Genomic DNA, 72,089 nt, shown 5'->3' on the forward strand with positions numbered 1-72,089 from the left:
GGTACGCAGACCATATTTAAAACTTTACATTCAAAGATAGAACGGTGCGCAGACTGTATTTAACTATCCTAAATTGTCCATACTAGTCACTTGGAGTACCTGCATTGCATAAAATATATATTCTACGCATTCATCCATTCGTGTGCTAAAACGAATGGCCCATGTTAATATGCAAGTATTTACGTGAATTAATTAAAATTCACGTTCACATAAACGCGTCCTAAAAGATTAATCAATTTCCAAATTATTAATCCTTAGACTTTATTCTAATTAAAATTGAACTTAATTAAAATAATGCGACCTACGAAATAATTAAAATAATTATTTCAGTTTAATTTCATTTAGTGGCTCCCACTCAAACCAATAATTATTCCGGATAATTAATTATGAAATATTAAATTAAAACTCGCGGCCCGGCCCAAGCAAATAAAATATTAAATTAAATATCCCGTTAGCCCAAATTAATGCAAATATACGAAGCCCAACGAATTAAACGATTTTTTAAAAAAAGTTCAATTGCCTAATCGGGCTAGGCTTGCGCCCAGCCCCGCCTTGCGTGAAGCCCAAGAGCACACGAGCATTGCCCGCGCACCCCCAGCCCCATCGTGCGTGAGGCCCAAGAGCACACGAGCAATGCCCGCGCGCCCCAGCCCCATCGCACCGCATGCGCACCGCGTACCCGCAGCCATGTTGCCCCTGCGTTGCGTGTGTTGTGCATCGAGTGTGCTGGACGTCGCAAGGCTTGCCCTTGCTTCGTCGCAGCCCCGCAAGCGCCCTCGCCTTCCCCTTCCTTGCCTAGCGCGCACGAGGCACGCAGCATCGCTGCTGCTGCCCGTGTCGCACGGCTTGGCGAGCACAATGGCCTCGTATGGCTCGACGAGCCATACTTCCATCATGCCCATGTTCGTGTTTTTGGTTCGTAAAACGGACCAACTTAATTAAAATTAAATTTAATTCACGAACTTGCATTAATTTTGTTTTTCAAAAAAAAGATTACGACTTAATTTTCGAAAAACAACGATTTTTAACGATTTAATAAACTTTAACGACAATCCAATTTCGTAAAATTAATAAATCAAGGGCTAACAATATTCAAACTTTCAAGAACGATCGAATCAACTTTAAATTTTGAACTTTTAATTAATAAAATCCGAAACTTTATATCGTTCATAAACAATTAAATTTCAGATTATTAATAATTTGGTTTAAGTGCGATTAAAATTAACGAAACCAATCAAAATTTTAATCCAATAATTTTTAAAATTAGACACTGACCCATGAAATTATACCCCCTTCCCCAATTAACCGAATTATTAAACCAAAATTAATTAAAATTCAATTAGGGTTGTAAATTTTACGAATTGGTTGTAAATTTTACGAATTGGGGAAAGGAAAAATTAGGGTTTATACTTATCGGAAAAATCTAAAATTATTACCATAGATCAAGCATGTACCCATCAACATTGTGTCAAAATTTCAAGCAATTCCGAGTAGTTTAGGTCGACCTTTTAATTGAATTACTGTCCGACACTTTTAATTTTTAATGAAAAATTAACAAAAACGCCCAAAAACCGATACTTCGAGGCCTGTTTTCGCAATTCTATTCTCATGAGTTGATCTTAGAAAATCGTTTTCCATCAGATTAGGGTTTTAAAAATCGAAAAAGCGAATATTTTTGATTTCGGAACTGCCAATTTCGCAATTAATCCAATAATTCGAAAAAATTCCGAAAAATCAACAAAAATTCCAAAAATTTCGACAATGCAAAAACAATAATAATCATGCTAATTCATGCTTTGAATACATAAGGCTCATGATACCACTGTAGGGGAATACAGTTAAACATAATAACATGTGCAGAACAATCCCCAAAGCCAGGAAACATGTATAAAGCACAGATTAAGCAAACTTACATTCGAAGCGTGTTTTCCACAATAATCCGTCAACGAACACGAAAAAAGAACTCCACTTGTCGTTCCTCTACTTGGTTCACCGACACGATCAGATCCGTCTTGATTATCGTAGCTTAGACAATCGATCAAGAGTTTGTGCTTTTGGGAAGAACAATTCTAATGGAGGCACAGAGAGTTTAGGGTTTCTCTTGCCTTAGGTTAGAATCTGATTTTTCATTAGGTTATTGGAAAACGTGAGTTGGAATAATATTATAACCCTTAGGTTATAATATCAACCGGCCAAGGCACATAGGCCATGCGCCAGCCAGCCACGTCCGTGCAAGCCCACACGCGCACAGCCACACAGGCGCTGGGCCTTGGGCAGCGCTGTGTGCGCTGCTGCTGCTGTACCTCGCGTGCGCGCGCGCGCCCAGCCAAGGCTTGGGCCTTGCACGCTGGCTCGCTGCTACGCCCAGTGGGCCTTGCGCGCTTGCACGCCTTGGCTCGTTGGGCTGGCAGCGTTGCCCCTTTCCATATCCGCGATTAATATATTTCCGATATATTATTTATCGTTTCGTATACGATGAATCACCGTCGTACGATACGATTTATTCGTTTCGCCTAGCTTACGAATATTCGCGATACGATATACGATTACGATTACGATGCAAGGTCGTATCGTATAATACGTTTTCCAACTAATTCCCGAAAAGCTATTAAATGAATTTCCGATTCATTTAATCCGGTGATCTGTTACGTGTCATTGGTGTGACCTTGTAGGTTCAGTCAAGAGTAAGTTGTGAGTTCAATATCCATTAGAACTCACTGAATGGAAGCATTGCTCCAGCTAGCTGTTCCAATCACTTGATCTCACTGAATTAATTGTTCGCAATTAATCTGAACCTTGGTATTAGACTTAATGCACATTGGGTGAAGGACATATTTCCTTCACTCATAAGGCATCATTTACATGACAGCCTGCAAACTGAATATCTGTTGGTGGAAAATCCCAAAAAAATGTGGGATAGCCTTAAAGAAAGATATGGACACCATAAAAGGGTGCTCCGATCCTGCCAAAGGCTCAATTTGACTGGACCATTATGAGGTTCCATTTAAATATGTCAGTGAATATAACTCCATGTTATTCAAAATTGTATCATTACTGAAATACTGTGATCAAGCGGTCACGGAAGATCAAATGATAGAAAAACCCTTTCCACATTTCATGCGTACAATATTGTATTGCAACAGCAATACCGAGAGAGAGGCTTTAAGAAATATTTTGAGGTGATTTCTATTGCTGGTTGCTGAACAAAACAATGATCTTCTGTTGAAGAACCATAACCTTAGACCAACAGGGTCTATGGCATTGAATGAATCAAATGTCGTTAAAAGCACAAACCCACCCAAGGCAAATGTTGCTCATAAAGGTGGACGTGGAAGGTATAACCATCGCGGTAGAGAATGCGAAAACCACTGTGGACGTGGTCGTGGTCTTGGCAAGGGTTATCTCGCCCCTAGAAACAATAATGACAAAGGGCATCAACAAGGAAATCAAAAGCAGACCCCTTCAAAAGAAAAGGACACATGCTTTAGATGTGCCATGACTTTCCATTGGGGAAAAACATGTCGTACTTCCAAACATTTGGTAGATTTGTACCAAGCCTCCATAAAAGGTAAAGGAAAAGTTGCAGAGGCAAACTATGTAAATGAGAAAAATTCCTCAGGGCCAAGCTTTGATGTGTCTGATTTCTTCATGGATAACACTAACAATGGCAATGATTTGATATTTGGGGATAATAGTAACATATAGATACCCCATCTAAAAATTATGTCACGTATTGTTCTTATATGTTTTTCTTATGTACTTTCCAATTACCTTGTTATGAACTTTTAAATTTTCATCAATAAAGTATTTATTATCATCATTCTATAAATTAATTGCATATTTATTTATGAAGATATGAATCTACCTGAAGTTGTTTCTCAATACCAATGCCTTCTGGACAGTGCAACAACGCATACTATCTTAAAAGATAGAAAGTTTTTTTCAAAACTGACAATGTTCCAAACAAATGTCAATACCACTTCTGGAACAGCAACGCTAATAGAAGGATTTGGAAAATCTTGCATTGTGCTCACAAATGAAACAAAATTGATTATTAATGACGCTTTATATTCAAGTAAATCTCGAAGAAATCTCTTAAGTTTTAAAGATGTGCGTCAAAATGACTATCATTTAGAAACAATGACAGTGGATCAAAAAGAATATTTATGCCTCACGGCAGAAAAATGTGGCAAGAAACATATTTATGAGAAATTTCCAGCATATTCTCCAGGGCTATATCGTATATATATAAGGCCAATTGAAATAAATATGATATCTAACAAGAAGTTAGATGATAAGAATTTTCTCACATTATGGCATGACTGTTTGGGTCATCCTGGAAAAGGAACGATGTACAAGATTATAGAAAATTCAATCGAGCATTCAATAAGGAATGTTAAAATACCCCGATCAAATGAATTGACATGCTCTGCATGCTCGCTTGGAAAATTGATTATAAGGCCATCTAAAAATAAAATTGCAACTGAATCTCCATCATTTTTAGAAAGAATTCAGGGAGATATTTGTGGGCCAATTAATCCTGCAAGTGGACCATTTTGGTATTTTATGGTATTGATCGATGCTTCAACACGATGGTCACATGTGATATCTTGTCGAGTAGAAATGTTGCATTTGCAATTCTACTTGCTAAGATTATCAAATTAAGAACTCAATTCTCATACCATACAATAAAAAAAATAAGACTCAACAATGCTGGGGAATTTACATCCGTCGATTGGAATTGTTGTTGAACATCCAGTGGCTCATGTGAATACACAAAATTAATGGTCTCGCTGAGTCACTGATCAAGAGACTTCAATTGATTGCAAGACCATTGTTAATGCGATCAAAATTATCTTCATATGCTTAGGGCCATGCTATTTTACATGCGGCAGTGTTAATAAGATTGAGACCGACAACTTATCATGAGTTCTCACCACTACAGCTGGTATATGGTCGAGAACCAAATGTCTCACATCTAAAAATATTTGGTTGTGTCGTGTATGTTCCAGTTGCTCCACCCCAACGCACAAAAATGGGTTCATAAAGAAGGCTGAGAATTATGTTGGGTATGATTCCCCCTCCATAATTAGATACCTTGAGCCAATGAATGGTGATTTATTTAAAGCAAGGTTTGCTGATTGTCATTTTAATGAGCCGGTATTCCCAGCCTTAGGGGGAGAGAAAGTCGACCCACGAAAAAAGGAGATTGAAATCATATGTAATGCAACACGATTGTCAATATTTGATCCACGAACAAATTCATGTGAACAAGAAGTCAAGAAAATTGTTCATTTATAAAGTGTTGCAAATCAATTGCCTGATGCATTCACGGATACAAAGAAGGTGACAAAGTCACATATACCAGCAGAGAATGCACCTGCACGCATTGAAATTCCCACTGATAATAAGGCCATTGAAAATGAGTATATGGCACGACGAAAACGTGGACGGCCATTTGGTTCAAAAGATTCTAAGCCAAGAAAAGTAAAGAGGCCTGATGGAGTAATAAATGAAATCAATATTGATCCTCCAAAAGAAGATCATGAAAGACCAAATGAAGAGGAAAATATAAATAAAGATGATCCTCCTAAAGAGGAGGAAGAACATCATAAAGAAGTCGATAACGATGAAATGTCAATGAACTATGTTTCAACCAAGAAACATTATAATCGGAAAAACGTTATCATAGATCAAATATTTGCTTACTCCATTGAAATTGAATTGATATCTGATAATGATGGCCCTGAACCAAAAACAGTGGATGAATGCCGTTACAGACATGATTGGCCAAAGTGGAATGAGGCAATTCCTGCAGAATTGAAATCCCTTGAAAAATGAGATATTTTGGGGAAACTATCCACTACGTACACCAAAGGGTGTAAAACCTTTCGGACACAAATGGGTATTTGTGAGAAAAATAAATGAGAACAATAAGGTTACAAGATACAAGGCAAGTCAAGGCTAGTTGCCCAAGGTTTTTCTCAAATACTAGGGATTGATTATAAGGAGACATATTCTCCAATAGTTTATGCAACTACTCTAAGATTTCTAGTAAGCTTGACAGTTTCGAAAGAACTGCAAATGCGATTAATGGACGTTGTGGCCGCATATCTATATGGGTCACTTGACGCAGACATTTATATGAAAGTTTCTAAAGGACTAAAATTACCAGAAAACCACAAGCCTAAAGAAATGTTTTCTATAAAGCTGAGAAGGTCACTTTATGGGCTAAAAATCTGGAAGGATGTGGTATATATAATCGTCTTAGTGAATACCTTATGAAAGAAGGATTCAAAAACAACCAAATCATTCCTTGTGTTTTCATTAAGCGATCTCAGTCAGGATTCGCTATCATTGTAGTATATGTGGATGATCTAAATATCATTGGAACTCCAAGAGAGCTTGATCAAACTGCAAAATACTTGATGAAATAATTTGAGATGAAAGATCTTGGAAAAACCAGATTTTGTCTTGAGCACTTGAAAGAGGGAATTTTTGTCCATCAATCAAATTACACATAAAGGGTTCTGAAACTCTTTTACATGGACAAAACACATCCAATGAATTCCCCTATGGTCGTTCGATCTTTGAATATGAAAGATGATCCATTCAGACCTTGAGATGAAAATGAAAAAGTTCTTGGTCCTGGAGTACCATATCTAAGTGCAATTGGCTCTTTAATGTATTTAGCTAACAATACTAGACCCGATATTTCTTTCTCTATGAACTTGTTAGCCATGTATAGCAATTCCCCAACAAAGAGACACTGGAATGGAATAAGGCATTTATTCCTGAAGGAAATAATGCCCTTGGTCCAAGTATGCATTCTATGTTAAGTCTAATAAATGCGGTTCAGTATTAATTAACAAGTTAATAATTCAGTGAGATCAAGTGAGCTGAATGCCTAGCTAGAGGCCGCTTCAGTTCAAGTGGAATTAATGATATTAATCCACAGCTTACTCTTGACTGAACCCGTAGGGTCACACAAATAGTACGTAAACGGATCAAGTATTTAATGGCATTAGATACTCCATCTATGGATATTCGGAATCGACGGATCTTGGTTTCAGTGGGAGCTGAGATCGTCACAGGCAAGAAATGAATACTCCGGAAACGATGATATTGCCGGAAACGGAAATATGGATCGTATCGGAAATATAAATATTATCCAAGTCGTAGATGTTGCCGGAAACGGAAACATGGTACGTATCGGAAAATATTATCGGAAATGGAAATATTGCCAGAATCGGAAATATTGCCGGAAACGGAAATATTGTCAGAATCGGAAATATTATCGGAATCGGAAAATAATTCCGGAAACGGAAATATTAAATATTTGTTCGAAACGGAAATTAATTCCGGAATCGGAAATATTAAATATTGTTCGTATCGGAAATGAATTCCGGAATCGGGAATTTAATCGGAAGCGTATCGTACGAATTAGCATCGGACGAGGCCCGCTAGACGAAGGCCCAGCACGAAGCCAGGCCGTCGCCCAGCGAGCCAACGCACACCAGCGCACGCCAAGCCTCGACCAGGCCCAGCGCAAGGCCAGGCCCAGCCAAGGCCTTGGGCGCGCGCGCGGAGCACAGCAGTGGGCCGAGCGCTGTGCGCCTAGCGTGGGCCGCAAGGCTTGCGCGGGTGTACGGTGCTCGTGCATTGCTTGTGCGGGAATCCTGAAGCAATCAGGATTCAAAGTGTGATTAAATCCTAAAACTATTAGATAATGATTATTTAATTAGAGTCCTAGTAGGGTTATAATTAAATAAATTAGTATCCTAATAGGATTCCAAAACCCTTTCCATAACTCTATAAATAAGTGCCTAGGGTCACATATTTTAGAGAATAATTCAAGTATTCAAAGTGAGTTTTTGAGAGAAAATTAAGACACATTTCTTACCTAAGAGTGCCGAAAATCTTTAGTACCTTAAGGGCGATTCTAGTTGGTCAATCTTAAGGCGGATCCGGACGTGTTGTGGACTATCTACGGAGGGACGACACTTGGAGTCCTAAAGACTTGTTCTTGTTCGGTTCGGGCGCAGCTAGGGAAGGCACGCAACAAAGAGTATGCATCTAAACTATGCTAAATGATTATGTGTAAATAATATGTTTTCCTGGCTTTATGGTTTTTCCGCATGATTTATGAATTGTCATATGTATCATAACCTAACAGTGGTATCACGAGCCCCTTATTATTTTCATAATCTAAATTGCATGAACATGGTTAAATATTACAAATTTGCATGAATTAAAAGGGGTGATTAATTTTCGTAATTGTTAATTAATTGCAAATTGCGTTTATTTAATTATACGTACGCAGTTTTTCGGCAGTTTCTTCGTTACTCATCCAAATCGAGTGATTTTTGTGTCAATTCGGCATTAATTTTAAATATAAATTTTAAATTTTTTATGCGATTCGTTCATATAACTTGCACGCACAAAGCAATGGACGCTTCGTGTTACCCTTAAGGGGTGTTGTATAGTGCGGGCATGCGTCGACGAGCAAGGGAGCTCGTCGCCCGTGCGGCACGAATGCAATGAGCAGGGGCATGGTGCACGAGCACAAGGCAGCAGCCCTGCCTTGTGTCGTGAGCCACGAGCTATGGACGAATGGGCATGGGCGAAGGCAAGGCACGGCAGTCGCGTGTGGGCAGCAAGCGAGCTGCGCCACAACGCGCACTGCCTCGCGCAAACGCGCGCAGCCTCGCGCGCAGCGAGCGCAAGCTCGCGTGCCACGAGTGCTGCGCCCAGCGTCGATCGCGCGCAGCGAGCAATTGCTCGCGCACAGCGAGCGATGGCTCGTGCACAGCGAGCGATGGCTTGCGTGCATCGAGCGCTGGAGCGCGCGCAGCGAGCGCTGGCGAGCGCGCACAGCGAGCGATGGCTCGCGTGCATCGAGCGCTGGCGCGCGCGCAGCGAGCACCACTTGTGCGATGGCTTGCGATGGGAAGATGCAGCAGCTATGCGACGAGCGCATGGGCTGCGCGCACATGGCCAGCGATGGCTGTGTGCGTGTGGCCCATGGGCGTGCGATGCGTAGGGTGTTTGCGTTGCGATTAGATCGTTTTGAATGTTTAATTTGAAATTTTCAGTTTACGTAATTTTAATTAATTTTAAAATTAATAATTTAAATTATTTTCTTGGATTTTAATTTTGAATATTGTAATTATAATAAATTTTATTTATTCTAATTATTTTACTAAAATTAAAATCATGAATTAATTTAAATACGACTGAAATTAAATTAAACTTTTTGGATTCAATTATAAATTCATATGAGCTTTAAATTTTAATTAAATTTGTATGTTTCCGGTTAGACTAGAAATATATTTTTATGTTTAAAATTAGTAAAGCATATGAATTTATTGGTTTAAGTGGGAGCCCGTTTAGTCATAAACTCTTGATTAGGTCTACAAATCCTTAAGGTTAAAACAACTTGATTAGAATTAATAAGGACTGAATAATTGGTAGATTATTGGTGCCCTTGATTAATTGCTGCAAATGTTTACGTGATGCATAATGTGTTTTACTAACCAGCTATGTGGGCCATTCATGATAATGAATGGGTGAATGGTATATATTGTATATGTACTGTTTTGCAGGTTATGAAGTGACTAGTATGGCCCAAATAGGATAGAAAATATGGTCTGCGTACCATTAATTTGAATGTAATTGGTCTAAAGTACCAAAGATTGTTTTTCAATTCAAATATGGTCTGCGTACCATCAAATAGTTGTAATTAGTTTTAATTATAGCTTATCCTATTTGAAGAAAATGGTGCCTCCCACAGAGATTTTCAAGACGGACTTTGAAGTTAAAACTTCAAGATGAAGTCGGGCCATACTAGATCACATTTATCTTATGCATGTTTTAAGTTATTTATTGCTTTTAAATATGTCTTAAAATGCATGAGATCAAAAGCTTGATTATGTTGCATGATTAAGGATTTTAGTTCACTTAAAATCTAACCAACATAGTAAGAGCCTTAAGTTCCAAACTTAAAAATTGAGTTAAAAGGTGCCATGCCAAAATATACACTTGCTTGGATATCCTTTACATCAATCTAGTAATAGTTTTCGCTCAGCGAGGTGTTACTTATTGGTCCTAAAGGGGCAAGGTACACAAATAATTGTGAGTACATGTTAGTTTTGGTGAAACTCAACGATATAAGTAAGGAGTCCTTTTATGTCGTGGCAAAATCGATAGGTTTACCTAATAAGTTCTTAGACGTGCCTATCAACCAAGAATAGTTTCTAGACTATTAGCAAAAGGCTTTTGCTTACCTAAAATGTTTTAGAATTGAGTCGACAAACTGTGCTTAATTCTTCGATGGTTTTAGGGTCTTGGAATCATTTTATTCACACCTGCCGGAACAATAAATTCGAATAAAATGGTAATAACTTGTTTGAATTGCATGATTGCTTTAATTTCAAGTTATTATTCATGATAAATGTTTAGACTTTGCATGCTTCAATGAATGTTTTAATTATTGTTTATAATTAAATATCTTGCACTGCAATAAATCCTTTTAGAAAGGTAACAGTAAATTTCCTCGATTGGTAGTGAATTCAAGAACGATTCACGGAAATGAGAGAAAATGAGCGATTTAAAATGTATGTTTCTTTTAGCGACTTTTATGGTTGTTTTCGAGTATCAAAGTCGAATGGAAAACCGATTGGTGCTTGTGAATTCAAAATACAATGTAGTTTTGAGATCATAAAGCATTGAGCTTAAACGCTCAGCTTTACCAATGGTTAACAACCTAATATCTTTGTCCATTTAATTCTCGAATGAGTCTAGTCCCTAGACATTCGAATAGATCGATGCTTAGAGAACTTTACAAGCTTCTGGTAAGATCATCTAGTTGAAGCAAAATATTCAACATAAATTAAATGGTAAGAACCTTGTTGGAGTGACATTGGACATGTCTAACAAAGTATAAAAGTCAACACTAAAGAATTCAATTCTTAAGACTATAAGAAAAGGTACAAGAAATAGGAAAACAAGGAACAAACGAAAGGAATTTACGATTCCGTTTCTACCTATAAGTTTATGTTTAAAGAGAAGTGACCTAGCAATCAAACTTCCTTGGTATCATATACCGCTTGAGGTTCTTACTTCGGTAATAACTCAAACAATGGAAGCTAGGCTACACTAATGACCTACAAGTGGGAAATGAAGCATGGCAATGCTACATTAGTTGTAGGGTCATCTAGTTTGTTTTGAGTCCTTTCAAAGGCTGGAACTTAATGGCTATTTTGTTCCATAATCAACATACCTAAATTTCTGTTTTCAAACACAGAAAGACTCACATTCAAGAAAAACAAAAACAATGTTTGTTTGTTTATTTGAGTGAAATGGTCAATTACGGGTTCAGTCAATATGCTTGATTAAAACAAACAACTCTTTAACAATAAAAACTTTACTAGGTTCAAATCAACCCCTTGATTTGAGTTCCACTAATCTTTGGCATTGTTGCTTAGACCATATCAACAAGTTAACATTCATAAGCTCTATTTTGATGGACTTTTGAAAATTGATTGATTTCTAGATCATTTTAAGACAACTAGTCTTACTTGTTGAAAGTAACAAAAGATATGAAGTATTGTTAGAACGCCTAGACAATAGAGTTCAAAGCTAAAGAAAGGTTTTATGACTTTATTATTTCACACAGATTTGAGTGAATATAGGTTTATTTACTCAAATGTGATATAAGTTGAATCTGTTTGGCTAGTTCAAAGATTCAGAAGTATAAAATCCACTTGGCAAGAAATCATAAAGATCTAGGTTAGATCATGTTGATGATTACTTGAGACCAAATATGATCATCAATGATTGTGTGTTGTAATTTCACAATCTAGGTCCATAAGATATGGCATATCTTAGTTGGAATAATCGAAGTCAATTGGTACTTGATTCGATTAATGATGAATCATAAAAACTTTTCCTATAATTTCTAAAACAAAATGCTCAACTACCACCAAACTAAACCAAATTCGTCAAAGCTATTGAAAAGTAATTTCAGGATATCTTTTCAATTAAATATATCTAAAGAGTTGCTAAACTCAGTGGGAGCTTAGTGTTTGTTATTCAACAAACTAAGGCCCAAGTCTAGATATATGTTTCATTATGATTTATTCAAATGAGACACAAGGGTATTGTTTCTACCACGAATTTTTGAGAACATAATGTTTGTTTGCTCGAAATGATGTCCTTTTGGAGATTCGTTTCCAAAATGACAAGTGGGAGAAAATAGACCTCGAAAGTCTTCGAGGCAAACAACAAACATAAACGGACATTCCGGAGGCTTTTCGAAGTGCTTCAGAAAATCCGAACATATTCTGTAAGGACTTTACAAGTGGCTTTAAAGAATAGACATCTCTTAGAAGACTTTACAAGTGCTTCAAGGAGAACAGAATATTCAAAGGACTTTCAAGTGGCTATTGATATTCTATTGTTTGATGTTCTATACCCAAGTAGGCATAGAATTCAAGTCACTGAAACTATGAGATTCTTCTATTAGATAGTGAAGAAACATAGAGATCAGGTCAATGAAACTATGAGATTCTTCTATTAAATAGTGAAGAAACCTACAACTTGCAGTCAAACTATTATCATATAGATTAATGAGTTTGTGACTTGTAAGAAAGCTATGACGAAATATAGATTCCCTAAAATGGTTAGAGGCCATATATAGACTATATGTTTAAATGGTTAGAGGCCATAAAACATACTCAATGTTTTGATGACAAAATTGAAATTTTGTTGATTTGCAAGAATAGTTTCACACCTATTGGTTGCAAGTTTGTTTTAAGGATAAAAACCATCAAACATGGAATTGTGTTCACGCACAAAGCTAGATTAGTTGCTAAAAGGTTACAAGCAAATTCATGGCATGGATTGTGTTGAAACCTCATGCATAATCGTAATGCTCAAGTCTATAATTCAAGCAATGATTGCATATCGGTACATATAGCAATTGGATGACAAAACAATTCCTCAATAAAATGTTGGAATAAACTATGTACATGGTATGTCATAGGATTTGTGGATCCAAATAAATGCTTGAAAAAGAAAGCTAGCTTATGAAATCTAAGTACAGATTTAAGCAAGCAATTGGGAATTAGAAATGTATTTTAGTGAAGCTAATAAGTATTTTAGTTTCATAAAATGTACATGATTCTTATAGATATATAAGAAGTTTAGTGGGAGTACATAAAACTTAATTGGTCCTATGTGTATCAGACACATATCTCTCTATTGTGAAATAACATTCAAATGCTAATAACTTAGGTTTGAAATTATTCATCAATGTTGGACCAAGGCGAAACTTAGTGCATACTGGGTATTAAGATCTATTTACAAAGATCTTATATTAATGTTTTAGATTAAGTAATGGCATTTACTAAATCAAACACGAATAACTCCATTGGAGATATTCGACCCATGTGAATAAATCTAAGTAAAGAATGTTTGAACTATGTATAAGCATTTACTAAGTTAAACATCCAAGGATCTAAGTAAGATTCTTAACCTATATTATATGTCAAAGAATTTAGCTGGATTTAGTATCTACTGAAACTAGATGAGCTAAAGTTACATGAATAGAATTCAATTGGGAATTATTCTGCAAAAGAATTTATCATGTATGATATAATATGAGGATCGCCAAAAACGTATCGTATGACTTTAGGCATGACGAACATATACCAATCTCTATTGATCTAAGTGAAGATCAACTAGATTGAGATCAAGAATACTTATGATACTTGAAAAGGTACATAGGAATAGTTCTTGATTCAAGGAAACAAAGATATGCTAAATATTGATGCTACACGCATAAACACTGGCAAAGGATCAAGCAAGACCCTTTGGAGTTAACCATTGATAAGGACGAGCTATAGAGCATCGTGTTTTGAAAATGGCAACATGGGTTGGAGACCATGAGTTGTTGCGTGGGAAATTAAAATAATAATTTCTATGTTCTAAGATATAGTTGGAGAGTCTTCCACATATCTATAAACTGCTTGGATAGGTAAATCCAAACAAAGCATCACTAGCAACCTATACAGTTGAAGTAAAAGTAATTATTGCCTAAGAAGCAATAAAACAGGGTTGTTTAAAGTTCTTCACTGAACTTGGGTAGATCACCTATCTGCTGGCTTGATGGTTCTTCATTGAAAAATGCGTAGAACCACTCTTGAAGCAAGAAAAACGTCTGCTAACTTAATGGTTCTTCATTGCAAAATGAGTAAAACCACCATCAAAGTAAGAAAGACTAGATCACATAATAAACAAACTCGAAAAGATCTTATCATCATATCTCGAAGAACATTCGATGAAAATGATATTAAGATTGGCAAAGTATGATAACTAAACCTATGCAACAAGTGAGAAGCAACACTCACGTTGTAGCACTGAAAATCAAGCATAGCTTTGAATTCCATGAACTGTTTTAAAGATGGGTTTGAGGCCCATGGTTGTAAAACAATGGGGTTGAACATTTATCATATATGAAATGTATTTTCATATTCCATTTAATCTTGGTTTAGTATTAAATGATGAGTCCCTACAATTTGACGATATATTCAAGATAGACTGTCAGGACCAGTCCTGTGACTAAGAAATGTCTATCAAGTGAACTTGAATGTCAAAGGTTGAAAATGGTCCCTAGTCGGAGTTTTCTATAAAATTGGACGCATAGAAAACGTTAGACGATTAGAATGCAAGATGACTAGTAGTTCTGTTTCTTGAACTATGTGGACATGGCAATGTCATAATCATTTGCATAGATACTTACTTTGGGAAGACTAGTATCGGACAAGACCTATGAAACTTTACTGTAAGAGATGAAAATCTGTCATAAGTAAATTTCATTAAAATTATTAGACACTAAATCCTCAATACCTGAGTGATTTGAGATTACTTGTTTGAGAACTGGTTGCTTTGACGTTGACCAACCGTCGCACCGTAAAAGGAGGCTATAAAGGCAACGCTCAGGTAATCACCTATCAAACGAAGTCTAATCTCAAGATCGCAAGATTGGGATTGTCCTCCCATAAATCGGGATGAGATGCTTAAAAGTTGTACAAGGCCACTCGGAGAGCTAGAAACTGTGAAATGCATGGCCGTGCTCGGATGAATCATAGGCTATGATTATCTTTTTATTTGATCAGTTGAACTCTGAAACCGAGGAACACCTCTGGACATAATAAGGATGACAACTCTTACCTTATGTTCAAGAGCAAGCATCGAGCGACAAAGGAATTAGGAAATGCACACTTGTCCCTAAGGACAAGTGGGAGACTGAAGGAAATAATGCCCTTGGTCCAAGTATGCATTCTATGTTAAGTCTAATAAATGCGGTTCAGTATTAATTAACAAGTTAATAATTCAGTGAGATCAAGTGAGCTGAATGCCTAGCTAGAGGCCGCTTCAGTTCAAGTGGAATTAATGATATTAATCCACAGCTTACTCTTGACTGAACCCGTAGGGTCACACAAATAGTACGTAAACGGATCAAGTATTTAATGGCATTAGATACTCCATTTATGGATATTCGGAATCGACGGATCTTGGTTTCAGTGGGAGCTGAGATCGTCACAGGCAAGAAATGAATACCCCGGAAACGATGATATTGCCGGAAACGGAAATATGGATCGTATCGGAAATATAAATATTATCCAAGTCGTAGATGTTGCCGGAAACGGAAACATGGTACGTATCGGAAAATATTATCGGAAATGGAAATATTGCCAGAATCGGAAATATTGCCGGAAACGGAAATATTGTCAGAATCGGAAATATTATCGGAATCGGAAAATAATTCCGGAAACGGAAATATTAAATATTTGTTCGAAACGGAAATTAATTCCGGAATCGGAAATATTAAATATTGTTCGTATCGGAAATGAATTCCGGAATCGGGAATTTAATCGGAAGCGTATCTTACGAATTAGCATCGGACGAGGCCCGCTAGACGAAGGCCCAGCACGAAGCCAGGCCGTCGCCCAGCGAGCCAACGCACACCAGCGCACGCCAAGCCTCGACCAGGCCCAGCGCAAGGCCAGGCCCAGCCAAGGCCTTGGGCGCGCGCGCGGAGCACAGCAGTGGGCCGAGCGCTGTGCGCCTAGCGTGGGCCGCAAGGCTTGCGCGGGTGTACGGTGCTCGTGCATTGCTTGTGCGGGAATCCTGAAGCAATCAGGATTCAAAGTGTGATTAAATCCTAAAACTATTAGATAATGATTATTTAATTAGAGTCCTAGTAGGGTTATAATTAAATAAATTAGTATCCTAATAGGATTCCAAAACCCTTTCCATAACTCTATAAATAAGTGCCTAGGGTCACATATTTTAGAGAATAATTCAAGTATTCAAAGTGAGTTTTTGAGAGAAAATTAAGACACATTTCTTACCTAAGAGTGCCGAAAATCTTTAGTACCTTAAGGGCGATTCTAGTTGGTCAATCTTAAGGCGGATCCGGACGTGTTGTGGACTATCTACGGAGGGACGACACTTGGAGTCCTAAAGACTTGTTCTTGTTCGGTTCGGGCGCAGCTAGGGAAGGCACGCAACAAAGAGTATGCATCTAAACTATGCTAAATGATTATGTGTAAATAATATGTTTTCCTGGCTTTATGGTTTTTCCGCATGATTTATGAATTGTCATATGTATCATAACCTAACAATTCCGTTATCTACAAGGAAAACCGGATCGTGGTCTACTCTATCAGTCAAGAAAAGATGCCACCCTCATTGGATATGCAGATGTTGGATACTTATCGGATCCACAAAAGGCCAAGTCACAAACTGTATATTTGTTCACTTATGGAGGTACTGCAATATCCTGAAAATCAAAGAAAAAAACATTAACTGCTACATCATCAAACCATGCGGAATTGATTGCTCTTTACGAAGCTGGACGAGAATGTGTATGGCTCAGGTAAATGATCAGTAACATACAAGAAGGATGTGGAATGAATGACACGCGATTTTTGCGTCGTTGACGAATACCACTAAATCAAACAAAATTTATAAATTCCTAAATGAACCAACTATATTGACTATAGCGACAAGCATAAGGATCGTCCCAAGAGAATTGATGCTTTGATTTTTCAAGCTAATTGTATTCACAAGCTAGCTTAAATGGAAAAAGTATGTATGTATGCATAAAGATAATTAAAATCAAAGTATATGAAGTACGCACAAGTAAAAGAAACTCTAGAGATTTCAGGAATTGGCAAAGGAATTCAAATTGGGAGTTCTGGAGATCCTAAATGCTCATAACATGCAACGATTAAATGAATGAATGCATTGAACAATATATGGCTTCGAATACCTTTCGGTTTTAAGCACTTCTCAACTAATCCTAATCTAGATTTCCCTACAATCAAGACTTGAAGAGGAACTCAAGAACCAACAAGACAAAGTAATGCATGACACGAATCACGCTTTCGCGCCAATTCGAAGCCAAACACTCCAACATTCTAGAAGAAATTTAAGTTAGCTAATCCTAAACAAACTAGACATAGGAATCAAACATCATTTAATCAATTTAATCACAAAAACAACCATAATTATTCTCCAAAATCCCCAATTCTACATCCAAACCTTCAAACCTAATCTCTAGATTATGACTACACTATAAGCATGATTAGAACTAGGATTAAACTAAAACAAAACCTAATCATGATTCTAATTTCATTAACTAAACTAATTCAAAAATTAAAATCAAACATGAAAAATAAACCCCAAAATTCACCAAAATTCAATCTACAAGATTAATCCAAAATCAATCAACGAAATCAAAGTATAAACTAAACTAATCAGAAAATTAAAGAATCAAAGAAGTAATTAAAAATAAGAGTAGAAGAATTATACCAATGAAGCTTGAAATTGAAATTCAAAATATGAAGAACCTTGAAGAACAAATCTGAGAAGTGCTTGAACTTGCTACGAAAATCAAGAACAAAATAGAAAATCAAAGTGTTTAATCTAGAGAATTAAAGTCTAAAATCTAATCCCAACATATCCTAAACTATCCTAATGTTTCTGCTCTTAATCGCCCCTACTACTGCAAGAATCGCTGCTCACAGTAAAAGAATCAGCGTTGACAGTAAGCATCGCCTGGGCTGCTGTCGTGCTCGTTGCTTGGTAGCTGCTCGGTGTTATGTAGTTGCAGTCTTGGTATCTCGTGGGTTGGCTATGTTGTTGTCTTGATTGTTGTTGTTGTGGTGCACACAATGACGGTAGTTTCATGAACGATAACAGTAAATGCACTAGCAATGATAGGATAAATCATGTAGTTGCTGCTTGAACTTGTTGTTGTGTGCGGCAAGCCTTGATATGATGGCTTGCTGCTCGTGTCTATGGTTTAGCGTCGTCATGCTCGTGCAATGATGTTACATAGCTGCTGGTCAGCAGCTTTGCTTGCCTTGTGGGCTTGCAAAATTCCCATCGTCAAGCATCGTTTAGCCTTGTGAATGCATCATCGCTTGCTTTAATTTCTCCTATGGTCGGGGTTGTTGATCCTTTGCTTTATCGCTTCCCATCGCCAAGTATCGTATAGCACAAAATGATATCGTCGTTGCACGCATACAACATCGTACATCCAATCAATAAATCGCATAGCACGTGACAAAATCGTAAAGCACATTTATTAAATCTTTTAACATTTTAACAAATTGTAAAGCATATTAATCATCGTCTAATCATATAATCACATTATTTAACATGTAATACTCCAAAATGACGCTACGCAATAAAATTGAGCATAAAATACACGTTTAGAGCGAAAACGACTAAAATATGCGCAAGACGAGAAAATGTTACAATTAATGCAAAAATGCGACAAACGAACTAAAAATGATAAAAAAATAAGTAAAAATAAGAATAAAAATTCCAATAAAATGAAATAAATTCTAGCCTAAGAGCGACATAAATTTCGTTCATCAATGAACTCAATAACAGAAAATCCTACCATCATCTACTAAGACAATACTGCATGCATCGCACAAGTAACTGAAGGGTGCATCAAAGGTGATCGAACAAAATACATATCCCAAAAGTTAATTTTTCTTCACACGCAATCTTCAGAAAGAAGGAAAGATAAACATCCAACAGACTCAATTATGTGACAATTTTGCAGATTTGTTTACCAAATCTCTTCCTTCAAAGAGGTTTGAGCAGTTGGTACATAAAATTGGAATGTGTCGTCTTCGTGAGCTATATTAAATTGAGGGGGAGTATTATATGCACTGTGCTCTTTTTCCCTTCGATCAGGTTTTTGTCCCACTAGGTTTTTTCCTGACAAGGTTTTTAATGAGGCAGTATACGAAAGCATATAATCACAAAAGTTGTACTCTTTTTCCCTAGCCATGGTCTTTATCCCACGGGATTTTACCAAGCAAGATTTTTTAATGAGACAACTGGTACCCCGTTAAGAATGGACATTGAAGGGGGAGTGTTGTGAACAATACGGTGAATGTCCACCCACTTAGTTTGAAACTAGGAAATTGAAGACAAAAAGCATTAAATGTATGGGTGATTTTCTCTACACCTATAACCCTATACTTGATACATTTTTTACTTATGTAAAAGTAAGTACAGTAATATTGCTACTATAAATACATGTAAAGTTTGGGTTAGTTTTGCACCGGAGAAATAAGAAGCATTATATCATTATAGCAAACTCTTATTCTATCCGTTTCATAACATATAGAACTTTGAAGACATTTTTTTGACATTCAAACTGCACTCCAGCTTAGTAGAAGTTATAATAGTCCATCAAAGAAAGATTCTCCACCATCGAATTTACCCCTATAAATCTTATCTCCCAACCTACCTACCTACCTACCTAACCCCAATCTTTAACTTTCGCTATCTAACTTCAATTCACCACCCTCACCCCCTGCCACCGGCGACCACCACCACTACATGTGTCACCCTTTGTTCCCCCCTCCACCACACAAACCAACTTTCACCACACGCACCTCACCAATCTTGTTGCCACCATCGTCGCCCTCAAGCCAAGTCACTGTTACCACCGCCTTCGTCATCAAGCCAAGCCAATGAGTCATCTGTAGGTCCACAGAAAAGGACGAAGGCAAGCTCGACGACTCCACAAGGGTCCATGTCGACGCCATTACTACCGCCGCAATTTTCGATAAAAGGGCATACAAAACTTGGAATTAGTCTTTGTTTAGTTTAACTTATTCTGTTTGAAACTAATTTATATGAACTTATTTAAACCTATCTTGACTATTTTATCTGAAATAATCTTAAGAAAAAATTATTTTTTACCACCTAAAAAACTACACCTAATACAAAAATCAAACTTGTTTTTTACCGCCTGAAAATGGAAAAATAGATGAAACAGTTATGCATGTGGAGGCCCACAATAACGTAACGACAATATTTCTGATATTTTCTTTTCTTTCACGATTTCATGTAGTTAACTCACTTCTCTTCCCATGCTTCATTCTCTTACATGAATTCACATAATTTTTCCTCCTATTAATTCACAAATTTGACAAAATTCAATTACATTAAAGGGAGGAGGGTGAAAGAGTTAAAGAAAATCGTAAAGGGAGTGTAAAAAATTGGAGTAGTGAGCCCCACATAACGGTTTTATCCATTTTTTCGTTTTCTAGTGATAAAAAATAAGTTTTAATTTTTATTTAGGTGACAAAATATAAGTTTTAGTTTTTAGGTGGTAAAAAAAAACTTTTGATTTTTTGTAAATGGTAAAATAAAATCATCCTACTCTTAGGGAGTTAGGTGATGTTCGGCAAAGCTGTCGTTTCCGGTTTTTCGTTTTATTTTCCAAAAAAAACAAAACAACACGCGTTCGGTAAATTTGTTTAAATAAACAACTTTCCTCTATTTTTCAAAAAACAAAAGCGAAAAAGTGTAAACCACTTTTTGTGGTTTTTTCTTTTTCGTTTTCGTTTTACGAAGCAAGTTCAGCAAGATCAATATCCATTGCTCCATATTTAGGATCCTTTGGCATCTTCCTTCTCCCATTCTTCAACCTCGTGGACTACCATCGACGTCAACCTGCATTTTTGTGCTCGGGAAACGTGAATGACTAGAAATTCGGCGAATATTACACCCAAGACCATAAACAAAAAGACCTTCAATTTCTCTCATTAATCTTTATCGGGTTCTCACTTGCAGTCCTTGTCCTGCTTAGTTTTTGTAGCCTGAAGTTTTCAATCGAATTTTAAAAGAGGAAAGAAGGATAAAACTCACCTCTATCAATGGGGATAACAACAATTGCACAATAATCAAGATCAAGACCGGGCCATGTTCGGCACATAAATATCAACCAGGTGGTGGCCATTTTTACTCTGGGAAAAATAGAGTGAACCAGAATCACATAAATAAGTATTATTAGCGATTCTTCCATTTGGAGATCTTTGATTATACTGAGGTGGGTTTCGGTGAACTGAGGTAGGGAAGAGAAGATTTCCATGATTTCAATGCACGATGAAATCGACCAATGAATTTGCAGACATCCTTGAGAACCATGGTGGTATATGAGACAAAACCGCCCCTTACTCTGAAGAGAGAGATAAAGAAGAAGTTAGAACAAAGAAATTATGAGGCTCCTCTTTTTTACACCTGTCAAACTAAAACAAAGAATTGTTGTCTTTGAAATTGATGACCACGTGGTTTCAAGATCATTAAAGTAAAATTATATACTCTAAAAATTAAGTATTTGATGGGCCTGGGAAGTTGGGGTTTTAATTTAGTTTTGACAAAATTAAAAACAAAACTGAAATCAGTTTTCAGTTTTATAAAAACAAAAAACTGAAAAGTACAATTGGTGCCGAAGAGGCCCTTAATTGACATGTGACGCTCTGTTTATGGATCGTTCGCTCCATGTAATTTTCATATACATTTTAAAAAAAATATTAAACATGGTGCATAAGATTAATTTGAACCCTTAACCTTGAGTTTAAAGAATAAAGCTTTTACCAACAAGCCATTACATGTTTCATGTTATCATTGCAAAATATATTATATATAAATGTAAATGCTATTAAGGAGTAGTAACGCGGGGCATCGGCCGAGCCCAAAATCTAGTTCTCTTAATTATGCGTGCTACTCTAAAATAAATTTTTACTCCCCTTGTCTAAAAGATTAGTCTTGTGGTACTTTTTGGATTTTCTCTTTCTTTTTTGGGTAAATAGAATTGTCCCTATTTATTTACCCCGTACCATTAGTGATATATGGTCATCATTTTCAAATCACTTGCTTTATTTTGGCTTCTCCCTTAATAATGTAAAACATGTAATTTGCGATAATATTTTAAAAACGGACGGATTATAAATTAAAGTAAGATAAACTAGACACCTTAAAGACACCGAGGTAATATTCTTAAAAAAAGTTGAACTAAACAAAGGATAATTACATTTGCGGAGACCTGGCCGGCAACTACTGAATCAGCAAGCAGTAATAATTTTACAATCATGACGAAAAATGATAAATCCAAGAAAAACTTTCACTTACATGAAGGAAATCAACTTTGAAAAATGGAGATTTTTTTGAAAGAAATAAAAATTTGCCAATCATTACAGAGGCTCTGCTTAAAACACTATCCAATTTAAAAACAAATCCGAAAAGCGGACTCCCCCGTCTCCATTTCAAAAACGAAACGATCACCATTCACCAGCTCTTCTACCGGAAAACAGAAACAATTCAAACCCATAATCATCTAACGGTCACCAACTTTCTGAATACTCTGCTCTCTCCATTATTTTTGCTCTCTCTTTCTCTCCCTCTTTTTCAGTTTTTGTACCGGAAAATACATATTACAATGACGAGCAATTTGAAGTCCTTAACCCCAGCAAAACCCTCAAAACCAAAGACCATGATATCCAATGTTCGAGTAATTGTTCGTGTACGCCCGTTTCTCGCTCATGAAACCGCATTACAGGATGAACATACGATTCCTTGTGTCTCAGTTCTGGCCGCTAATGCTGAGATTGATTCCCCTGATGAAGTTTCTGTTCATCTTAAAGATCAAGAAACCAGGTTAGGGTTTTAACTTAATTGTAATTTTTCTAAGTTTTACTTTTGGTTTAGAGTTTTGAAATTGTTGAAATTATATGTTCAGTCGACAAGAATGGTATAAATTGGATGGGTATTTTGGGGGAGAAGATGATAATGTAGAATGCATATTTGAGAAAGAAGTGAAGCCGTTAATTCCTGGAATTTTTCAACAATGTAATGCCACTGTCTTTGCTTATGGCGCTACTGGTAGTGGGAAGACTTACACTATGCAGGTACTCTAATTTCCCAACTTTATTCGCCCTGATTTTCAGTTGTTAATCAAAAGAAGAATTGGATAGTGTTTCAAGCAGTCTCCATGTTGCAAACACACTAAAGTGATAGAAAATTTGAGTCTTGAAATTGATATGTTGGGAGTTTGGTGTAGGGGAGTGATCTACAACCAGGGTTGATGCCACTAGCCATGTCAACAGTTTTATCTATGTGCCAAGCAACAGGAAGCATTGCCGAGATATCTTATTATGAAGTGTATTTAGATAGGTGCTATGATCTCTTGGAGCTCAAAGAAAAAGAGATCTCAGTATTAGATGATAAAGAAGGTCAAATCCACCTACGAGGACTGTCCCGAGTATTGGTGACTTCAATTTCCGAGTTCCATGATGTGTTTGCTCGTGGCATCCAAAAACGTAAAGTTGCTCATACTAGTCTAAATGACGTTTCTAGCAGGAGCCATGGGGTACTTGTAATTACTGTTTCTAAAACTTCTGATCAAGGCCTGGAGACTAGTATTACTGGGAAGCTGAACCTTATAGATTTAGCAGGTTATATAATATACTGAAATTCTATATTATGTGGGTATCATTGAACTGCTCCATCTGTTGACTAGACATGGTTTCACTTCCAGGCAATGAAGATAACAGAAGGTCTGGAAATGAAGGTACCATGTTGCAAGAGAGTGCTAAGATTAACCAGTCATTGTTTGCATTATCTAATGTCATCTATGCTTTGAATAACAACAAACCTCGGGTTCCGTATAGAGAGACCAAGTTAACTCGCATACTGCAGGATTCTCTTGGAGGAACTAGTCGTGCACTGATGGTAGCTTGTCTGGTATGGAGCTAAATAACAAGCTGTTGTTTTCAAACCAATAAATAGAATTGCTGTCTGAGTTTTGATTGTATAAATAAAGTTGGTTTTTTTGTTGGACTATGAGAAACAGCCTCTCTACTGGTTTTCTGGTTAGGGGTAAGGCTGCAAGCATCCAAATCCAACAAATGCTGCACTTATAGGGTGGTTGTATATAGAGTCTAATTGATTTTGGAATGGAACTATTTTGATAGTCCTTGTAAATTGTGGCAGAATCCAGGAAACTATCAAGAGGCAGTTCATACAGTTAGCTTAGCAGCTCGCTCTCGCCATGTCTCCAATATAGTTTGCTTAGCACATAAACAAGACACCCCAAAGCTAAAGATTGACATGGAAGCTAAATTGCAATCATGGCTTGAATCTAAAGGAAAAGCAAAGAGTTACCAGAGAAAGGTAGCATTTGGTTCCCCCTTTTTCCTCCCGTCCCCTAGTCACATCAACTCTATGAAGAAACAAGCAGCATCACATAGCTCTGTAAACGCAAAAGCTAAAGGAGTTACCGTGAAAGACAGGTGAAGTTGTTAGGATACCTTACTCGCCTTAAGGTTCAAACCGTACATCACATTCTTTTGCTAAGTTGCTAATTTGTATATTTCAGCTTCATTTCTATGCCTCAAAGGAAACTGTTTGTTACTGAAGCTGCATCTGATTCATGCAAAGATGATGTGAGTGCGGTGATATATTGTTTTCAGTTTTAATCATATGTTTTCATCCTGTACTCTGGAAATGCAAAAGGATGGGAGTTAATTTTGTTTGTTGGATTATTTGGATGTTTATATACTTGGCACTGTTGGAGTGTAAGAGGTATCATATTGACGTATGCACTGTAACCACTGTCATTGCAGAGTGTTTGTGTTCAAGAATCGGAGGGTTTAAAAGACTTAAACCTAAGTAGAACAAAGGAGGTTCTGACGGTACTTGGAGACAGGCAATTGAACAGCAAACCAGAAACTCAGCAATTGGAGAACTCTCAATGTTGCTTTTCTGAGGTTTGCTTGAATTTTCATACAATAGTTACAAAGGTTTAGGTTGTACACACTATGTTTATACTTGTCCACAGCTTTCTTGTAAGTTCAAGTTTTTCTGCCAGGTGAAGGAGCCTGATGTGGAGGATAGTTTAAATCAAACAATGTTGGATTTTACCAGTTTTGAGTCAACAGCCGGTTTGCCTGGTAACTGTTCTTCTGTATGATACTCCTGCATCTTTTCTTTTGCTTTTCTACATTATTTATTCGCTCTGAAGCATAAGTTTCATCTCATTACTTATTACAGATGAGCTTCTGGAGGATGATGAAAGGGAGGAAAATAATAGAGCTGGAAAGTTCATTCAATCTCCTTCAAACAGGCCCAAAATAACAGCATGTCAGAGTCCATTGAGGAAAGCTTTATCACCGATCAATTCCAATATAACTACAATGCCAATCGTGGAAGTCTCATCTAAAGACAATGTGCTCTCAACCACTCCAAAAACTCCCTTCATTGTGACCCGGGAAAAATCCCAAGATGTTGATACTCCACTAGATAAATTCAATATACGAAGTTCTAATATGAAGGTACTACAGAGCTATATCAGTCCTACACAGTGTGCAGATTGATTTATCAGTAATTTCCTGACTCCAGAATTTTGTTTCATTTGTTCAGAGCTATCTTATTCAGGAGTATATAGATTTTCTCAATACTGCAACAAGGTATTTCCTATCCAGTATCATAATCTTAATATTGAAATGATTTCCTAGTTATTTTCCTACATTGGGTTTGACCATTTTTTTCAATTATCTGACAGAGATGAACTGTTGGAGCTAAAGGTATGTCCAGAATTAAAATTCTTGATTATAAAAGAATTCTCCTTTTCTTTTTCTGATGCAGGCTGATTTATTCATTTTTCTTCCATTTGTATGAATTCAGGGCATTGGAGTGAAGAGAGCGGAATACATTATCGAGCTTAGAGAATCAAGTCCATTGAGATCGGTAAATATTTTATCAGAACTTTGAGTTTAGACTGTAGTAATGTTTCTTTAAGGGTATTAAAGATCTGTTAATTGTTGTTATTTGTTACAGCTGAATGATCTGGAGAACATTGGCCTTTCGTCGAAGCAGGTCATTTGTTTTCCCTAACTACTCTAATAATTTTAGTCATTTGTTGAGCTCCGAATATGGAATGCTAATGTGTACATGCATATACAGGTCCATCACATGTTTAGCAAAGCTGCTAAGGACATATTTGCATGAAGAGGCATTCAAGAAACATAAACCTGTTGTAGAAGCTGTTGAGAATGTTGTGTATTTGATTTGCAGACATGTATTCTGTGTATTAACCCTTTCATTTTCTTGTTCATATAAATGTGGAGTTTTGTGTATGTGGATTATAAAAAAAAAGTTGTATCTTTTCAAGCATTACATTATAAATTTAACCACCCATATCTTGGTTAGTTTCAATAAGCATATTGATTGAGTTATTAATTTCAACATAATTTTCCTTTTAAAAAAAGCATATTGATTGAGTAGATTAATACAGAGTATATTTTTTCAAAATCACTATCATCTAAAATCTCCGGCCAACCTAAGTCAATGGAAGTAAGAGTCGAGAACGTTGAGTCACTCCCACTATTGCCAATTGATTTCCTCCTTATTGGGTTGCTCAGGCCCATTTCCTATTTCTCTGAAATTTAACCCTGTATTAAAGGGCGTTTTTTGTCCATAGTACGGAGTACAAACTTATAAGGTGGTATTTCTCCTCCTCTTTCTCCAATGTGGGACAACTCACATGTAGACAACATAGGGGATCTCAACATGACGAAGGGAGTGTGAAGTTGATTGTTTTGCCTTTTCAATAAACTAGTTGTTGGACCGTGCGCTAACGTGCGATGTCCCCCTAAGATATTGATATTAGTCCGTAAAATTAAAGGGAAAATATGTAATTAACTAGGCTTGAACATAGGTTGTTTGAACAAGCAACATAGAAAATCTAAAGGGAAGGAATGATAAAAAAAAAATCTTAGTAATAGTGAATTTCATCATTTTGTGAATATTTTTAAGCATAGTACTCTAATTGTGAGTATTTTAAAGGTTTGGAATTTCAAACATCCATTTGGGCAACTAGACCACTACCAACGGTTGCCATTGAATATCTACACATTCTTTGTTACGCTTTTGCGGAAAGTAATTATGGATAACAAAGGGAAAGGGCCAAGAGTGACATATCCTTCTTTTCTGTTTATTCCGCCAACAATTTGACAAGGGAATAATTAACGCTACACTTGACAACCACTCAAGCTAGGATGATGGGAGTAGTATCTTTCCAGAGGAAAGCAAACACGACTTTGTTACCCAAACTTTTCAAAGAATGTTTGACTTGCCGTGAAACTTTTTTTTTCTTTGGAAAAATAATTTTTCCCAATCATTTTACATTTTTTTTACGATAAAGGAGTGTAAAATAATTTTCGAATAACTGTCTTAATGGTGAAAAACATTCTCTCTTCCTAATCAACTCTTATTTATTTTTTTGTCCATGATATTTTTTTGTAAGAAACTAAACAAAAAAAATCTAATTTAAAATTATGTTTTTCCTTGAAAATATTTTTCACTGAAAATATTTTCTACCAAACCCAACAGAGCCAAAATTACTTGATCGATAAAGGTCGATATGAAATATAGGAAAGGGATCTATAATTCTATATCAAACAAATATTTTGTATACTCCATATTACAAACTGTATGTATCAGATAAACTTCAATTCAGCTAGCAAAAGTATACTGTATACATGATCCCTCTATTCATACGGAACAGCCCCTCTTGGCCTTCGCTGTTTTACTTTCGTCTCTGGTCGGTATCTCAGGATAAAAACCCCTAACACAATCAAAGCACAGCCTGATGGATTGAATTTTACCCATATCCTATTTTCTAACAACATTTTTATCTTAATGTCATTGGAGGGAGCTACATGAAATGGCTGAAGTAGCAATAGAAAAACAAAATACGAGCATTGGAAATAAAGTATAATGTCATTGTTGCTGTTCGTGATTCCAAATCAAAGGTCTGTTTGTTTTTTAATTGATTGCCGGAATACAAACTGTTGGGGTGTTAAAATGGGCCCACCATTTTAACCTAAAAGCCAATAAAATCCACTCAAGCCCAATATCCCTTACAAGGTCTCAAAGGCCCAACAAAGGCACTATATATACCCCTCAAAGGGCAAGGTAAAGGGGTGATTCTCTAACCCTAGAGAAGCCACCCTACTCTCTCTCTCCCCTAAACACCTCATTTTATACATCAATTGTACTGACTTGAGCGTCGGAGGCTCCGCCTCGGGGACCCCCCTTGGCCCGGAGTTCATCTTGCAGGCACCGTACGTGATCGGAACTCAAGACATCAAGGACGCTCCTTCCATCGTTTCAACCCCGGAACAATTTGGCGCCGTCTGTGGGGATCGAGAGCAATAACCCATGAAAATCCACATTTTCATACTATTATGTTCAACCGCAAAAATGGCCGGAAATCTGAAATAGCCGACCAAAAATTACTGTTTGTCAACAAATTACGTTATAATGGGTAGTGTGGTGACAAATAATGTTGCTACAAATTGTTGCTACAGATCGTTACTACATTTTGGTGGCCCAGTAGCCTCAAGGCCAAGTAAAGATGCTTTCCCACTCTCCCAGATCTGCAAACTCATTTTCAGAATAAAGAGGATTCATTTTGCTTGAGTACAGATTTTTGGAGCCAGTAACAGCTCACGCGTGAAAGTTATGAATTTGGAAATAAAGCAAGTTTCCACAACTCAGACTCAACTGAGCCCACAATCACCTTGCACGATTGGTAACAACAGCATACATTGGCATGATGGCACTACATCACTTCCGAAGGTAAAAATCCGAAGGATAAAACCGAGCCGAAGGTAAAAATCCGAAGGATAAAACCGATCCGAAGGTAAAAATCCGAAGGATAAAACCGAGCCGAAGGTAAAAATCCGAAGGATAAATCCGAGCCGAAGGTAAAAATCCGAAGGATAAAACCGAGCCGAAGGTAAAAATCCGAAGGATAAAACCGATCCGAAGGTAAAAAGCCGCTCCGAGATTACAACTCGAACCGATGTTACAATCCGAGCCGATTTTAGAAGCACGTTCTTGAACAGATCTTCGGATTTGAAGAGCGAGGTTAAAAATCGCTCCGAGATTACAACTCGAATCGACGTTACAATCCGAGCCGAAGTAAAGAAATCGCTCCGAGATTACAACTCGAACCGATGTTACAATCCGAGCCGATTTTAGAAGCACGTTCTTGAACAGATCTTCGGATTTGAAGAGCGAGGTTAAAAATCGCTCCGAGATTACAACTCGAATCGACGTTACAATCCGAGCCGAAGTAAAGAAATCGCTCCGAGATTACAACTCGAACCGATGTTACAATCCGAGCCGATTTTAGAAGCACGTTCTTGAACAGATCTCCGGATTTGAAGAACGAGGTTAAAAATCGCTCCGAGATTACAACTCGAATCGACGTTACAATCCGAGCCGATTTTAGAAGCACGTTCTTAAATAGATCTTCGGATTTGAAGAGCGAGGTTAAAAATCGCTCCGAGATTACAACTCGAATCGACGTTACAATCCGAGCCGAAGTAAAAAAAACCGCTCCGAGATTACAACTCGAACAGATGTTACAATCCGAGCCGATTTTAGAAGCACGTTCTTAAACAGATCTCCGGATTTGAAGAACGAGGTTAAAAATCGCTCAAAGATTACAACTCGAATCGATGTTACAATCCGAGCCGAAGGAAAAAAGCCGCTCCGAGATTACAACTCGAACCGATGTTACAATCCGAGCCGATTTTAGAAGCACGTTCTTAAACAGATCTCCGGATTTGAAGAACGAGGTTAAAAATCGCTCAAAGATTACAACTCGAATCGATGTTACAATCCGAGCCGAAGGTAAAAAAAAACCGCTCCGAGATTACAACTCGAACCGATGTTACAATCCGAGCCGATTTTAGAAGCACGTTCTTAAACAGATCTCCGAATTTGAAGAGCGAGGTGAAAAATCGCTCCGAGATTACAACTCGAATCGATGTTACAGTCCGAGCTGAAGGTAAAATCCGAAGGTAAAAATCCGAAGGATAAAACCGAGCCGAAGGTAAAAATCCGAAGGACAAAACCGAGCCGAAGGTAAAAATCCGAAGGATAAAACCGAGCCGAAGGTAAAAATCCGAAGGATAAAACCGAGCCGAAGGTAAAAATCCGAAGGACAAAACCGAGCCGAAGGTAAAAATCCGAAGGATAAAACCGAGCCGAAGGTAAAAATCCGAAGGACAAAACCGAGCCGAAGGTAAAAATCCGAAGGTAAAACCCGAGCCGAGATTACAACTCGAACCGATGTTACAATCCGAGCCGAGGTTAAAATTCTGAGCTGAAATCGACTTTCACTTGGAAGTGATCAAAATCAAAACCCAACCCATTTTTCAAATAGAATTGGGTCTGGGGGGCATTTGTTGGGGTGTTAAAATGGGCCCACCATTTTAACCTAAAAGCCAATAAAATCCACTCAAGCCCAATATCCCTTACAAGGCCTCAAAGGCCCAACAAAGGCACTATATATACCCCTCAAAGGGCAAGGTAAAGGGGTCATTCTCTAACCCTAGAGAAGCCACCCTACTCTCTCTCTCCCCTAAACACCTCATTTTATACATCAATCAATTGTACTGACTTGAGCGTCGGAGGCTCCGCCTCGGGGACCCCCCTTGGCCCGGAGTTCATCTTGCAGGCACCGTACTTGATCGGAACTCAAGACATCAAGGACGCTCCTTCCATCGTTTCAACCCCGGAACACAAACTTTGTTTAATTAAGTAGAATAATTAAACAAGTTTATAAAAAGATGAAGAAAATCACAAAAGTGTTCTAAAACACACACAAAGTAGTATCATTAGTCCAAACGGATGAAGGAAACATATCACATACGATATCACATCATATATGGGGTGATTATTCTACTTAAACGAACGCTAATTAGGAACTTGGTTTACAAACCACATAAGAAGTCCAACAATAAGTATTACAACACAATAACCCATTAGATATATTAATATAACTTAATTAATATGCTAGTGCCGTTACTAATAACAGCTCTGCATCTTTAATAAGAAGAAGGTCTTCATTTGCAGGTGCAAGGGTCGCACTGGCAGTTAGCACCGCACTTGCAGCCATTCTCAGCAGCCACTCCCATCTCTGCTCCTTCAGCGAACCTGTTTTCATTTCACAACATTATTAATTACTCCTAATTTTTATTATAAAAGGAGAATATATTAAGCTAAATCAAACATTTTTGTTGCTAATAACCAGAAACACAGTTTCAATTACACAAACTCTCATTTAAAATCAAACATTATTTAACTAGATCATTTAACGTGGGAGTGTGGGACTTGTAATTACAATTGATCAAATAATTATACTTTATCATTGTATAATTAGAAGATTTAATCAACTTTTTGTACTAAGCTCAAAATGCCAAATGATCTGCAACTTGAAGGGGGAAAAGGACTTACGAGATCTTGGGAGCAACACCAGAGACGAGGACGGTGGGGTTGGAGGCGTTCTCCACAAAGTCAGGGAACATCTTGCACCTAAATCAACATTTTACAATAACCCAATTATTTAATTGAATTACGGAGTATACAATAACAAAATTTAAACTGATCGTCCATTTTTTTTCAAAAAAAACAAGGAGAAGGACATGACCAAATCTCAACCCTCGCGATTTCTTGATAAAATCTAGTACATAAACAACAAAAAAGTAATTTAAGACATAATCACAACCTAATTTGTAGAAATACAAAAATATATCTTGTATCCGGACATCTCTGTCAAAAACGATGATGATTCACTTAAAAATCTGAAAAAGAAACAAAAAAGAAAACGGAAAAAAATTACCCTCCACAGCTGCTGCCGCAACCGCAGCTAGATCCACAACCACAGTTACCACCACAGCAAGACATTTTCAAAGAGTGACAAAAGGTGAGAGCAAAAGTTGGGAAAAAAAAGATGATCTGATGATAATTTCTTAACAGAATGTGAGCGGGGATATTGGATAAGCAACAGAGTAGGGCCTCTACTTATAGTAGTGTTTGAGGAGAGAGAATGTTTTGTTTACCGTCCACGTGTTTTAATCTTATCGGACGATGATTTTTAAGCTTTAGAGATCGTCCAATTTTGGCATCGTCATTCAGGGAACCTCTATCTTCCACGTAATCTGGAATTTTGTGTTTGCTTGGTTTTGCTAGCATGTTCTCGATGTGCGTATTTATTCGAGATTGACTCTGGTGTATCCGGATATAAGATGGAGGTGCTCTTAATTGAATGTAGTTTGTGAAGGTGCACCTGAAAATTAAACGAGGATATCGGGTTGAGTTATGCTGGATCTTGAATCCTACTACTAGGCCGATCATTTCAGGTTAAGTCGTCTTTTAAGTCTGATTTTGGAGATTTTGATCGCTTCAAGTTCGGTTTTAGTCAAGCATGTCATTTATCATGTCGAGTACATATTAGCTTACTGTTCGAGATACATTTAGATTGGTTCTAATTTCGCATTTGAAGCAGTGATTTTGTGTCTTAGTAAGGTTCCAGTCGGATAATTATCGAATGTAACAAACTTTTTTTTAGGTTAGTTTTGATCTTGGTCATGGTATTTGTGACTAATAAACTTCGATGGAAGATTTAAGGAGAGTATTGTTCAGACGACAAACAATACAAAATACGTATACATATTTAGGAATTCTTAGAGATCTATAGATTTGAACATTATTTCTATATGGTCCGATCAATTTGTTCCATGAATTTTCTTTGTTGAATTGACCAACTATTGTTGTTGCATATGTGTACCATCTAATTTTATGATTTCGTCTTTTAGCAAGGGGAAATAAGATTTTGGACCTCAAAGCCAATCTTTATGAAGGGACATTAGCATAGTTGAATTTTATCACTAAATCAAATAGTTAATCCATGCATATTTTAGATTTAGTAAGTAGAAATTAGGTTTCGGACCTTAAATTTGTAATGGACATAGGACATTATATTCTATCACTACAAAAAAAGTTTTTTTTTTATATTTTTTATAACAAAATCAAATAGTTAATCTATGGACAATGCATAATTGGAAATATACTCCGTACTAATTAAAAAGCATATCAATTGTTAATCTCCTTGCTTGTCTTGGATAATTTTGTATTCCTTTGTCCAGGTGCTTTACCATGAGCAAATGTGCATAAAAAACGACTTTGATTATACCTTGTAAGTTACAGGTGGTTGTATAGTGTAAGTTCCGTTTGTTTGACCTTTAATAGTGCATTTGTCATTTCCATTTTGTTTGCAAGTAGGTTCTCAAATTCGTATGATTTTCAAATCGACAAAACAAAACTCCATATGATCTGAGTCTCGAACCCGACATGAAAAAAATTGGATAAAGACAAACCTAACTGGATTAACCCAAATAATGATTAACCGAAATATGTGTACCAAACACAAACACAAGCCATACTGAATTAGCAAGATATTTTGCACATGGTGTTCTTAATGATTAAGTAGGAGTAGATATTTTCATCTCTTTTGATTTTGATAATTGAATAATTGATACGGTTAATTGGAAAGGGACGCAACACAATCACACAATCCGGACTTCAAGTGGGCCCAAATTACATATGCTCCATCTACAGTGGATGCCCGGAATCCACCTTTCAAAGTGCCACTGCTTTGCGTCCAATCAAACGTGGGGCTGGGTTCCATATTTTGGTTACACTGTTGTTCCCTATTCTTTCATCCACTCCAAAATTATATTCATGTTTTTATATTTCAGACGTTTTAAATTTATAGTCCTATTTTCTTATTTGGATATTATTTTTCCTATTTTCCAATACTTTCACTTTCCATTACACTTTCTTATTCACTACTCCGTATATTCCACTTTTTACATTTTTTCCTACACTATATTCCACTTTCTTGTACATTATATTTCACTTTTCTTAAAATCCGTATTTTAGTAAAAAAGAACAATAATTTTGGGACGGAGGGAGTAAAATATACTTCAAAGCGTCTTCAACAATAATCTAATTTCTAAATTAACTTGTCATGCCACATAATATTTCAAGCTACTTCCCTTTCTAACTAGTTGGTACCCTACTGGTTAGCAGTGTTAGTTACTAGCTTGATATTTAATGTAGTCCTGTTGATCAATCAATATTTTAAATGTAATTTAATTTAACATTATTTTATTGGCTACGTTTTTTTTCAACCAAATTAGCTCATCTAAGCTAATTTATTTGGCCAAACTAATTTATCATTTCAACCCCAATGGTGAAACTAGTAGTTTGGAATTTCTAAAAATTGCAAGCAAGTCCCTAGCTACAACTATCGGAAATTACTTCCTCCATTCCACAAAAGTTATTTCCTCCGTTCCACAAAACGTTACATGTTTTCCTTTTCAAGCGTTCCTAAAAACGTTATCTGTTTCTATTTTTAGCCATACGTTTTTCCACTTCTCCAGGACTTTGTGTCAAAAGAACAATATAATAAAACATGGTATTTTTTTTTCCTTATTACACAAGTACTCCCTCCGTACTTTAATGAGTCTCGTATTTAAATGATTTGTGCACTTTCTATTTTTGGAAAAAAATTTCCTTATTTTTGTTATATCTTTCTTACACCAAACACTATACCCCACTACTAATATCTAATCGTTTAATCCACACTTACCCACCCCCATTATCTTTTATTTCAATTGTTTAATCCACACTTTTTTTTGGCAAGAGGATAACAAATACAACCAAATAATCCCCTCTTCTAGCTTTTTGGGCTAGATTATGGGCTTTAAAAATAACAACTCTAGGTACTTTAGAAATACAAAAATAGTCTAATTGATCCGTGATAACAAGGTTATTCTTCAGCGTGTTGCGGGCTTCTAAACTTACTGATCCATTATTCAAGAAGGCGTTGACTACTTCTTGCGCATCTGTTTGGACTTCGACCCTGGTATGATGGCCTTTGATAGCTTTCAAACCCCACCATATTGCTGACTTTATGACTTCATGTTCATAAGTTAGAACTTTAACCACTAATTTAATAATATAACTTATGATATTTAAGCAATCGAAAACATATAAGTTATGTTTATTAATACCTTGTAATAAAAATTAAATGCCTACCATAATTATACATTTTAATAATTTTCTTATGAAACTAAACTATACCTAATTTTTTTTCATTTACATTTTCATTTAGGTTCATTTAAAATTACGTTTTTTAGCAGGTCAGTTCATGTAAGTTTACTTAGAGCAATAAAAAAAGAGTATTACACATAACAAAAGACTACTCCATTTAAAATTTAAACTAGTTTTTGGGCCCGGGCGAAGCCCCGTGTTACTACATTAACAACATTCACATTTCACATTTAATTATATATATTTTTTTTGCAATGATAATATGAAACATGTAATAGCTTAGTGGTAAAACCTATATTGTTTAAATTCAAGGTCAGGGGTTCAAACTTTACGCTAACCATGTTGGATATTTTTTTTAATGTATATGAAGATTACATGGAGCGAACGACCTATAGGCAGAGCGCCACGTGTCACGTATGCTTTCTTATAGACGCCTTTTAATATATAGTATAGATTTAGTTTACTAAGATGTTTAACCAAATTTTATATTGAATCACCCTTACATAAATAAAATATAAAAATAAATTATGCACACATTTTTGTCTCATGTTATATGTAAGTAAATACTTCCTCCGTATTTATTTAAGAGATACACTTGGCCGGGCACGGGTATTAAGAAAAAGAATTGAATGAAATAAAGTAATAAAACAAGTGGAGTTGAGTAGATATTTTAATAAGAAAAACAAGTGGGGACCATGTCATTTTAGGGAGTGGGGGGTGGAGGTGTGGTGTAGATATATTATTTAATTAGATGGTAGGGTTGATAAGTTACTCAAAATGGCAAGTGTATCTCTTAAATAAATACGGCCTGAAAAGGTAAGTGTATCCCTTAAATAAATACAGAGGGAGTATCAAACTATTGTAATTATTTTTATTTAACTCAAGTTTTATCAAGATTAGTTCTCAAATTACATATAGTCACCGGGGCATCGCCCGGGAAAATAACTAGTTGATTTTCTATATCTCTACTCAAAGAAGTGAGAGAATATATATAGAGCTAGAATGAGTGGAAAAATCAAACACTCAAATAACTCAAAAAATCAAGAATAATAACTCATAATAATGAGAGATTAATTATCTCCATAAACATGGAGAATAACCACCTAACCCATGCACTCACCCAAATCAGAAAGGATAAGCATCAATGTGTAACAACAAAAGATGACCAAAGGCCATAAGATGCCAATGCCATTAAGAGGGTGTAATGAGTTCTTTAACTCAAGAACATGAAAGACATGTAACCCCAAATCATAAAAGGGAATCACTTATGATTACAATCATCAAATGTTTAATGACAATTAAGATCACTAAATAAGTTGTTACACAAGAATCTAAAGGGAACAAACAATCACAAGGAAACCCAACCGTTGGCCTCCGCCCAGTCGGACGCGCGTGCAACAACAAAACAACAGGTATATTCGCCGGGTAGAGCGAACTCTGCCCGATCGGGCGACTTAACCTTTCCAAGTTTTTCCTTAGCACTGGCGCCCGACAGTACCGACCAAGCACTTTTCCAAGCTTTACTCCCAACATTAATTATGTAAAAAAAAAATCATATGTAATGGAATATATTAATGGTCAAACATAGACACTGGAAACCGTGAAAAACAAAGTGTAACTTAAAAAAAAAAACCAAAAACAAAAAACAAAAAAGGAAGGAGTATGAATGTATCATAACTTATTTTAAGTATAAACTAGTTTTTAGGCCCGGGCGATGTCCCGGGTTACCACATTAGTAACATTTATATTATTGTTATTTGAAAATGTTATTATAAATTCCATTTTTATTATATTTATTAGTATTTTTTTTTACAATGATAGCATGTAACGTGTTGTAGCTCAATGGTAAACACTTTATTGTTTATACATGAGGTCGCGTGTTCAAGTCTTGTACATGCTCCATTTCTAATTTTTAAGTATATGATATTTACATGAAGTGAAATACTCATAAACAGAGCGCCACGTGGCACATAAATTTGATTAGAACCGCCTTTTAATATATAGTATAAACTAGCTTTTAAGCGGTGGTTGTTCGTATGTCTTTTGAAGTTTTAATTAGTGAGTACTTCTGATTTTTGGTAATATATGAATTAAATAGAGGCGTAATTTGAAGGTTGGAAAAATATAACAATTATATGTTGAATAAATATTGGATGTTAAAGGGGTGGAGTGGAAGAAACTAATGAGTATATTAGACTACTAATAACTTGATGTTGAATAAGGAAAATGGAGTGGAAGAGGCATTAGAAGTTGTAAATCATAGAAACAATAAAGATAAATTGAAAAAAAACAAAAACAAAATGATGGATGAGATGCCACATGGCTTCTAATAATGAGATGACACATATCTTCTAATAATGTATGATGTTCCTTTTTAAATACTAGGTATAGATTATAAATGATGCACTGCCATTTTACCTTTACATATAAAAGGAGTGTGATTGATTTAACCTAAAAATTTAAATGTTACAATAATTTTGACCAACAAAAGAAAGTATTAAAATTACAATTGGTAACATATATCACAATCTAATGCTTACAAGGAGGCAGCGGAACATCACAAAGGCCTTGATTTCCCGAAAATGCAGAAGCAGGAATAGCTGAACTGTGAGGAGGAATTCTTCCACTAAGTTGATTATTAGACACATAAAAAACAACCAACTTGTTCAGATTCAACACCTTAATCGGAATACTTCCAGTGAGTTTATTGTGATCAAGATTTAAAGCCTCTAATTGGGAAAGTTCACTGATTGAATCGGGTATCCTACCAATAAACTTGTTATGTGACAAGTTTATTGATTTGATGGTCTTTAGTTTGCCAAGACTAGTTGGTATCTCACCGGAGAATGAATTATTGTTCAAGCCGAGTCGCTCAAGTGAGATCAAATTTACGATGGAAGACGGTATCGAACCCGTAAAATGATTCTGATATAAATATAATTGCGATAGTGACTCCATTGATTGAAAAAGATTGGAGGGTATACTGCCTGAGAGACTATTATAGCCAAGGTTGAGAGTTTTTAGACGACGGAGGTTAGCAAATGATGCAGGTATTGAACCACTAACAACATTGTGAGCTAAAGAAAGGTAAGTTAATTGTGATAATTTGCCTATTTGGGGTGGTATTGGACCTCTTAACCCAGCTGGGTCGTCAAGGTAAAATTGTTGAAAATGACCAAGGTCAAGTTCTGTTAGAGAAGTAAGATTACCTAGGAAAGGGGATATTGTACCGTTTACAAAGATAGATATATCGACATCCATAGGGTTCCAAGGGCGGAACGGGGTTATTTTAACCACCCTTCCGGTAGTAGCATCGCAATTGACATTATTCCAGGTTGTGCAACAGTCGGTATTTGGGTTCCATGTGCGTAATTGGCCGCTGCTATCGTACTCGATCCCGCGCTTGAATTCGAGCAGCCCTACTTTATCGATGGCGTTGCATGATTCGACCAAACTAGGACTGAATATGATAGTATCAGCTAATATTATGAGCGAAATCAGGGTCAGACGATGTGTTTTCAAGGTTTCCATGATTGATAATATATATGTGACCATAAGAAGAGTAATCGTGCACGTTTATATAGAGCGGAGTTCAATTTGTTGATCGAAACTTCAATTATGTATCTATATTCTAATCAAATCGATATGATAGAGTTGGTGAGTTAGTAAATTCTTTTTAAAATTAGTTAGGTGTTAGACGAGATACTTGACCAGATGACCCATGCTATATACACTGATAATTTATTTTGAGTGGTTGCAAAATAAATAGGGAACATATTTTAGAACATCAACTAGTTTTTGGACCCGGCGATGCCTCGGGTTTAGGGGTGAGCAAAAAATCAGTTTCCCAATGTTGTCATTTTCTTTATACAAATCGAGTTTCTAGTTTTCTTCTTAGACTATCAAACTGTTTTTGTCTACCTTCAATATTTTCCCTTTATTGTTTTTAGTTGACCTTCACACCAGACTAATAGGACTTGATGATGGATAGGGTATCTCTCTTTGTGGAATCTGTTGGACCAACCCCAAATAGCAGCTAGCCATGTACTTATCTTACAAACTAGATTTGTTATTAAGATCATTCTTACATTCTTAGTACGGATACAAACTTTTACATGACATTTTTAGATTATTCAACTCCGTTGCTTTTTCATGGTTGCTGCAAGCAGTTAAGAAAAACTAAACTCAAAATAAATCACATTTTCATTTGACTTGTCTTTTTTTTTTTTTTTTTTTTGACATAATGACTTGTCTTTTTTAATAACACAAGATGTAACTATTTTCTTGTGTAAGTCGGTCACATGCCACGTCTAAAATTTGAAAGTCTATCTAAATGGTGTAGAAGAATAAATCAACTTATTTGAATTGCATAGAGCTGTTGGATTCTAGGAAGCAAAATTTTATCATTTAAACTTATTTGAACAACTAAATTCATAATTACAGAGAGCTTGCCATTTGGCATTTGCATTATATTTCTGGCTGTTTCACTAAGCTGTCTGGATCTGCCAACCACTTATTTTAGTTGTCAAATGTGTTACAGAATCTGTTCATGTTGGTAATAGTTTGAAGTGATTTTTTAACCAAGATACTTTTTGTCTCTATACATGCAGATAGACGATTACAGTCCAATCCAATACTTGCTTCACTATAAACACTTGTATAACGTCATTTATTTTGTATTTGAATTCCATGGTCTCTTTCTTTTATTGATCAGTCATCAATCTATCAATTTGTTGCATAATCATTGCATGAGATCTCCTTATCCTAAATTGTCTACAAGTCTTCTATTGCTTTTGTCAACAAGACCAAAGTTGACTCGTACCGCTGTGCTGCTGTTTTTTGTTGTTTCAGCAGTCATGTCAACAGTGAGGCAGGGTGCAGGTGGCTGATTGGGTTGATGATGGAATGGGGGATGTGATTTGTTGCATGTACACTGTTGGAAATGCTCACGGTTGAAGATGGATGCCTGCTGAAGATGGATGAATGCAGGGGTCTGCTCAGGTGTTGTTGCTTTGGGCATATGTGACCAAAGTTGACTTCTGCCTAGCTGATACCAATGTTGTGTTGATGTGTCGTGTGTAGCTTCCAAGCTGCTGGTCAAGTCTGGAAGGGGTGCATACAGTTGGTGATGCGTGAGGCTCATATACTGTAGACCTGTAGTGGAGTGATTTTTGTCAATTCTGGTCAAGTTTGACCAGAGTTGACTTTTGTTTGTTTGTATTTGTTTAGTCTCAATGAGCTTTGTTAATTTTGTGCTTGTTTTGGTAGGTTGTACGTCTATTGTTTTTGTTGTTGATTTGTGGGTGATTAACTTCTCACCCTTATATGTACAATTTTGATTTTAGGTGTTAATATAATTCCTACTTACCAAGAATAGAAAGAAGAGAGAGGATATAATGCTTAAGTATGTTATAGCAAATTGTTAAGGATAAATGAGCATGCAGAACACATTTTAATAACAAATGACCATTAATATGCCTACATAAACCTAATTGCTCTACCAATTTACATAGTTAATTTGATAGTTAGTTTGGAGAACTTGGGACGATGTCCAACAACTAGTCTATAGCTATACTAAAGGAGAGGAATGAGTATACCTATTAGCATATACTCCCTCTGTCCCTTAATACTCGCACCGTTTTGACTTTTTACACTATTCACATAATTAACTTTGACCCTATTTTATTTCTAGTATACGAAAATAAATGTTAGTATATAATATATTATTGGCTTCATCTTAATATATATTTTCATAATATTGAAAAAAAAAATAAGTTTTTATAATATGTAGTTGAAGATATTCGTGGTCAAAGATGTGCATTGGCAAGCGTGTCCAGTCGAAACGGTGCGAGTATTAAGGGACGGAGGGAGTATGTAAAAATACTAATTATCTCGTGGGTATACTTATTCATACATGCCTAATTTAGTTAAAAGAGTATCATCTGAATGTGGCGGAGATGCGCATGTTACGTTGGATGTGTGGGCATACAAGAAAGGATCGTTTGAGGAATGAGATTATTAGGAAGAAAGTAGGGGTTGCACCGATTGAGTTTAAGATGATGGAAAATTGTAACACCCTAATAATTCCTTGCTTTTTATAAAACATTTTCCAACTTAAAACACAGGAATTACCAAGATATTACCGCCACCGAGATAACGGCTAAGGCTATTTACCAGAATTACGCAGCGGAAATAACTAACTTTCAAAACACATTAAATAAGTAGTTAATGGTCATTAAAACAAGTTGGAATCGTTGAGGCCCAAACTAAAACAAATCGTTTGAAATCCATTAACTGAAAATAGTAGTATTAGTCATGACTATAAATAGAAATAGAGTTTATAAATTACGGAAGCATAAAACTCTCAACTCGAATCCCATGATAACTTCTCCCGCAAGTTATCTCTACAAACCTGCTTTATTGAAAATCTACTCCCCAACAACGCAAATGCAATTGATGGATCATCATAGGGTCATTAAGGCGAAGGCCATGACCAGAAGACATGAAGCACGAAGTCAGCAAAAGATGAGTACGGACAAGCTAGAATAACATTCTATCCTAACATGTTTCACTCGACAATTAAATAATCCACATGCAAAAGCCATAAAATAAACGAGTAAACATGGAGACAAGACTCGACACGAGACACGACTCTTGACTCACAGATTAATAAAAAAAGTAGTTTCGAACGGGTAAAGTAGGAAAGAAAGGGTGATGGGAGCCAACCATACACCAAAATAAGTCGGGCTACTACCGACAGTCGGCCCATACCGACAGGAATTCCAATGCACAACGGCATAAAAGAAGAATGAAACAACGTCTTGTATCATTCTAGGAGTACAAGTTTCCGGCAAGACTCCCCCCATTGTTCATACTCAAGGTATATACGTTCCAAGAGTTTTGAAGCTCTTTGGGTTACACTTTACGTTAATTAGTATATTATGTTCAAGGCGACTCAATACACAACATACAAACAATTCAACAATTCAACAATGACTCTTTAATATTTTACTTCTTTCGGACTTGTGATCAAACAAGACTCAAGTGAAATTACTCCCATTGTTCCTTCTCAAAAACACTGTTTGAGATAACCCGAAATTGCCTATTAACAAGCGGGGTGTGCCCTTAGCACCAATTGTCCTTAATTCAATTCACATAGACTCTCTAACATATCCTACCCTTTGGTAGAATATATATTTCTCACTGGCAATATTCGACTGGCTCAATAATTATGCTAGACATCCTGTACTATAGCATAATAATAATAACAACTTGCATGCGCAATACTCATACCTGCAAACCAACTCGAACAACATGCTTGACATAATTCAACGATTATAAAAGTCCATAACATGATAGTTCAACAGAATCTATAAAGCATAATTCAATTCATAACATGCTCGTTCACATAGATTCAACAATAATAATAACATGCTTGTTCTCAACATTAAACATGAATTCATAATAACATATTCATTCCCAATCATCAAACATGAATTCATAATAACATAAGTTCACATGATTCACATTCTATACACTTCACAAAGTCCTCAAGGGATGGGTGGTCACCCTAGTCTTGTACGTACCTGGAATACCTAAGTACGGGTGCCACTGTGCGAATCACGACTCACTAGGAATCAACTCCTATAAAAACAAATAAGAGAACTAAATTATTATCCATGTTTACTAAATTTCCAGCAACTATTTAAGAAACTAAAACCCTTAGTTTAATTAAAAATCATTCATTAATTGGTAATTTAATAGTCTCAAATAGTCAACTCAAGTCCTAGTATAAAAACATTGACTTTTTCGCTTTAAAACCCTTAAAAACAACTTTTTAAAGCTCATAAACATTCTGAAAATTTTGATTGATTCCCATAATTTAAATTGACATTAAATTATGTAAATCAATTGCTTAATCAATTTGAAACCAAAACCCTAACAATAGTTTAATCCGAAAACATGTTTTGATTTCAAAAATCCACACTTTATAACATATAAAATCTGAAAATCATAATTTAAATCATCAAAACCAATCTCTTTAATTAAAACACAATGCTAACCCAATACGGTGTTCATAACCGTTTTAATTAATCTAAAGAATCCAATAATTAAACTCAATCACAATAATTAAATCAATTTAAAACTGAAAATTAATATTTTTGAAAACATAATTTGATTGTCCCAATTCAACAACACACACGCACACAAAAATTAATTGTGTTGTGTGCGTGTGCGTCGAACAATCAACGCAACAACAACAACACGCACGCACCGCAGCAGCAGTGCGTACGAGCACGCGACGAGGGCGAAAGGGACAGGCAGGCGCTGGGCGCGCAACACAGCGACGAGCGGGCACAAGATCGCGTGGCTGTTGGGCGGGACGACGCACACGCGACACACAACAGCAGCAATGGCGTTGCGCTGCGGGGCGAGGCAACGAGAGAGAGAGACAGCGAGGGCTTGCGCGCACGGGGCTGGGCACGAAGGGGCACGCGACACAGCACCACAGCAAGGGCGCTGCGGGATTGCGGGGCGAGGCACGACGCGTGAGGCTGGGCGAGCACACACGGCACGACAGCGTGCCTTGCGCTGCAAGCAAAGGGGTCGGAGGAGAGGAGAGGGAAGGGTGCCGCAAGGAGAGAGAAAGTGAGGAGAGAGAGGGAGTGCTGAAAATTTGTGAGGGTTTAATGAGAGGGTCTATTTATAGGTTTTCTCTCCCTTGTGGGCTAGGTTAGGGTAATTTTGAGTTGGGCTTGCTTTTGGGCTTAGTTCATTAATTTCCTTGCAAGCTTTGAATTAAAATAAAACGACCGCGCTTTAAGTTTATTAAATTCGTTTTTGAAATACGACCTAACAATTCCCGATTAAATAAATTCCTTGAACTTATTTAATAAAAATACGGTTTTTGAAATAATTAATATTTAAATTAATTAAAAATAAAAGTGCATTTAATTCTCATTAAATGAAATTAATTTGTAAAAATACAACGAAATGCTTTATAAATATAATAAAATATATTTATAATAATAGAAAAATACGAGGTATTACAGTCTACCCTCCTTAAAAGAAGTTTCGTCCCGAAATTTGGGAACGAAAATCACGATTTTAAAACTAAACTTGAGACTATTTTGAGACTTTAGTGCGTTTTCTTTGCAAAAAATTTTAGTTGCTGTACTCTTTAAGTAATTCAACATGACAATAAACAGTGAAACTTCACTGGAAACAACGATTCATGCCTATCCTTAAGGGTAAATTGGGTAAATAAGGTAAAAAGCGCGAAATTCTACCGCACTCTACCCCCCTTAAAGAAAACGAGTTACGGCCCCGTAACTCAACTAACCTCGGGAAAAAGCTCGGGATATTTCTTTCTCATTTCCTCCTCCGCTTCCCAGGTAGCTTCCTCAGACTCTTGGTTAGACCACAACACTTTTACGATCTTAACATCCTTAGTTCGAGTGCTACGCACTTTGCTATCAAGTATCTTGACAGGTCTTTTCTCGAAGGTCAAACTTTGGTCTAACTCTATGGTCTCCGGTTGCAGTACATGAGACTTATCCGGGACATACTTCCTCAATTGGGACACATTAAACACATTATGCACTCTATGCAAATCCATGGGCAAGGCTAGTTTATACGCTACCTTCCCTATCCGTTCTAAGATCTCATATGGGCCTATATATTTTGGGCTAAGCTTTCCCTTCTTCCCAAATCTCATCACTCCTTTCATTGGTGAAACCTTTAACAACACTTTGTCACCTACTTGGAACTCTTCATCCTTACGCTTGAAATCTGCGTAGCTCTTTTGGCGATCTTGCGCGGCTTGGATTTTGGATTGAATAGTCCTAACCTGATTCATAGTGTCCTCTATCAATTGGGGACCTAGTACAACGGTTTCACTAATGTCATTCCAACATAGTGGACTTCTACATTTTCGTCCATACAGGGCTTCGAATGGTGCCATTCCAATACTGGCATGATAGCTATTGTTGCATGAAAACTCAATTAAATCTAGGCTATCTTCCCATCCTCCTTGGAAATCAATCACACAAGCTCTTAGCATATCTTCTAGGGTTTGAATAGTCCTTTCGGTTTGTCTATCCGTGGCTGGGTGGAATGCTGTACTCATTTTCAATGTGGTACCAAAGTTCTTCTGCACACTTTTCCAGAAATTCGAAAGGAACCTAGAATCTCTATCTGATACGATATCCTTAGGAACTCCATGTAATCTCACTACATGTTTGATGTAACCTTTGGCAAGTTGTTCCATTTTCCAGGTTTCTTTCATTGGTATGAACACTGCTGACTTAGTCAACCTATCGACCACTACCCAAATGGTGTCATTTCCACTTTTCGACTTGGGTAAACAAGTGACAAAGTCCATTGAGATACAGTCCCACTTCCAACTTGGAATTTCTAAAGGTTGGACCTTTCCCTGAGGTCTCCTATGCTCAATTTTAACCTTCTGACAAGTCAAACACCTTGCCACGAATTCAGCCACTTCGTTCTTCATCCTTGGCCACCAATAGACCTTTTTCAGATCCTTATACAGCTTGTCACCTCCCGGGTGAACAGAATATGGCGTATTGTGACATTCTCTCATCAACTTCTCCTTTAGTTCATCACACTTTTGAGGTACGCACCATCGTCCTTTATACCTCAAACTTCCATCCTCGTGGATCTTAAAATCAACCTCCTTTCCTTGCGAAATCTTCTCCTTGATCCGCTCTAGTTTAACATCACCAGCCTGATTCTCCCTGATTTCATCAAATACTGACGACTGGATGGTTAAGGCATTCATCATACCCTCAAGGCATTCTCCACTCACTATTTCTAGATTGAATCGCTGCATGTCCTTACACAGCTCGTTAGCAACTACTAACGTATTCACACCATGACTTAATTTCCTACTCAAGGCATCTGCAACTACATTGGCTTTTCCCTCATGGTACTGAATATCCAGATCATAGTCCTTGATCAATTCCAACCACCTTCATTGGCACATATTTAAGTCCTTCTGTGTGAAAATGTACTTCAAACTCTTATGATCCGTAAATATCCTACATTTCACACCATATAGATAGTGTCTCCATATCTTCAATGCAAACACTATGGCGGCTAACTCTAAATCATGGGTAGGGTAATTGGATTCATATGGTTTCAACTGCCTCGATGCATACGCAATCACTTTCCCGTTCTGCATCAACACACACCCTAAACCATTCTTAGAGGCATCACTATACACATCATAAGTACCGCTCTCATCTGGCAAAGTTAACACTGGCGCGGTTGTCAATCGCGTCTTTAAGGCTTGGAACGCTTCCTCACATTGGTCATTCCATTCAAACTTCGCTTCTTTCTTCATCAAGGTTGTCATTGGTTTGGCGATTCTAGAAAAGTCTTGCACAAAGCGTCTATAATAACCCGCTAAACCAAGAAAACTTCGAATATCGGTGACACTCTTAGGGGTAGGCCACTCACTGACAGCTTTTATATTTGCAGGGTCCACTGCAACTCCTTCCTTAGATACAAAATGTCCTAAGAACGCAACTTTTTCTAGCCAGAATTCACACTTCGAGAATTTGGCATACAACTGATTGTCTCTAAGGGTACTCAACACTGACCTTAAGTGTTCCGCATGATCCTCCTCATTCTTAGAGTAGACCAGAATATCATCTATGAAAACCACTACAAACTTGTCCAAGAATGCATGGAATACTCGGTTCATTAAGTCCATAAAGATTGCAGGTGCATTGGTTAACCCAAAAGGCATAACAGTGAACTCATAATGACCGTATCTAGTCCTAAATGCAGTCTTTGGTATATCGTGCTCTGCGATTCTCAACTGATGATAACCTGACCTCAAGTCAATCTATGAAAACATTCCCGCTCCTTTCAATTGGTCAAATATATCATCTTGTTAGGTTATGATACATATGACAATACATAAATCATGCGGAAACAACCATTAAGCCAGGAATACATATTATTTACACATAATCATATAGCATAATTTAGATGCATACTCTTTGTTGCGTGCCTTCCCTAGCTGCGCCCGAACCGAACAAGAACAAGTCTTTAGGACTCCAAGTGTCGTCCCTCCGTAGATAGTCCACAGCACGTCCGGATCCGCCTTAAGATTGACCAACTAGAATCGCCCTTAAGGTACTAGAATTTTCGGCACTCTTAGGTAAGAAATATGGCTGAATTTTTCTCTCAAAACTCACTTTGAATACTTTAATTAATCTCAGAAAATATGTGACCCTAGGCACGTATTTATAGAGTTATGGAAAGGGAATTGGAATCCTAGTAGGATACGAATTAATTAAACTTAGAATCCTATAAGAACTCTAATTAATTAATTTATCCTTTTAGGAATAGGAATTTAATCATATACTAATTCTAATAGTTTTAGGAATCGTGCATGAACACAAACTCACACACACACACGGCAGCCACGAGGGCCGCCCATGCGTGCGTGCGAGCAGCAGCCCACGCAGCGAGGCCCATGGCCTTAGGCGCGCGCTGGGCCTGCCTTGCGGTGGGCCTGGGCGCTGCCTTGGCTGGGCGCGCGTTTGGCTTGCTGGGCGATGGCCCGACTTCGTGCTGGGCCTTCGTCCGGCAGGCCTCGTCCGATGCTAATTCGTACGATACGCTTCAGATTAAATTTCCGGTTCCGGAATTCATTTCCGATACGAACAATATTTAATATTTCCGATTCCGGAATCAATTTCCGTTTCGAACAAATATTTAATATTTCCGTTTCCGGAATTATTTTCCGATTTCGATAATATTTCCGATTCTGACAATATTTCCGTTTCCGGCAATATTTCCGATTCTGGTAATATTTCCATTTCCGATAATATTTTCCGATACGTACCATGTTTCCGTTTCCGGCAACATCTACGACTTGGATAATATTTATATTTCCGATACGACCCATATTTCCGTTTCCGGCAATATCATCGTTTCCGGAGTATTCATTTCTTGCCTGTGACGATCTCAGCTCCCACTGAAACCAAGATCCGTCGATTCCGAATATCCATAGATGGAGTATCTAATGCCATTAAATACTTGATCCGTTTACGTACTATTTGTGTGACCCTACGGGTTCAGTCAAGAGTAAGTTGTGGATTAATATTATTAATTCCACTTGAACTGAAGCGGCCTCTAGCTAGGCATTCAGCTCACTTGATCTCACTGAATTATTAACTTGTTAATTAATACTGAACCGCATTTATTAGACTTAACATAGAATGCATACTTGGACCAAGGGCATTATTTCCTTCAGTCTCCCACTTGTCCTTAGGGACAAGTGTGCATTTCCTAATTCCTTTGTCGCTCGATGCTTGCTCTTGAACATAAGGTAAGAGTTGTCATCCTTATTATGTCCAGAGGTGTTCCTCGGTTTCAGAGTTCAACTGATCAAATAAACAGATAATCATAGCCTATGATTCATCCGAGCACGGCCATGCATTTCACAGTTTCTAGCTCTCCGAGTGGCCTTGTACAACTTTTAAGCATCTCATCCCGATTTATGGGAGGACAATCCCAATCTTGCGATCTTGAGATTAGACTTCGTTTGATAGGTGATTACCTGAGCGTTGCCTTTATAGCCTCCTTTTACGGTGCGACGGTTGGTCAACGTCAAAGCAACCAGTTCTCAAACAAGTAATCTCAAATCACTCAGGTATTGAGGATTTAGTGTCTAATAATTTAATGAAATTTACTTATGACAGACTTTCATCTCTTACAGTAAAGTTTCATAGGTCTTGTCCGATACTAGTCTTCCCAAAGTAAGTATCTATGCAAATGATTATGACATTGCCATGTCCACATAGTTCAAGAAACAGAACTGCTAGTCATCTTGCATTCTAGTCGTCTAACGTTTTCTATGCGTCCAATTTTATAGAAAACTCCGACTAGGGACCATTTTCAACCTTTGACATTCAAGTTCACTTGATAGACATTTCTTAGTCACAGGACTGGTCCTGACAGTCTATCTTGAATATATCGTCAAATTGAAGGGACTCATCATTTAATAAACCACAAATTAAATGGAAAAATGAATTCTTTTCATTTATTGTGAATGATTAACCAATAATGTTTTACAAAGATTTAAACTCTAAAACTTCAAAACATTAAACAGAGACATCAAAGCCATTCTCCAATATGCTTGATTCCCATAGCTGCAGTGTGCGAGTTGTGCTTCGCCTGCGGCAGAGGTTTAGTTAATGGATCTGATATGTTGTCATCAGTTCCAATTTTGCTTATCTCGACTTCTTTTCTTTCAACGAACTCTCGTAGAAGGTGAAATCTACGAAGTACATGCTTGACTCTCTGGTGGTGTCTAGGCTCTTTGGCCTGTGAAATAGCTCCGTTATTGTCACAATACATGGCTATTGGTCCTTTAATGGAGGGGACTACACCAAGTTCACCTATGAACTTCCTTAGCCATATAGCTTCCTTTGCTGCTTCATGTGCAGCAATGTACTCCGCTTCAGTTGTAGAATCCGCAATGGTGCTTTGCTTAGCACTTTTCCAGCTTACTGCTCCTCCGTTGAGGCAGAAGACAAACCCAGACTGTGATCTGAAATCATCTTTGTCGGTTTGGAAACTTGCGTCCGTATAGCCTTTAACAATTAATTCATCATCTCCACCATAGACCAGGAAGTCATCTTTGTGCCTTTTCAGGTACTTCAGAATGTTCTTGGCAGCAGTCCAATGCGCCTCTCCTGGGTCTGATTGGTATCTGCTCGTAGCACTGAGTGCGTACGCAACATCCGGGCGTGTACATATCATAGCATACATTATTGAACCAATCAATGATGCATATAGAATCCCATTCATTCGTCTACGCTCATCAAGTGTTTTTGGGCACTGAGTCTTGCTTAGAGTCATTCCATGAGACATGGGTAGGTAGCCTCGCTTGGAGTCCGCCATCTTGAACCTATCAAGCACCTTATTGATATAAGTGCTTTGACTAAGTCCAATCATCTTTTTAGATCTATCTCTGTAAATCTTGATGCCCAATATGTACTGTGCTTCTCCTAGATCCTTCATCGAAAAACATTTCCCAAGCCAAATCTTGACAGAATTCAACATAGGAATGTCATTTCCGATAAGCAATATGTCGTCGACATATAATACTAGGAAAGCAATTTTGCTCCCACTGACCTTCTTGTATACACAAGATTCGTCCGCGTTCTTGATGAAACCAAAGTCACTGACTGCTTCATCAAAACGTATATTCCAGCTCCTGGATGCCTGCTTCAATCCGTAGATTGATTTCTTTAGCTTGCATACCTTTTTAGCATTCTTTGGATCCTCAAAACCTTTAGGCTGTGTCATAAACACAGTTTCTGTTAAAACGCCGTTTAAGAAAGCAGTTTTGACATCCATCTGCCATATTTCGTAATCGTAATATGCAGCGATTGCTAACATTATCCGAATAGACTTTAGCATTGCAACTGGTGAAAAGGTTTCATCGTAGTCCACACCGTGGACTTGCCTGTAACCTTTTGCAACCAATCTAGCTTTGAAAACTTCAAGTTTCCCATCCTTGTCCTTTTTCAGTTTGAAAACCCATTTGCTTCCAATGGCTTGGTAGCCATCTGGCAAATCGACCAAATCCCATACTTGGTTTTCAGACATGGAGTCTAATTCAGATTGCATGGCTTCTTGCCATTGCTTGGAGCTAGGGCTCGTCATAGCTTGTTTGTAAGTCGCAGGTTCATCACTTTCAAGTAATAGAACGTCATAGCTCTCGTTCGTCAAAATACCTAAGTACCTTTCCGGTTGAGATCTATATCTTTGCGATCTACGCGGGGTAACATTTCTAGATTGACCATGATTCTCACCAGATTCTTCTAAAGATCTCTGAGTTTCATCCTGAATGTCATCTTGAGCATTCTCTAGAGTTTGTTGTTCGACTCGAATTTCTTCGAGGTCTACTTTTCTCCCACTTGTCATTTTGGAAATGTGATCTTTCTCCAAAAAGACACCATCTCGAGCAACAAACACCTTGTTCTCAGATGTATTGTAGAAGTAATACCCCTTTGTTTCCTTTGGATAGCCCACAAGGATACATTTGTCAGATTTTGGATGAAGTTTGTCTGAAATTAATCGTTTGACGTATACTTCACATCCCCAAATCTTAAGAAAAGACACATTTGGAGGCTTTCCAAACCATAATTCGTATGGAGTCTTTTCGACAGCTTTAGACGGAGCTCTATTTATAGTGAGTGCAGCTGTATTTAGTGCATGTCCCCAAAATTCTAATGGAAGTTCGGCCTGACCCATCATTGACCTGACCATGTCTAGCAAGGTTCTGTTCCTCCGTTCCGACACACCGTTCCATTGTGGTGTTCCAGGAGGAGTCAATTCTGATAGAATTCCACATTCTTTCAGATGGTCATCAAATTCATAGCTCAGATATTCACCGCCTCTATCAGACCGCAGTGCCTTAATCTTCTTGCCTAATTGATTCTCTACTTCACTCTGAAATTCCTTGAATTTGTCAAAGGATTCAGACTTATGCTTCATTAGGTAGACATAACCATACCTACTGAAGTCATCAGTGAAAGTGATAAAGTAGCTGAAACCACCTCTAGCATTTGTACTCATTGGTCCACATACATCTGTATGGATTAAACCCAATAGTTCATTTGCTCTTTCTCCAACTTTAGAGAAAGGTTGCTTTGTCATTTTGCCAAGTAAACATGATTCGCATTTACCATAATCCTCTAAGTCAAATGGTTCTAGAATTCCTTCCTTTTGAAGTCTTTCTAAGCGTTTCAAGTTTATATGGCCTAATCGACAATGCCACAGATAGGTGAGATCTGAATCATCCTTTTTGGCCTTTTTGGTATTTATGTTATATACTTGTTTGTCGTGATCTAATAAATAAAGTCCATTGACTAATCTAGCAGATCCATAAAACATCTCTTTAAAATAAAACGAACAACTATTGTCTTTTATTAAAAAGGAAAATCCCTTAGCATCTAAGCAAGAAACTGAAATGATGTTTTTAGTAAGACTTGGAACATGGAAACAATCTTCCAGTTCCAAAACTAGCCCGGAGGGCAACGACAAATAGTAAGTTCCTACAGCTAATGCAGCAATCCGTGCTCCATTTCCTACTCGTAGGTCGACTTCACCCTTGCTTAACTTTCTACTTCTTCTTAGTCCCTGTGGATTGGAACATAAGTGTGAGCCACAACCTGTATCTAATACCCAAGAAGTTGATTTAGCAAGTATACAGTCTATAACGAAAATACCTGAAGATGGAACGACTGTTCCGTTCTTCTGATCTTCCTTTAGCTTCAAGCAATCTCTCTTCCAATGCCCCTTCTTCTTGCAGTAGAAGCATTCGGATTCAGAAGTGGGTTGACTGACCTTCCTCTTTACAGATTTGGCGCCAGTTTGCTTAGTTGGGCTGGCCTTGTTGCCACCTTTCTTAGCATTCCTCTTCTTTCCAGATTTCTTGAACTTGCCCCGACGCACCATAAGCACATCCTGCTTATCACTTTTGAGCGTCTTTTCAGCGGTCTTCAGCATACCGTGAAGCTCAGTGAGCGTTTTGTCCAGACTATTCATACTGTAGTTCAGTTTGAACTGATCATACCCGCTATGAAGAGAATGGAGGATGGTGTCTATAGCCATTTCCTGAGAAAACTGCTGATCCAGCCGACTCATATTCTCAATGAGTCCAATCATTTTGAGAACATGTGGACTTACGGGCTCGCCTTTCTTAAGCTTGGTCTCAAGAATTTGCCTATGAGTCTCGAATCTTTCGACTCGAGCCAGATCTTGGAACATGTTCTTCAACTCACTGATGATTGTGAAAGCATCTGAGTTGATGAACGTTTTCTGCAGATCCGCACTCATGGTGGCGAGCATTAGACATTTCACATCCTTGTTGGCATCAATCCAACGATTGAGGGCTGCCTGAGTGACCCCGTCGCCTGCGGCTTCGGGCATCGCCTCATCTAGGACATACTCCTTTTCTTCCTGCATAAGAACTATTTGCAAGTTCCTTTGCCAGTCAAGGAAGTTTTTCCCGTTCAACTTCTCCTTTTCGAGAATTGATCGAATGTTGAATGAATTGTTGTTTGCCATATTAAAAACTACAATTGAAAAGAATAAACAAATAAATAACCATTCACAGTTTCTCTTAATAAACTTAAATTCTATCATACATGCATAATTCAATGTTTATTAAGCATTTTATTCAAGTTATGTGTTCCGGCAGGTGTGAATAAAATGATTCCAAGATCCTAAAATCATTGAAGAACTAAGCACAGTTTGTCGACTTAATCCTAGAACATCTTAGGTAAGCAAAAGCCTTTTGCTAATAGTCTAGAAACTATTCTTGGTTGATAGGTACGTCTAAGAACTTATTAGGTAAACCTATCGATTTTGCCACGACATAAAAGGACTCCTTACTTATATCGTTGAGTTTCACCAAAACTAACATGTACTCACAATTATTTGTGTACCTTGCCCCTTTAGGACCAATAAGTAACACCTCGCTGAGCGAAAACTATTACTAGATTGATGTAAAGGATATCCAAGCAAGTGTATATTTTGGCATGGCACCTTTTAACTCAATTTTTAAGTTTGGAACTTAAGGCTCTTACTATGTTGGTTAGATTTTAAGTGAACTAAAATCCTTAATCATGCAACATAATCAAGCTTTTGATCTCATGCATTTTAAGACATATTTAAAAGCAATAAATAACTTAAAACATGCATAAGATAAATGTGATCTAGTATGGCCCGACTTCATCTTGAAGCTTTAACTTCAAAGTCCGTCTTGAAAATCTCCGTGGGAGGCACCATTTTCTTCAAATAGGATAAGCTATAACTAATTACAACTATTTGATGGTACGCAGACCATATTTGAATTGAAAAATAACTTTGGTACTTTAGACCAATTACATTCAAATTAATGGTACGCAGACCATATTTTCTATCCTATTTGGGCCATACTAGTCACTTCATAACCTGCAAAACAGTACATATACAATATATACCATTCACCCATTCATTATCATGAATGGCCCACATAGCTGGTTAGTAAAACACATTATGCATCACGTAAACATTTGCAGAAATTAATCAAGGGCACCAATAATCTACCAATTATTCAGTCCTTATTAATTCTAATCAAGTTGTTTTAACCTTAAGGATTTGTAGACCTAATCAAGAGTTTTATGACTAAAAGAGCTCCCACTCAAACCAATAAATTCATATGCTTTACTAATTTTAAACATAAAAATGTATTTCAAGTCTAACCGGAAACATACAAATTTAATTAAAATTTAAAGCTCATATAAATTTATAATTGAATCCAAAAAGTTTAATTTAATTTCAGTCGTATTTAAATTAATTCATGATTTTAATTTTAGTAAAATAATTAGAATAAATAAAATTTATTATAATTACAATATTCAAAATTAAAATCCAAGAAAATAATTTAAATTATTAATTTTAAAATTAATTAAAATTACGTAAACTGAAAAATTTCAAATTAAACATTCAAAACGATTTAATCGTAACGCAAACACCCTACGCATCGCACGCCCATGGGCCGCACGCACACAGCCATCGCTGGCCATGTGCGCGCAGCCCATGCGCTCGTCGCATAGTTGCTGCATCTACCATTTGCAATTAATTAACAATTACGAAAATTAATCACCCCTTTTAATTCATGCAAATTTGTAATATTTAACCATGTTCATGCAATTTAGATTATAAAAATAATAAGGGGCTCGTGATACCACTGTTAGGTTATGATACATATGACAATACATAAATCATGCGGAAACAACCATTAAGCCAGGAATACATATTATTTACACATAATCATATAGCATAATTTAGATGCATACTCTTTGTTGCGTGCCTTCCCTAGCTGCGCCCGAACCGAACAAGAACAAGTCTTTAGGACTCCAAGTGTCGTCCCTCCGTAGATAGTCCACAGCACGTCCGGATCCGCCTTAAGATTGACCAACTAGAATCGCCCTTAAGGTACTAGAATTTTCGGCACTCTTAGGTAAGAAATATGGCTGAATTTTTCTCTCAAAACTCACTTTGAATACTTTAATTAATCTCAGAAAATATGTGACCCTAGGCACGTATTTATAGAGTTATGGAAAGGGAATTGGAATCCTAGTAGGATACGAATTAATTAAACTTAGAATCCTATAAGAACTCTAATTAATTAATTTATCCTTTTAGGAATAGGAATTTAATCATATACTAATTCTAATAGTTTTAGGAATCGTGCATGAACACAAACTCACACACACACACGGCAGCCACGAGGGCCGCCCATGCGTGCGTGCGAGCAGCAGCCCACGCAGCGAGGCCCATGGCCTTAGGCGCGCGCTGGGCCTGCCTTGCGGTGGGCCTGGGCGCTGCCTTGGCTGGGCGCGCGTTTGGCTTGCTGGGCGATGGCCCGACTTCGTGCTGGGCCTTCGTCCGGTAGGCCTCGTCCGATGCTAATTCGTACGATACGCTTCCGATTAAATTCCCGGTTCCGGAATTCATTTCCGATACGAACAATATTTAATATTTCCGATTCCGGAATCAATTTCCGTTTCGAACAAATATTTAATATTTCCGTTTCCGGAATTATTTTCCGATTCCGATAATATTTCCGATTCTGACAATATTTCCGTTTCCGGCAATATTTCCGATTCTGGTAATATTTCCATTTCCGATAATATTTTCCGATACGTACCATGTTTCCGTTTCCGGCAACATCTACGACTTGGATAATATTTATATTTCCGATACGACCCATATTTCCGTTTCCGGCAATATCATCGTTTCCGGAGTATTCATTTCTTGCCTGTGACGATCTCAGCTCCCACTGAAACCAAGATCCGTCGATTCCGAATATCCATAGATGGAGTATCTAATTCCATTAAATACTTGATCCGTTTACGTACTATTTGTGTGACCCTACGGGTTCAGTCAAGAGTAAGCTGTGGATTAATATTATTAATTCCACTTGATCTGAAGCGGCCTCTAGCTAGGCATTCAGCTCACTTGATCTCACTGAATTATTAACTTGTTAATTAATATTGAACCGCATTTATTAGACTTAACATAGAATGCATACTTGGACCAAGGGCATTATTTCCTTCACATCTATCCTAGGCAAAGGATACTTATTCTTGATTGTGACCTTATTGAGTTCCCTGTAGTCTATACAAAGTCTCATGCTACCGTCCTTCTTCTTCACAAACAAGACTCGTGCTCCCCAAGGCGATTCACTTGGTCTAATATAACCTTTCCCTAGCAATTCCTCAAGTTGACCTTTCAACTCACTCATTTCTGCTGGAGCCATTCGGTATGGGGCTTTCGAGATAGGTGCAGTTCCGGGTGCTAAATCTATGGTAAAATCGATTGGTCGACTGGGCGGCATTCCCGGGATCTCCTCCGGAAACACGTCCAAGAATTCACTCACCACTGCAATATCCCCTGGTTGCTCTTTCATTACATGGTCTAGGTCTCTCACATTGCATAAGAAGACAAGGTTCCCTTTGTGTATTAGCTTCACGAGTTCCATTGCCGTGACTATTCCTACACTCCTAGGCTTCCCAAAACGGCGATACGATACCACCTTTCCTAGACTAGACTTCAAGTGAATCTTCTGCTTCTCACAGTCAATCTTAGATTTAAACATGGCCAATCAGTCCATTCCCAAAATCACATCTAAATCTCCTAACTCAAACTCAATTAGGCTAGACAAGAATATGGTCTTGGCTATGGTTAAAGGTACATTCCTATGGATCTTAGTGCATCTCACGATCTCACCTGTTGGTATCACTATGGGTACTTCTATCTCTTCGGGTTCCTTCAGTTCTAACTTCTCTAAGATACCCTTTGATATAAACGAGTAAGTCGCACCAGAATCAAATAGTACTTTAACTAAAACGGAGTTAATAGAAAAAGTACCAGCTATGACGTCAGACGAGTTTTCGGCTTCCTGCCTAGTGATCACATTCAGCTTCCCTTGGGAAACTCCCTTGTTATAGCCACTTCCATTGGCATTTCGGTTCCCATTTGGTTGATAGTTCCCTCCGTGCTTTCCATTACCCTGGCCACTATTGCCATTGTTTCCACTCTGGTTACCCCTTTGGTTTCCACCATTGTTTCCTCCATTCCGATTTTGGTTATTCCGGTTGTTGTTATGGCGGTTGCCTTGGTTACCTTGGTTGGGTTTCCCATTCTTGGCCCAACACTCGAATTCTCTATGGCCTAGCTTCTCACAAAATCTACAGACAACTTGGTTTCCATTACAGTCTCGACCTGGGTGATTAGTATGGAAACATCTACACTCATAGACTCTCGTTCCATTCCCTGCAGACTGATTCTTATCTCCATTGTTACTGTGGAAGTTGTTCCTATTTCCACCCTGGGTTCCCTTGAACTGGAAATGGTTGTTTCCCTTGTTCTTCTTAAAATTCCCTTGATTCTGCTGGCCACCACCTTGGTTTTGGTTGCCAACATCCTTCCTCTTTTCACCAATCCCATTCTTTCTTTGTTGCAGGCCATACATATGGGCAGCTTTTCCATATAGGGTGTCAAGAGATGTAAAGGTCTCTCCAGCAAGCATTAGTTGCAAGTCCATAGTCAATCCACTCTCAAATCTCTGGGCTCTAAGCTCCTCCGTTGCCACCACTTCCGGTGCAAACCTAGACAACTCGATGAACTTCGAATAATACTCTGTTACAGACATACTATCCATTTTCAACTCGATGAACTCTTGAGCTTTCTGCTTCTTCAGATATGGTGGGTAAAACTTGTTTCTTAAGGCTACCTTGAATGATTCCCACCCAAATCCAGGTGTAGCTCTCAAAGCATTCTCACATCTTTGCCACCATAGATCGGCTTCTCCGCTAAGGTAATAAAAAGCACTATTAACCCTAAGGTTCTCTGGGCAATTGACAGCTACGATAAGCTTATCGAACTCCCTTAGCCAGTTCTCAAGTACAGTCGGGTCTATCTCCCCTTGGTACAAATGAGGCTTACTTTGGGCCACCTTCTTAAACATCTCACCAGCTAGATCAACTCCCTGGTTATTCCTATTCTGTGCTAAGTTCTGCACTACTTCAGCCAGTTGCCTGACCACGTCGGCAATTCCTTGGGTAGTCATTTCCCTTCTCCTGAATAAAACAAAAGACTAACTTTAACAACTGAGGTTGGACACTGCCTTAGTAACACATTGCACTAGCTAGTCGTTCAATTAGTGCACATACACAAAAAAATTCGGACCCTAGGCCGGATAGGCGCCTGTTTATGGGCCGCTTTTCCCCTTAGTCCGCATCACAAAGTTCAAGTGGTGAAAGATTGAACCACCTTGCAAGTACAATTTCATTGAAGAAATGCATAAAATTCCTTTTGCGATAATCGCTCAAAGATAGTATAGACTTAGAATTAAGGATATAAGAAGGAATTCTAGATTTTATTACTTCAATGGAAAAAATGATACATCCTTTGGATCGTACTTTATTTGGAAAGCCACAAAACTGAACTACTAAAACCATAAATAGTAGTGTACTACTTTATTGCTTCACTAAATCTAGGCACTAGCTATTACAAAAGCTTAAAATGCTACTCAACTATCCAGCCACCCTTACAAATAGGTGAAGAGGGCTCATGGTCTTCAAAATCATCAAAGTCTTCCTCTGGATCAGACTCATACTCCATATCCTCATTGTTTTGCTGTAACACACTATTTACCTCATCATTGTCCACTCCAGGCTCAATTTCTGTGTCACTGGAGATCTCAATAGTGGGTTCAGGAATGATAGGATTAGGGTTCTCAATCTCAACAACGTCATCATCACTGTCCTCATCCATCTGAGTCTTTGTATCATGATCTAATCCTGTAAGGTTGATGTTCTCTACCGTCTTACCATCATCAAAACATTCCTCTGTGAGCTCTATAATCGTAGTCATAATCTCCAAATCATATCTCCATCTACCATCTGGAGTACCATACTTGTAGTAATTAGGAATACCATTTTCCATATGCATATCCCGAAATCGGTTCTTAAGCTCTATGTATGGGTTCTTGGAAGGTAAGAAATGGATAACCATCTCTGCCATAACATCTTTCTTTCTCAATTCAGGTAGGTTCTTCACTGAAGCAAAGTAATTGCAGGCAAACTCAATCTTCTTGACATAAATGTGTTGGGTCTCACAGTCTAGCTTCTCTCGGTTTCCTAGATTTGCGTACTTTGAAATCAACATCTTAATCCTGAAAGTTAACAACTACAAAGTCTTACTAAAAGTGTTCCAAAACAAAGTAAGTTCGTTGAGCCATACAATTTTCAATGCACAAGTACATGCTTAATCATGATTCGTTATGCAATTAATCACATAAAGCAAACAAAACATGATCAAACTTTAAAAGTTCACAACATCAAGGCATAATCACATAAACACTTGATTAGAAAGGCATACTTAGACAACACATACTTAGACTAATTAACCCTTCTTATTCTACCCAATCCTCACTTAGAAAAGAATAAAAAAAAATCGAAAGAATTTATTGTTTTTATTTTTTTTTTGAAAATTCGGAAAAATCCGAAAATAAAATAAAATTTTTTTTTTTTTGAAAAGTCCGAAAATATTTCGGAAATTCGAAATATAATTCGAAATTTAAAATAATTTTCAAATACTAGAAATAGTTGGTATTTGGCTTTTCAAAATTTTGAGTACTCATAAATAACGTTTTGACTTTAGGAAAATAGTTTTAGAAAATCCCAAAGTTCCGCAATCGTAGTTTAAGGAGTTACCACTTTGCGCTATTAATTAATGCAAAGCAGCTCTCAATCTAGAGCTCTGCAAATACCACTTTGTAGTATTACTTACTACAAAGAAGGACTTAAACTAAGCTCTTAGTATACCACTTTTACGTGATAACCTAAAGCGTCTGATAACCACTTTGTAACACCCTAATAATTCCTTGCTTTTATAAAACATTTTCCAACTTAAAACACAGGAATTACCAAGATATTACCGCCACCGTGATAACGGCTAAGGCTATTTACCAGAATTACGCAGCGGAAATAACTAACTTTCAAAACACATTAAATAAGTAGTTAATGGTCATTAAAACAAGTTGGAACCGTTGAGGCCCCAACTAAAACAAATCGTTTGAAATCCATTAACTGAAAATAGTAGTATTAGACATGACTATAAATAGAAATAGAGTTTACAAATTACGGAAACATAAAACTCTCAATTCGAATCCCATGATAACTTCTCCCGCAAGTTATCTCTACAAACCTGCTTTATTGAAAATCTACTCCCCAACAACGCAAATGCAATTGATGGATAATCATAGGGTCATTAAGGCGAAGGCCATGACCAGAAGACATGAAGCACGAAGTCAGCAAAAGCTGAGTACGGACAAGCTAGAATAACATTCTATCCTAACATGCTTCACTCGACAATTAAATAATCCACATGCAAAAGCCATAAAATAAACGAGTAAACATGGAGACAAGACTCGACACGAGACACGACTCTTGACTCACAGATTAATAAAAAGTAGTTTCGAACGGGTAAAGTAAAGTATCCTCAAAAGGAAAGAAAGGGTGATGGGAGCCAACCATACACCAAAATAAGTCGGGCTACTACCGACAGTCGGCCCATACCGACAGGAATTCCAATGCACAACGGCATAAAAGAAGAATGAAACAACGTCTTGTATCATTCTAGGAGTACAAGTTTCCGGCAAGACTCCCCCCATTGTTCATACTCAAGGTATATACGTTCCAAGAGTTTTGAAGCTCTTTGGGTTACACTTTACGTTAATTAGTATATTATGTTCAAGGCGACTCAAGACACAACATACAAACAATTCAACAATTCAACAATGACTCTTTAATATTTTACTTCTTTAGGACTTGAACAAGACTCAAGTGAAATTACTCCCATTGTTCCTTCTCAAAAACACTGTTTGAGATAACCCGACATTGCCTATTAACAAGCGGGGTGTGCCCTTAGCACGAATTGTCCTTAATTCAATTCACATAGACTCTCTAACATATCCTACCCTTTTGGTAGAATATATATTGCTCACTGGCAATATTCGACTGGCTCAATAATTATGCTAGACATCCTGTACTATAGCATAATAATAATAACAACTTGCATGCGCAATACTCATACATGCAAACCAACTTGAACAACATGCTTGACATAATTCAACGATTATAAAAGTCCATAACATGATAGTTCAACAGAATCTATAAAGCATAATTCAATTCATAACATGCTCGTTCACATAGATTCAACAATAATAATAACATGCTTGTTCTCAACATTAAACATGAATTCATAATAACATATTCATTCCCAATCATCAAACATGAATTCATAATAACATAAGTTCACATGATTCGCATTTAATACACTTCACAAAGTCCTCAAGGGATGGGTGGTCACCCTAGTCTTGTACGTACCTGGAATACCTAAGTACGGGGGCCACTGTGCGAATCACGACTCAATAGAAATCAACTCCTATAAAACAAAATAAGAGAACTAAATTATTATCTATATTTACTAAATTTCCAGCAACTATTTAAGAAACTAAAACCCTTAGTTTAATTAAAAATCATTCATTAATTGGTAATTTAATAGTCTCAAATAGTCAACTCAAGTCCTAGTATAAAAACATTGACTTTTTCGCTTTAAAACCCTTAAAAACCAACTTTTTAAAGCTCATAAACATTCTGAAAATTTTGATTGATTCCCATAATTTAAATTGACATTAAATTATGTAAATCAATTGCTTAATCAATTTGAAACCAAAACCCTAGCAATAGTTTAATCCGAAAACATGTTTTGACTTCAAAAATCCACACTTTATAACATAAAAAATCTGAAAATCATAATTTAAATCATCAAAACCAATCTCTTTAATTAAAACACAATGCTAACCCTATTAAACTCAATCACAATAATTAAATCAATTTAAAACCGAAAATTAATATTTTTGAAAACATAATTTGATTGTCCCAATTCAACAACACACACGCACACAACAATTAATTGTGTTGTGTGCGTGTGCGTCGAACAATAAACGCAACAACAACAACAACAACAACAAAAACACGCACGCACCGCAGCAGCAGTGCGCACGAGCACGCGACGAGGGCGAGAGGGACAGGCAGGCGCTCAACGCGCAACACAGCGACGAGCGGGCACGAGCTCGCGTGGCTGCTGGGCGGGACGACGCACACGCGACACACGGCAGCAGCGAGGGCGTTGCGTTGCGGGGCTAGTCGACGAGAGAGAGAGAGAGAGACAGCGAGGGCTTGCGCGCACGGGGCTGGGCACGAAGGGGCACGCGACACAGCACCACAGCAAGGGCGCTGCGCTGCGGGATTGCGGGGCGAGGCACGACGCGAGAGGCTGGGCGAGCACACATGGCACGGCAGCGTGCCTTGCGCTGCAAGGAAAGGGGTCGGACGAGAGGAGAGGGAAGGGTGTCGCAAGGAGAGAGAAAGTGAGGAGAGAGAGGGAGTGCTGAAAATTTGTGAGGGTTTAATGAGAGGGTCTATTTATAGGTTTTCTCTCCCTTGTGGGTTAGGTTAGGGTAATTTTTAGTTGGGCTTGCTTTCGGGCTTAGTTCATTAATTTCCTTGCAAGCTTTGTTGGGTTTAATTAAAACAAAACGATCGCGCTTTAAGTTTATTAAATTCGTTTTTGAAATACGACCCAACATTTCCGGATTAAATAAATTCCTTGAACTTATTTAATAAAAATACGGTTTTTGAAATAATTAATATTTAAATTAATTAAAAATAAAAGTGCATTTAATTCTTCTCAAATGAAATTAATTTGTAAAAATACAACGAAATGCTTTATAAATATAATAAAATATATTTATAATAATAGAAAAATACGAGGTATTACATTCTACCCTCCTTAAAAGAAGGTTCGTCCCGAAACTTGGGCACGGAAATCACGATTTTAAAACTAAACTTGAGACTATTTTGAGACTTTAGTGCGTTTTCTTTGCAAAAAGTTTTAGTTGTTGTACTCTTTAAGTAATTCAACATGACAATAAACAGTGAAACTTCACTGGAAACAACGATTCAAGCCTATCCTTAAGGGTAAATTGGGTAAATAAGGTAAAAAGCGCGAAATTCTACCGCACTCTACCCCCCTTAAAGAAAACGAGTTACGGCCCCGTAACTCAACTAACCTCGGGAAAAAGCTCGGGATATTTCTTTCTCATTTCCTCCTCCGCTTCCCAGGTAGCTTCCTCAGACTCTTGGTTAGACCACAACACTTTTACGATCTTAACATCCTTAGTTCGAGTGCTACGCACTTTGCTATCAAGTATCTTGACAGGTCTTTCCTCGAAGGTCAAACTTTGGTCTAACTCTATGGTCTCCGGTTGCAGTACATGAGACTTATCCGGGACATACTTCCTCAATTGGGACACATGAAACACATTATGCACTCTATGCAAATCCATGGGCAAGGCTAGTCTATACGCTACCTTCCCTATCCGTTCTAAGATCTCATATGGGCCTATATATTTTGGGCTAAGCTTTCCCTTCTTCCCAAATCTCATCACTCCTTTCATTGGTGAAACCTTTATCAACACTTTGTCACCAGCTGGACGTTCTTTAAGCTTCTTGGTCAAATTGGAAATTTGTTCATCTTGGCGTTTGATTTGGGCTTCTTGCTCTTCACCGTCCTTGACAAGTTTTTCAAGGAGCTTCTTCATGTTCGCCAATTCTTCCTCAATGGTGTTTTCTTCAATTGCCATGACATTTACATCGACGACGTCTATTGCTCCATTGGTTGGCTCACGTTACTGACCGTGGACGACTCTGTTGATGGACTCCTTTGACGGATCTTGGACCGCTCCATTGATTGGATCTTGTGATGGACCTTGAACCGCTCCATTTTTTGGCTCATGTGACGGATCCTGGATTGATGTTGGAGGGAAAAACTTATTGCATTTGTAGCCACCTTCTGGGTTTATTCGCGACGATAAGGCTGGATCAAATCGAATGGACCTTTTCTTGGCCGCCATGGTTGGATCTTGTTTCTTCATCGCCATGCGTATTTTGATTGTGGAGAAAGAGATGAGAGGTAGAAATTGTCCCACCGAGCGTGCCAAATTTGTAAACACAATTTTTAGAGTCTGCAAAAATAAGAGAATCAAAATATGTGAACAAAATATATTTTAATTATTTTTGAAGTTTATGGGTACAATCTCTAAATATTTGCTCATCTGATTCGATCTCCACTTTGAATTTGACTTGGCTCACGGACTTGTTTGATTTGGCCCGCGAACTGATTTGGTTTGATTCTTGAATAAGGGCCTTCGGGCTTGATCTCGTTCAAGAATGTTGATGTAGAATAGAACGGCACGTCAGTTTTGTATGCTTGTTGTTCTTCTTCCACCGGGATGATTTGATGTCAATTTGATGTTGCTCGCGGACGGGTTTGATCTTCTTGAATAAGGGCCTTCGGGCTTGATCTCGTCCAAGGTTGATCTTCTAGAATGGAACTGCACGCCTTTTTGAATGCTTGTTGTTCTTCTTCTAGAGAGAGAGAGAGTTTGGTGAGACTTGACTGGCAGGAGAATATGTGAGAGATTTAGGTTTGCCGTCTGTTTCTCCTCTCCCCTTGCAAATGAAGTAGATAGCTCTATTTATAAGTTGGATAGAGCTTTAGGGTTTTGATGCATGTACACTGGGCCTTTTTGTTTGGACTTGGCTGCAATGACCAATTTATAACAGTTTTGACCTATTTTATTAGGTTTTAACCATTATAATAAACGAGTTTGAATAAAATAATTAAAATAGGCTAACTTAATTTGTTCACCCAAATTAATGAATTTTAATTGACCGTCAAATAACTATCGAGTCAATGCTTTGACTTTTGACCCGACTTATATCCAACGTGGCACGTTAATAATTTTTTCGTGCCTACAGTTCTACTTACCATGTATTATTATTTTAATTAACATTCTTACTTACCAGTTACCATGTATTATATTATTAATAGTAGACCAACATTAGAAGTTCATTTGTCAATATTTTTTATATTTCTTATCAGATTAAAAAGTTATAATAATACATAAATAAAATTATATCATAAAGGAAAAAATAATATTGATTTAGCTTTCCTCCAATAATATATTATGCAGTACACATCTATAGTAATTAAAAATATATTTTTATCTTAGTTTTCCTAAAAAAACATAATGTAATTTATTTATATTAAAGTAAAAAAATAAAAAATACATTTTGACGGGAAAAAATCGCACCAGGAAATGACGCGTGTCATTCCTAGTGTCTCTTTTAGTATATAGTAATAGATATAGCAATCTACAAGATACTATATTAAATACATAGATATATACTTGTATAGTATTGTATCTATATATTTATGTCATCCATTAATATACTCATGGTATTAAATAGGGGATTTTTATTCGACGCCCTGTTCCGTTAATAACGCCCTGATTTATTACGTTAAAGTACGATTCTACCCTTTAAATTCAAATTCACCCCCCCTCCTTCATGAGCCTTCTCCTTCTCTGCTCTCTCCCTCCCTTCCTCTTGCCGGCTATAAACATCTCCGCCGCCCTCAACGCCGCCCCATCTCCGCCGTCCCATCTCCGATCCTTACCTGGCGCACGAAATTTGCATATGTTCCATGGACCTGGCGCACGGAATTTGCGCCAGTTCCATGGACCTGGCGCACAAATTTTGCGCCAGGTTCATGGAACTGGCGCAAATTCCATGGAACTGGCGCAAATTCCGTGCGGCAGGTACATGTGAACGGTGCAAATCTTGTGCGCCAGAAATGAATAAAATAAATAAAAAAAAACACCATTTTTACCTCCTCCATTGAAGCTTACGAGCTTTCCGGGAGCGATTTTCCGGGACAACTTCCTCGACTATAAACACCGCGAACTCTCACACGAATTATGAAGATACTAACGTTTTCCAGAATTTCAGTTTTCCGGCGAATTATGAAGAAACAGGTATGAATATCAGTTTTCCGGTGAATTATAAAAAGGTAAAAAAAATTCTCGTCGGAATTTCATTTTTCCGGCGATTTTCCGGCATCCAGATTGGTGGGGAGGGGGGGATGAGAGAGAGGTGAGGGAAAGGTGAGGTGAGAAGGGTAAAAAAAAATGAAAGCGAGGGGTAAAAAAAATATAAGGGTAGTTCTGTACTTTCGCTATACATATTAGGGAGATTTTAGCGTGGGCGGACGTCGAATAGCAATACACATTAAATATTAATAGGCTGCAATAGCCCGTCAAAAAAAAAAAAAAAAAAAGGCTGCAATATAATGAGTCATTGACTCATGGTAATTGTGTACCCGTTAAGGTACTTAACATGAATCACGATAGTTAAGACTTAAGAAAAGCTTTGTGTCTTAGCTATCTATATATTTATGTTATCGATTATAGATATATAGTATATTTTTACTGTTTTAGTATAGAACCTTAATGACTCATGTTTCCTGCATGACTTCCCCACCCGAAAATCACTCCCTTCTTCATTACAGTAGTATTATTATTTTTTCTTCTTCTTCTAATTAATTAAACTCCCATGGAAACACAAACCCCTAATCTCTCAATAATGGATTCCACCAAAAACCAATATCTTCATTCCTTAAAAAATGTCTCCCTTCTCCTTCTCCTAATCGCCGGAGTTTTTTCTATGTCCTACCTCTCTTCTACCTCCTCTAAATCACTCTTCACTTCAAAATTACTCCAATGCCCTTCTCTTTCTCATCAGAATGTGAATGAGGTAAAGTATCATATCAATTTGTTTTGGTATTTTAAGTCTAATTTTGTCATTCATTGGTTTCGTTGTTGCATTCCACAGGCTGAGACGACAGCATTGCATCAAGACAAGCTAGAAGAAGCATTAGAGAAAGCATCAATGAAGAACAATAAAACAGTAATAATCGCAGTGATAAATAGGGCGTATGTGGAAGGTGAAGTAATGCCGAATATGCTTGATTTGTTTTTAGAGGGGTTTTGGGCAGGGGAAGGAACAAGAGAGCTTGTTAACCATCTTATTATTGTGGCTGTTGATCAAACGGCGTACGAACGCTGTGTTTATCGTGGCCTTCATTGTTATCGTCTTCAAACAGACGGTGTTGATTTCATGGGGGAGAAAGTTTTCATGTCTGCTGATTTCATCAAAATGATGTGGAGAAGGACTCTGTTTTTGACTCATATCCTTCAAAAAGGATACAACTTTATTTTTACGGTACGTTTTCTTTTTTATTTACTTTATGGGATTTATTTCCATAAATAACTTGATTCTGATTTTTCTTTTGATTTTTTGGAGTTGGGATTAATATTTTTAATTACCAAATACTTCGTATTACCATTAACAGTATTTCCTTTATCGAGGTGCATTCAAAATTTTCCAAAAGCTTTATCTTTCTTTCTCCTGGTTTCTTCTCCTCTAAGAACACCCCACCTTCTTATATCAATCAAACCCCTTCTCATTTCCTGGGTATAAATCTCCTGCAAATTCGAAAAACAGGGTACAAGAAATTATAATAAAATTAATAAACTGGTTTGTTGAGAAATGGGAAGAAATACATAAACTAAGATAATACCAGAATTGGTGTATATGTAGCAAGGGAAGTACTTAGTTGTTTAGATTATTTGTAGGGCTTAATTAGACCCTAATCGGGAATCCTCCGAAAATGCCCTTGAACAAAAGAAGGAAATTGCTAAGCGATTCGGTATACCTCTTATTCCAACTTAAAAAATAAGTAAATTAGATTTCACTAATTCTTATTTACATGGGGTGTACGATAAATATTGTACACCAAAATTAAAGTTGACGTAAAATATTTAAAGTTACCCTTATATATGTAAAAGTTATCTATTTTTTTTAGTGATAGAATTTTTTATTTTAATAAACAATATTTTTCTTCAACATCACTGATAATATTATAAAACTAGATTTTAGCCCGTGCGATGCACGGTTTCTATTAAATGGTTAAGTTTAAATAAAACTCTTATGTATATACCAATTTTATATATTTTTTTTTTTTGTGAAACCAATTTTATATATTTGGTATTAGATTAGAATAGTTTTTGATTTTGCATTGAATTTTATTTTAGATTTATTTTTTTAATTATGAGAGTGTTTGTTTTTGGATGAAATTGTATATGCATAATATTAATAATTAATTAATTAAAATATCTACGTGACACTTAATTATTTATCTACGTGGAACTCGACTTTTTTAATTCAAAATTAATTTTGAAATTTTATTTTTCATTGATCGAACCCATTAGATTTCCTACGTGGCGCTCTAATATTGGATTAATATTTGATTTTAAATTATTTTTTATTTCTGATTAGTGTTTGATTTTTGACGAATTTTATTTTAGATTTACTTTTTAATTATTAGAGTGTTTGATGGAGTTGTATATATTAGTAATTAATTAATTAAAATATCTATGTGGCACCTATTTAATTATCTACGCGATAATCGATTTTTTTTAATTCAAAAATAAAGTAGAACTTATTTTTCATTGGCCAAAACCATTAGTAATCCTACGTGGCGCTCTAATAATTCAGCAAATATGCTTATTGGATTAATGTTTGATTTTTAAATTGAATTTTATTTATTTTATTTTAGATTAGTGTTTAATTTTGGATCAATTTTATTTTAGATTTATTTTTTTAATTATTATAGTGTTTGATTTTAGATGGAATTGTATATATTAGTAATTAATTAATTAAAATATCTATGTGGCACCTAATTAATTATCTACGTGGCAATCGATTTTTTTAATTCAAAAATAAATTAGAAATCTTATTTTTCATTGGCCGAAACCATTAGTAATCCTATGTGGCGCTCTAATAATTCAGCAAATATGCCTCCTTTATATATATATTAGATTAATCATTTAACACTTTAAGATGTTTATCTATTGACTTTTTTTTAATAATATAAAAGTTAGAGAAAAGTAGGTAAAAGTTATGTTGGTGTACAATAAATTTATTGTACACTTTGTGCATGCAAGACCTTTTGATTAGATTTATACTCTATTATGCTCCTTCCCATGGAGGTTCATAGGACTTGAAATATGAATGCAACATAGTCTTTTTTATATCCAACCCAAAATATCACACTTTGAAAGGAGGGGTCGATGAAATTTGAAGTCGTGACCTTTGTGTCACGCTGACTCAAATACATATTAGAAGATCAATTCAATCAGAAATTTAAATTGATGGTTGAAACCTCAAAATTAATTTTATACTGTATGACTTATTAGGTTAATGTCAAAACAATTTGAAAGGAAAGTAGCTGATTTAGTTAATTTACTCACATTATACTTTGAAACTCACAATATCATTTCCCTACAAATTAAAAAAAATCACAAATTAAAATACTACTTAGTCAAACAAGGAATGACGTGGGGACTAAGAATTTGTAACAAATTGTTATTAATTTTTTTATTGTACTTTTGGGGGGTAACAATAGAGCTTTCTTGTGAGATCCAAAGAGATTGTCATAGGCTTGGAGTAGCAATAAATGTGGCACTCTAAAATAAGAATTAAATTAAAACTCTTACTCCAATTGTGCATCTTTTAGCGTAAGTTGACGGTATATGCATTTTAGCATAATTAAATTAGGCATTAATGACTATGTAAACCATGTGGACAAAATTATGATGGTCACTCAATCAACAATCAAACTATATTAAGTAATGAGCCCTCCCCTCAAAAGTAATTAAAAACTAGTATGGTCCCGTGCTAATGCACGGGATTTCTATAAAATTAGAAAATAAATAAAAATAGTGCGTTAAATTTGAAATGTTGTTACTCTGTACATTATAAAAGTAATAACACAAATAGGGAGTAGTTATGACATTAATAAATCGGGATATATCTATGTTGGTCTATATGAGAGTTTTTTAATGATGTTAGACAATTGAAATGTTGGTAGATGTCTAAGATAAAATGTCAGTTAATTATAATAATGTAGTCTAGGTTATAAATTGTATTGTTTAACCATTTAACTGAAGTACCTACATTTTTTTATTAAACTGATTAAATATACATCAAATGCAAAATTAAAAAATGGCGTTTTCTATATTTGTTATTTGGTTCGAATTATTTTTCAATTTAATTCATAATTTTTGAAGATTTGTTTCGAAATAGTCAGTCATTATACTTATGTTATTCAAATTTCCATTATAAAAATATTTATGCCATTATTTTTTTCCTCATTTATTTGTATTTATATTCCATTCTGTTAAATGCCAAATTTGGTATTTCCTTTTTGGTAAATGGTTATTTTTCCTTTTATTGTTAGTTTGAATGCTCTTTTTTTTCCTTGCTTGATTAGTGCTTTATTGAAGCATTAAAGTTGTAAATTGATTAGTTGCCTTTTGAATGAATATGACGTGGCCATTGACGTGACATATGTGAGAAAGAAGTATTGGGTGTTTGCTCACCTCTCATTAACCATCACTCTACTTTAATTATATAGATAGATATACGGAACTTTACTCTACACTTGGTAAACACTTACTACCCCCGTTTCAAAAAGATCTTTACAGTTACTATTTGCACGGACTCCAATGCAATATTTAACTACTAATATTTCCATTTTCGTATGTGAAAAAATTATAAAAATTTGATATTTTGAAAATACATCACGAGACCAATCTAACAAGATCTTACATGTAACGTTTTGATATATATAATGGTGAGAATTTACGGTCAAACTTTTTATACTTTGGGCACATTTTCCAAAGCGTAAAGAACTTTCTGAAACGGAGGTAGTATATATGAAAGAGGAAATTTCAATTCCTAAAAATATGTATAATCATATTTTTGGAACTAATCACTACACTATTGTCCATATATGGGTTCGATATTTATTTACTCCCTACGTCTTGAATGTGATTTCCTTTTGGAATTTAAGACAATTTAATATAAGTACACTTGTCAAGTGAATCTAACTCATGTAGGTAAGAGAGATAAACTAATTAAGGATTTAATGGGGGATAAAGGTGTACTCCATATTTGACAGCAAACAAGTTAGCTATTTGTATATTTATAAGGATATAATAGGGATAAATAGAACAAACAAAAAAAGATTTCAAAATGGCATAATAAAAAAACAAACCAATACGGAAAGATAAGTAACATTCAAGATCGAATGGGGTATTCATTTATGTTAGTTTCAAAAAATTTATATCATTACAGATAATAACAAATTTTTAAAATTATATCACTCGTGTATCGCATGAAATAAAATCTAGTTTGTCTTATATTAGCACCATTGCGAATGTGTAATCTTAATTTATTAACACCATTGCGTAGGACTAGGGACAGTACATTGTCTCAATAGTTAAATATTGAAATACTTGTATTAGATTAAAAAAAAAAAAAAAAAAAAAAAAAAAAGTACCTTCACAAAAAAGAAGATTGATAAATAAATAAGTACATTTCTAAAGAATTTCACCTTTCATTTTTTTTTGAGTTTTTTTAGGGGGTCGTGTGATTTTACCTTTTTCAGTGCATTATTAGAAACCAATTAAACACAAGTTAATGATGTTTATGGGAAACTCACTTTGCGACTTAGACGTTACAGGCGCGAATTCTATTAGATGTGAAATGTTTGAAATTGGCTCAAGTCTATACATACGTAGCTAGGCT

The 72,089-nt window shown here is 36.7% G+C and overlaps 4 protein-coding genes across 4 annotated transcripts in view; 2 read left to right on the forward strand and 2 right to left on the reverse strand.

Moving 5' to 3' along the window:
- Nucleotides 1-22,603: 22,603 nt before the first annotated feature.
- On the forward strand, nt 22,604-26,604 carry LOC110806106 (kinesin-like protein KIN-10B). The gene is made up of 14 exons (XM_022011747.2): nt 22,604-23,043; nt 23,126-23,294; nt 23,447-23,840; nt 23,924-24,129; nt 24,379-24,677; nt 24,764-24,830; nt 25,011-25,154; nt 25,256-25,337; nt 25,438-25,718; nt 25,807-25,853; nt 25,949-25,970; nt 26,071-26,133; nt 26,224-26,262; nt 26,350-26,604. Exons 1-14 carry the CDS (start codon nt 22,826-22,828, stop codon nt 26,392-26,394), a joined length of 2,076 nt encoding a protein of 691 aa, XP_021867439.1. The 5' UTR covers nt 22,604-22,825; the 3' UTR covers nt 26,395-26,604.
- A 4,437-nt stretch (nt 26,605-31,041) lies between these two features.
- On the reverse strand, nt 31,042-32,244 carry LOC110806104 (metallothionein-like protein type 2). The gene is made up of 3 exons (XM_022011745.2): nt 32,084-32,244; nt 31,699-31,776; nt 31,042-31,398 (listed from the first exon to the last, which is right to left on the reverse strand). Exons 1-3 carry the CDS (start codon nt 32,146-32,148, stop codon nt 31,308-31,310), a joined length of 234 nt encoding a protein of 77 aa, XP_021867437.2. The 5' UTR covers nt 32,149-32,244; the 3' UTR covers nt 31,042-31,307.
- A 5,646-nt stretch (nt 32,245-37,890) lies between these two features.
- Nucleotides 37,891-38,892, reverse strand: LOC110806103 (MDIS1-interacting receptor like kinase 2). The gene has a single exon (XM_022011744.2). The coding sequence runs from the start codon at nt 38,890-38,892 to the stop codon at nt 37,891-37,893; it is 1,002 nt and encodes a 333-aa protein (XP_021867436.2).
- A 27,964-nt stretch (nt 38,893-66,856) lies between these two features.
- LOC110806107 (uncharacterized protein At1g28695) overlaps nt 66,857-72,089 on the forward strand; it is a 7,109-nt gene continuing 1,876 nt past the window's right edge. Inside the window, exons 1-2 of the mRNA XM_022011748.2 lie at nt 66,857-67,190; nt 67,269-67,658. Coding sequence (XP_021867440.1) covers nt 66,990-67,190; nt 67,269-67,658 — 591 coding nt within the window. The 5' untranslated portion in view covers nt 66,857-66,989. The remainder of the gene's footprint in view (nt 67,191-67,268; nt 67,659-72,089) is intronic.

Source organism: Spinacia oleracea, chromosome 5 (assembly GCF_020520425.1).
Source record: "Spinacia oleracea cultivar Varoflay chromosome 5, BTI_SOV_V1, whole genome shotgun sequence".
Lineage (NCBI taxonomy): Eukaryota > Viridiplantae > Streptophyta > Magnoliopsida > Caryophyllales > Amaranthaceae > Spinacia > Spinacia oleracea.

Coding starts and splice junctions, on each gene's coding strand:
- LOC110806104 (XM_022011745.2), bottom strand. CDS start 32,148: ATGTCTTGCTGTGGTGGTAACTGTGGTTGTGGATCTAGCTGCGGTTGC. Junction 31,777..32,083: donor TGCGGCAGCAGCTGTGGAGG/GTAATTTTTTTC, acceptor ATGTTGATTTAG/GTGCAAGATGTTCCCTGACT. Junction 31,399..31,698: donor GGTGTTGCTCCCAAGATCTC/GTAAGTCCTTTT, acceptor AAATGAAAACAG/GTTCGCTGAAGGAGCAGAGA.
- LOC110806106 (XM_022011747.2), top strand. CDS start 22,826: ATGACGAGCAATTTGAAGTCCTTAACCCCAGCAAAACCCTCAAAACCA. Junction 24,130..24,378: donor CACTGATGGTAGCTTGTCTG/GTATGGAGCTAA, acceptor AAATTGTGGCAG/AATCCAGGAAACTATCAAGA. Junction 26,263..26,349: donor TTGGCCTTTCGTCGAAGCAG/GTCATTTGTTTT, acceptor ATGCATATACAG/GTCCATCACATGTTTAGCAA.
- LOC110806103 (XM_022011744.2), bottom strand. CDS start 38,892: ATGGAAACCTTGAAAACACATCGTCTGACCCTGATTTCGCTCATAATA.